Raw genomic sequence first — 72,089 nt, 5'->3', positions numbered from 1 at the left:
TTTCATTTCTCAAAGTTCCCAGGTGCTGCTGCTATCTTCTCACAATGAGAAGCACTGTGGACAATTAAAAGGATCTAAGTTGTAGGAATCTACAAATCCATCTCTCCAAATGGCTACTATCTCCCAGTCAAATTCCCTCCAGACTTTCTCTGCCAAATTTCTCAGAGAAGCTGTATAAAATCACTCTATCCGCTCCTCACCTCCCAACCCTCCCCAGACCCCTTTAATTTGCTGTCCATTCAGGCTCACTTCACAAGCAGCCAGTTAAGGCTGTCAGGCCCACCCAGCCCCCAGCTTCCCAGCCTCTCAGCAGACCTGGCATTCTCCAGGCACCTGTGGACCACACTAAGATCTGGCTGTTAGCAATAGCTTACCTCCTGTATTTTGCCCTCAGACATGAAGGCACTTGTTCTCTGTCTACTTTGTGGATCCAAGCTCCTCATTTTTGTCCACACTGTAGCTAAGTTTATCTACCAGAAAGTCAAAACGATCCTATGAGTTTCCTGTTTAAATTTCTTAATTCTCTTCCCGCTTCCTCGGGGATTTCTTTTCTACTGGATACTCAGGGCTACTCACTAGTCTTTCTCCTAGCAGAAGTTTAAGTGTCTCTCCCTGTGGAAAGCAATCCTTACTCATCAGAGTTTCTAAGAGCATCTTGAACTTAGGTTAGTTTGCTAGGACTTCCCTGGTGGCTCAGCAGTAAAGAATCTGCCTGCTATGCAGGAGCCATAGGTGAAGAGGTTCAATCCCTGGGTCGAGAAGATCCTCTGGAGGAGTGCATGGCAGCCACTCCCCTATTCTTGCCTGGAGAATCCCAAGGACAGAGGAGCCTGGTGGATATTAGTCTATAGTGTCACAGAGAGTCAGACACAACTGAAGCAACTTAGCATACATACACTAGGCCTGACATATGGCCACAGACTAGGGGGACTTAACTAGCAGATGTTTATTGTCTCACAACTTTGGAGGCTGGAGTCCAATTTCAATGCATCCACAGGTTTAATTCCTTCCAAGGCGTTTCTCCTCATCTGTGGTCTTCCCTCTGTGTGAGTACATCCCAGATACACATCTATGTGTTCTGATCTCTTTTACAAAGACCACATTAGAATAGGACCAACCATAAAAGTCTCATTTCAAAATAATTATCTCTTTAAAAGGTCAAGATGGGCACAATAAAGGACAGAAATGGTATAGACCTAACAGAAGCAGAAGATATTAAGAAAAGGTGGCAAGAATACACAGAAGAACTATACAAAAAAGATTTTCATGACCCAGATCATCACAATGGTGTGATCATGCACCTAAAGCCAGACATTCTGGAGTGTGAAGTTAAATGGGCCTTAGGAAGCATTACTATGAACAAAGCTAGTGGAGGTGATGTGCCGGGGTCCAGCCTCAGCAGAGTCCAGGGATATCCTCAGGATGAATGACTTTGGTAAATGAATTAATCAATGACACGGGGTGATCAAGCTTCACTGAGCGAGGCCCATCACTTTATTTTTAGAGAGGGCTTTTATACCCTGAGTTGTACATTGAGCAAATTTAAAAATGCAGAGTCAGCTCAACATTCCATCAGTATTAACTTTTATCAATACCAGGTTCCTTCCTGCAAGAGTCTTATTTTTTTGTACATTATCTTCTGGCCCGGAGACCTGTTGATATTTTATGACCTCTTTTTGAAAAAGGTTGATCAGCCAGAACAATAATTTTCCCTTGAAGTGTTTCTTCTTAAATTCCTAGCCTGTGTCACCCTTAAAGTACAGAGTTAGATTTTTATGAAGCAAAGATTCAGTGGGTTACAGCAAAGAAAGAACTTATTAATTCAAGTCTAATGTTGCTAATGCTAAGGCTACTGCTTGTTTTTCTCTAAATCCTGATTATATGCACTCCGAGGAACACAATGGAAAAGGGATGTGGGAACTTGGCAGCAAGCATTGGCTCAACAATGTTGCAAGAGTCTGGATAAACCTGCCAAGTAAGCTAGAATACTAACAGGGGTTTTGAATTGAAATACTCCTTTGATGTCTGGGAGATTTATCAGCTAGAGCCCTAAGTTAATTTTTTTTTTTTTCCCCAGAGAAAGGTGGTCAGGGATAGCCTCCTGTTAATGTCAAAGAGTTAGTGAATGGCATAAAATAGTAAGACAGACAAATTCTGGGTTTTGGGGTAGATGCTCGAGCAGGTTCAGGGGGCCCCTCAAGTCCTGAAGCCTTGCTTATCAGGTCTCCTTCGCATGACCTTGTCATGGGTGGGATCTCCCGTGCTGGCTCCCGACAGTGATGGAGTTTCAGCTGAGCTATTTCAAATCCTAAAAGATTAAGGAGCTACACTCAATATGCCAACAAATTTGGAAAACTCAGCAGTGGCCACAGGACTTGAAAAGGTCAGTTTTCATTCCAATCCCAAAGAAGGTCAATGACAAAGAATGTTCAAACTACTGCACAGTTGCACACATTTTACATGTTAGCAAGGTAATGCTCAAAATTCTTCAAGTTAGGCTTCAACAGTATGTGAACTGAGAATGTCCACAAGTATAAGCTGGATTTAGAAAAGACAGAATGAGAGATCAAATTGCCATCATCTGTGGAAAATTCTGTCTCTTGGGAAATCTGTATGTGGGTGAAGAAACAACAGTTATAACTAGACTTGGAACAACAGACGGGTTCCAAATTGGGAAAGGAGTCCGTCAAGGCTGTCACCCTGCTTATTTAACTTATATGCAGAGTACATCATGTGAAATGTCATGCTGGATGAAGCTCACACTGGAATCAAGATTGCCGGGAGAAATATCAATAACTTCAGATATGCAGATGACACCACCCTAATATTAGGCAGAAAGTAAAGAGGAACTAAAACGCCTCTTGGTGAAGGTGAAAGGGGAGAGTAAATAAGCTGGCTTAAAACTCAACATTCAAAAAACTAAAATCATGCCATTTGGTACCATCACTTCATGGTAAATAGATGAGGAAAAAATGGAAACAGTGACAGATTTTATATTATTGGGCTCCAAAATCACTGTGGATGGTGCTGCAGCCATGAAACTAAAAGACACTTGCTCCTTGGAAGAAAAGCTATGATGAACTTAGAAAGAGTATTAAAAAGCAGAGACGTCACTTTGTTGACAAATGTCTGTATAATCAAAGTTATAATTTTTCCAGGAGTCATGTATGGATGTGAGAGTTGGACCATAAAGGAGGCTGAACACCAAAGAATTGATGCTTTCGAAGTGTGGTGCTGGAGAAGCCTCTTGAGAGTCCCTTGGACAGCAAGGAGATCATATCAGTCAATCATAAAGGAAATCAACCATAAATAATCATTAGAAGGACTGATACTGAAGCTGATGCTCCAATCCTTTGGCCTCTTAATGCAAAGAGCCAACTCATTGGAAAAGGCCCTGATGCTGGAAAAGATTGAGGCTAGAAGAGAAGGGGGTGACAGAGAATGAGATGGTTGGGTGGCATCATCAACTCAATGGACATGATTTTGAGCAAACTCCAGGACATAGTAAAGGAGAAGGAAGCCTGTTGTGCTACACTCCATGGGGTCTCAAAGAGTCAGACATGACTGAGTTCCTGAACAACAAAAAAGGGTCTGTCTACAAATACAGCCTCAGTTTGAGGTACTGGCAGGGTTTGAGCTTTAACAAATGGATTTTGAATGAACACAATCAGCCTGTAAACTTGCAGCTCTTATTTTAGACTTGTAATCAAGTTATCCATTTACTGCCTTCCCCATATGGTACTCATGTGAAATCTGAAGACCTGCCGCAGCAACCACTCCATAGAAGCATCAGGTTATCCTATTTCCTATTGAATGAAGGGTTATGGTCAGGAGAAACTGGAATACATGGAACTTGGAGCATCTTTCCCTGCACTTGACTGGAGGTTTTCAAACACAGGCTCACCAAACAAAATGCCTCAGAGCCACATGATTTTGTGGTGACCTGGCCTCTCCCCATGAACTGGGGCCCAGTCAACACAAAGGCAGCACCCTCCCCTCCATTGAGAAGATGCACTTCCAAGGAAGAAGAGTTAAAGGATTCAAAATGGGAAGAGTTCAGAATCTAAAAGCCCACTTAGTTTCTGTGTGAGGCTGATGACTCAGCTAAAGCTTACTCCCGTGTTCAAGCCGCTAAGAACAAATAATGAAAATAATCAATATCCAGTCTTCTAGTTCAAGTTCTCATTATTGAATCTAGTAATGACAAAGTAAACATGGATACAAAATTTAGTGCCAATCTACTTTCACTTTGGGTGTTTGGCTGCACATTTTCTCTGTTGTTGGCTATGGCAGATTCTTAATCCTTACAAAACAGCTATATAAAATAAATTTGATACAATATTTCACTTTATTATAAAACACAATCACTGCTCTTTAGAAAAAAAAATACAGAAATATGTAAAAGTAGAAAATGCTGTCATTTAAGAAATAGTCAGCATTACTGATTTTTCCATGTATCTAATTTTCTTTGCATATGTTAAAATATGCAACTAGACTTTATGCAAATGCACATATTAAACAAAAACACTCTTCATAATGATGTTTTCCAGTGTTTTAACTTTATTATGAAACTTCTAAGTTTGAAATATTCTTTAGATCTTTCAAGGCTTCCCTCATAGCTCAGTTGGTAAAAAATCTGCCTGCAATTCAGGAGACCCCGGTTCAATTCCTGGGTCAGAAAAATCCCCTGGAAAAGGGAATGGCTACCCAGTGGAGCATTCTTGGGCTTCCCTTGTGGCTCAGCTGGTAAAAAAAATCCACATGCTATGCAGGAAACCTGGGTTTTATCCCTGTGTTGGGAAGATCCCTGGAGAAGGGAATGGCTACCCCCTCCAGTATTCTGGCCTGTAGAATTCCATGGACTGTAGAGTCCATTGGGTCACAAAGAGTCAAACACGACTCAGCGAATTTTACTTTCACTTAGATTGTTTAGGTTTCACTTTTTATATATATCTTTTAATTATGTGAATTGCTTTTGGTATAAAAATGTTTCTCTTCTTTAATTAAAAGAAATCATTACTTATTAAAAAGTTTATGTAATGCAATGAACCTTTCTTTAACCAACCAAACATGGGGTCCTCTCACCCATGCGTAGTAAAGCCACTCTACTGCACCGTATTGTGGTGAAGAAATGTGAAGTTTTTATTGCAGGCATCAAGCAAGAAGTCCAGGCAGTTAGAGTTCAAAAGGCTTGAACTCCCAATTGGCTTTAAGGGAAAGGTCTTTAAAGACAGGGTAAGAGATAGAGGTTTTGGTTTGTGTGCTCAGCTCATGGGCATTCTTCTGATTGGTTGTCGGTGCAGTAACTGAGAGTCAGTATCATTGACCTTCTGGTTCCAACTGGTCTGTGGTCTCCATGCTTATGGGCAGCATACAGTTAAATTATTCAACCTGGTGGGGATTTCAGTGTCTGCAAAACAGCTCAAAGGGCATAACTCAGGATATTATGTATAGCCCTTGAGAAGGAACTAAATGGCTTTGATTTTATTTAATGGGTAAAATACTATTATTTTGTCTTGCCTGACTGTTTGCCTTTCTGTTTGCCTTTGATTAAATGTATTCTTTAGAAATTGGGGAATGCCTAGGAGGCTTAAGTTTTCTACAGACAAGAGGCAGGCAGAAGATATGAGGGAAGTTTTGTCTGGGAAGGCCTCATCGGGTCCTGCTTGGTTACACTGTAACTGTGATATTGATCCATTATCGCTTCTCTCCCACACCCAAACCCCATAACTCAGATATTATCAGGTTCACATTTTTCACGTAGATGTCCAGGTTTTTTTTAAAAGTATTATACATCTAAATGTGTAATATTTACTTATTTGTTATCAGATTGGGTTAATAAATTATACCACAAATTACTTTATCATACTTAATACTTGGGGGTCATTTCATGTTACTAAAGTAATTTAATATTTTTTTTCTTTAAAATTGCATAATATTCCAGAGTATGACTGCTCCACAATGCATTTAACAGGGCAGCCAAGCATTGGTATTTAATATTTCCAGTTTTGTATTCTATTGCACATAATGTTATAACATACATTTCTGTGCATACCTTATTTTACATGAGTTATATATGCAGAAATAAATCATAAAATTTAAATATCAAATTTTACAAAGACTTCCAAACCAATACCAGAAAAACTTTTATCAACTACATTTCTAGAAATGATATGTGAGAGTAATTTTTTTTTTCTTACACAATGCCCAAGGTAGAAAATTTTTAAATTGTCTTAATTTTTACTAACTTAATGGACAAGAATGGCATTTTATTTTATTAATTTATATTCCCACATGTCCTATGTATGAGATTTTTCTTTTTATATTTGTAATCCTTATTTGTACTTTGTCTACTTTAAACTGTGTTTTCAAATTGTTTGAAGCTTTTATATTTATTTGTTTTAATTTTGTTGAAAATTGAAATCTTTTCCATACTTTATTGAGGGCAAATACTTTCACTAGCCTTTTGTTGTTTTTAAACTTTTGATTACAGTCATATTCACTTTTTCTCTAGTTCAATTGCTCAATTTCATGACCTGCTTAAGTTGGTCCTACTAAGTATAAGATATAGTATACCCCTACATACTTATGGGGCTTCCGAGGTGGTGCTTGTGGTAAAGAACCCGCTTGCCAGTGCAGGAGATGTAATAGACACTGGTTCAATCCCTGGGTCAGGAAGATTCCCTGGAAGAGGGCATAGCAACCCACCCCAGTATTCTTGCCTGAAGAATCCCATGGACAGAGGAGCCTGGCAGGCTCCAGTCAATAGGATTGTGAAGAGTTGGACACAACTGAAATAACTTAGCATGCTTGAACATTACATGCTTTTATCCAGCATTCTAAAATTTGTACTTATAGTTTAGATATTTCATCAAGGTGGACTGGCTTTATGCCATGTGTGAACAATAGTCATGTATGGACATGTAATCAGGTAAGGTTTCTATTTTCTGTCCCATTACTTCATGGATCTGTACCAGTCATATTTTTACTCTCCACCAGCTTCTCTGATTATCTCCACATTATCAAATCCAGTAGTTATGCTTAGCTCTGGAGCTTCCCAGGTTGTATTACTGTAAAGAACCCACCTGTCAATGCAAGAGATATTAAGAGATTTGATCCCTGGGTCTAGAAGATCCCCTGGAAGAGAGCATAGCAACCTACTCCAATATTCTTGCCTGGAGAATCCCATGGACAGAGGAGTCTGATGGGCTATAGGATCACAAATAGTCAGACAGGACTGAAGCAACTTAGCACACACACATGTTTAGCCTCTCCACATTCAATCTGATAGCTGCATTTGATACTGCAGTCCACTCCTTTTTCTTGGAACACCTTTACTCAGGGTGTGGAACTCCACTCTCCTAACCTCCACGCACCTGATTCTCTTAGTCTTCCAACAACATCTATATGTTGGAATTTTCAGAGCTGATGCTTGGATTTTTTTCTCTATGCACTTATTCTTTTCTTATGCAATTTTATCAAGCAAGCTGTCTCAGTCTTGGCCTGTTTAAAATATATACTTATTTTGTCCTCACATTTAGATGACTTTTTCTCTTCAGAAATCCTTTTCTCAGAAGCCAGGCCACAGTATGTGAGAGTGACAATTTTTAGGCAGAGTGATAAGAAGTCCAGGGTCCCTGAGGAGGAGAAAGAAGTCTGGGGTTCTCGAGGAGGAGATAGGGGTCTGGAATTCTCAAGGAGGATGAAAGGATGAACACTTTTGTTTTCCCCCTCTGCATTCGTTAGTCACATAAAACTTTTTTTTCTTTAAGGCCCAAATTGATGATTACACAAAAAGCAAATCAGTTTAAACTCTGTACTAGGGATTGCTGCTAAGTCACTTCAGTCGTATCCGACTCTGTGCGACCCCATAGACGGCAGCCCACCAAGCTCCCCCATCTCTGGGATTCTCCAGGCAAGAATACTGGAGTGGGTTGCCATTTCCTTCTCCAGTACTAGGGATTACATAACAACAATATATCCTGCTTAAGGACAGTTTCTCCTTTTGACTAATCCTCATATCTTAAAATGTATATTATGGGAGCAGGTCTGGTAGGATCTTTCTATTGTTAAATTCTAATCATGTTATCCTAAAATGTAAATTGTGAGAGTGGGTCTGGTAAAATTTTCACACACTTGAGACATTCTTTTGATTTATTGTAACAACTAATTAAAAAAGTATATAATTCCCTTGCTAACACTAGCAAGGGGGGCACTCTCAATCCCCTTCTGCTGTCTGTGTCAGAAGCTTTCTCTGTCCCTTTTATACTTTAATAAAACTATGCTACACAAAAGCTCCTGAGTGATCAAGCCTGGTCCCTGGTCCCAAAGCTAAATTTTCTTCTTTAGAGATCATGAATCTGACATCTTTCACCATAAGATATCATATGGACTCTAGAGATAGGCTGTCTGTGTTGAAATCCCTTTTCACCTCTTACCAGCTGTGTGATCTCAGGTAACTGACATTTTTGGTGTCTGAACTTCCCCCTATGAAAAGTGAGGCTAATAAAGAGTATCCATTTCATCAGGTTCCCTGGAGAAGGAAATAGCAACCGAATCCAGTAATTTTGCTTCGAAAATCCCATGGATGGAGGAGCCGGGCAGGTACAGTCCATGGAGTCGCCAAAATCGGACACGATTGAGTGACTGCATTTTCACTTTCACTTCTATTTAATCAGGTTAAGAAGAGTCAAACAGAAAACATCCACAAAGAACTTATACCAAAACTTGTGCTAAATATAACTATCATTATTTGATAACATGCATTAAAATAGCTGATGCTATTCTGCATCTTGTTATTTTATAACCCTCCCAAGAGGGTTTTGGGATCTTCTCTTGAATGAAAACTGAATCTTCTCTTGAAGCCTGGAAACTTCACTAGGAAACTCCAGATGTGAATCTTATTTCTCCCTCAGCTCTTGTTTATTCTTTGATGAAAAAGTATATGTCTCCTCAGTTTCCAAAATATCTCAACAGTCAATTGTTTGATTTTTGCATTTTTTCCATTCTATGGCTATCCAAAAGCAGAAACATTACTTTACCAACAAAAGTCCGTCTAGTCAAGGCTATGGTTTTTCCAGTGGTCATGTATGGATGTAAGATGGACTGTCAAGAAAGCTGAGGGCTGAAAAATTGATGCTTTTGAACTGTGGTGTTGGAGAAGACTCTTGAGGGTCCCTTGGACTGCAAGGAGATCCAACCAATCAATTCTAAGTGAGATCAGCCCTGGGATTTCTTTGGAAGGAATGATGCTAAAGCTGAAACTCCAGTGCTCTGGTCTCCTCATGCGAAGAGCTGACTCATTGGAAAAGACTCTGCTGCTAGGAGGGATTGGGGGCAGGAGCAGAAGGGGATGACAGAGGATGAGGTGACTGGATGGCATCATTGACTCAATGGACGTGAGTCTGAGTGAACTCCGGGAGTTGGTGATGGACAGGGAGGCCTGGCGTGCTTGCAATTCATGAGGTTGCAAAGAGTCTGACACCACTGAGTGACTGAACTGAGCTGAACTGATGGCTCTTCTTGGGCTTTCCTGGGTAAAGAATCTGCCTGCAATGTGAGAGACCTGAGTTCAATCTTTGGGTCAGAAAGATCTCATGGAGAAGGAAATGGCTACCCAGTCCAGTATTCTTGCCTGGAGAATTCCATGGACAGAGGAGCTTGGCGGGCCACAGTCCATGAGATCACCAAGAGTTGGACACTCCTGAACGACTAACACTTCCACTTCCATGGCTTTTCCTACCGAGCTCTTACTATATAGAAATTGAAACTTCATTATCAATGTTCCATGCCATTTATCTCAATTTTCAGTTTCTAGCCTTTGTCTTTTTAAACTATATTTTTAAAAGTTATTCAGCTAAATCATCCAAATCACTAATTCTTTATTAGTGTATAATGCTGCCTTTGAATTGTGTCTCTTGGGCATTTGTAATTTTCTAAATAACTTAGATTGTTTCTTTGCATATCAGTATGCTCGTCTGTCATATAGAATAATATGATTCAAGGACACAAATTATAGTTTCATTAAAGTCTTATCTTTTCTGTTGTCAAAGATAAAATGCAACAGACAATTAAGGAGATGTCAGGCTCTGTTCATTAATGTTCAGAATTCCCTGGTGGCAAGTTACCACGTTAACTGAAGTCGCTCAGTCGTGTCCGACTCTTTGCAACTCCATGGACTCTAGCCTACTAGTCTCCTCTGTCCATGGGATTTTCCAGGCAAGAGTACTGGCGTGGTTTGCCAGTTCCTTCTCCAGGGGATCTTCCTGACCCAGGTATCAAACCTGGGTCTCCTGCATTGCAGGCAGACACTTTACCGTCTGAGCCACCAGGGAAGCCCATCAAGTTACCACAAATGTAAGGTATTTCTTTGTTTTATGTCCATATATATTTATGTGTGAAATGAGAGAATGCTTATAATATTATATCCTTCAGCTACTTTCATTAGTCACATAAATCATTACACATTCTCCATACATTTTAACACAAATGATCCAGAAAGCTAAAATTTAGGAAAAAATACATACATCAATATTATCACCTACTTATAGATTTCTTAACTTTGCTAAAGTTCCTCTTACAGAACCCATTCTGGTGTTTCTGTAACCAACACTACTAGTGAAACCACTGTCAAGAACTAGCTCACCAACTGATTATACAAACAGTGAGGATTCCTCTCTTGTTCTTTCTTTTGATTTTAGTAGTTACATGTTGCTGGTAAACTGTACCAATTCCAGCAAAAATTAAAAGGGGCAACTTTCAATGTATGTTTTTTAAAATGCAATAGAACCCATCCACAGAGATTCATTAGTAGTAATTCATCAAGCTAGTTGCAGAAACTCAGCTGTGAAATTAATGGTCCAGTTTGGTTTCTAGATAATTTTCACAGACAAATAAAGGGTACTCAGAACTTCCCAGGGATGTAACCTGCCTCATTCTCCCACCTGCCCTGTGTTCTCAGAATCTCTGTGTTGCAGAGATCCCAGAGAAGCTTATTTCATCACAACTTTAAGAGACAGACTTGTCTAAAAGCATGATGACCATAAGCACACTGTACATTCATTTTCACAGGTGGCTGTCTTAATAACTAGTCTATGCAAGTGAGTTTTAGAAATTATACCATTTCTCACAGGCCAACAATCCAAGTAAGAACCTCTTGGATCACGACAACAAAATTTATTTTTAGATGTGTTAGCCTGACAATCCTGTTAAAAGCAACTTAAAAATCCAAAGAAAATACAGAGAGAAAGCCTGTTTGAAGGCATTGGAGAGTTTCCCAAGCATCTAGCTAAAGGTACAAAACCCCAGAGAAGGTGACTTCCTGAAAGGTGAGCAGACGTTCCCTCAGATAATTTTCCAGCTATAGGAAAGCAGCAAAAAACTGAGACCAAACTGAAAAAAAGTACAAGAATCAAAGAAATTGTAAATTTTGTTTTGTTTTTTATAATCTTACGGAACTCCAGAGAGAGAGAGGGGAGAATAAGACCAAAAGTCAGAGAAACCTAAACTCAATACTGGAATCTTGCAATATCCTTCCCAAGTCATATATCAAATTCTCAAGATACCTGAAAGTCAGACATTTTTAAGATTTAAGAAAACAAGGATCAGTATTCAGGCTCCAGTTTCCTGTCTATGAGAAAACAATCTAGACATCATCTTAATCTCCCTGAACATATGGATGGGGGGATGGGGTGGGCAGGTAAACTCTAGAAACTGGATGGGGAGGGGTATATTTAGGATTACTCGGTCATAGGGAATCTTGAGTTAATTCAGTCTCTACTTGAATTATGGTAATTGGCTTCATCTACCTTTGTAAGAAAACCCCTCATAACTCCCTACAATTTTTCTAACACAATGTATTACATTTAGTGAAAGAAATTTCAAGCCATTCCAAGAAACTGGATCAAGTTAATAAAATAGGAGTACAAAAGAACAATTTTAGAGGTAGCATAGTTTTCAGAGTTTTTAAACAAGGATTTTAAAAAGCAGTATAAATATATTTTAAAAACAAAAGAAAATAGCTTTAGATACATAAAAAATGTATATAGCTAACAAGCTGTGGGGAAAAAAAAATGCTGTGTAAAAAATCTTTTAATTAGTCCAATAGAAAGAAAGAAGAAGAAGAAAAAAAGAAACATAAGTGGTTAGAACAAGAAACAAATATAAGAAAAAAATATATATTTGAGTAAGATATTGTGAACAGGAGACAAACTTCATAAAGATGAAAGTTTAAGTACAAGTAAAATAACAAAGAAAAAACTATCATGTGAAGAGCAATGAAAGAAAGCTTATGTTGTTCTAGCAGTGTCTGTAAATATACATATACATATAAAGTGAGATGATGACATAAAACTTGTAGAATACAGTTAAGCATTTCCTTAGATCAAAGTTTATAGTCTTCAATGAAATATTAGAAACTAAAGAAAGGTAAGAGTGAATTATCTAAGTTATCTAAGAATCCATCTCAGGAAATTAGAAAAAGAATGGTAAATTCAACCCAATTAACACACACACACACACACACACACACACACACACACACACACACAAGGAAGGGAATCTATAGAACTTAATTAAGCAAATAGAGTACAGAAAATTCATGGAACTAAACTTATTCTTTAAATAGGACTAAAAAATAACAAGCTTATAACAAACAAAAGAGAGAACAGGCAGAAATTATGAATAGCAAAAATAAAAACATCATAAAAGATCAATAGGCATCACGTTTTTAATAAGAGGTTACTGTGAACAATTTTATTTAAAAATGTACCAAAACTGAAACTAGGAGATATAGGAAATGTATAACTGCTTCCCTTTAAAAAAAAAAATTAAGTAAATCTATAGTTCACTTTCCTCCATTAGAGAAGGAAATGGCAACCCACTCCAGTGTTCTTGCCTGGAGAATCCCAGGGAGTGGGGAGGCTGGTGAGCTGCTGTCTATGGGGTCGCACAGAGTCAGACACAACTGAAGCAACTTAGCAGCAGCAGCAGCAGCAGCAGCATAGTTTAAAACCTATCCATCAAATGAAGAAATCTACAGACCAGATGAGATCATTTGATGGAATAGGTTTTCAACTATAGTTGTTGTTTTTTTTTAATTGCACAAAATCTTGTGAAAATTAAACTGAGGGAGAATTCTGTATTCTATGAAGATGAAATCAACTTGACACCAAAAATTAGCAAGGACATAAAAGAAAAAGTACAAATCAATCTCTGTTATGAACATAGAAACAAAACTAATATGTATTCTTTTTTTGATTGCCAAAGTGCTGGTTTATTTGTAAATATATTCTTTTAATCAACTTTGTTTCTGCTGTTTCCACAAATAGGGGCTATCCAGTCTTTACAAATATTAGTGGCAACCTACTCCAGTATTCTTTTTTTTTTTTTTTGTACTTTTTTTTAATTTTATTCTTACATGTGTTCCCAAACATGAACCCCCCTCCCCCCTCCCTCACCATAACATCTCTGTGGGTCATCCCCATGCATCAGCCCCAAGCATGCTGTATCCTGCTTCAGACATAGACTGGCGATTCAATTCTTACATGATAGTATACATGATAGAATGCCATTCTCCCAAACCATCCCACCCTCTCCCTCTCCCTCTGAGTCCAAAAGTCCGTTATACACAGCTGTGTCTTTTTTCCAGTCTTGCATAAATTGTCAGAAATCAAATTCAACATAACATATCATGAGTACGTTGGGTTTAGTCCAGAAATTCAAAGTTGGCTAACAATTAAATCTGAGTAAGTTAGTTCCACATCTACAATACAATAAGCTCTTTTGGATTTACAATAATTCTTGTTTTGATTTCCAAGTTATCTAATACTCTTCATTGTTGTGGGTTTCTAATTGTCTCCCTAATGGCTTTTCAACTGTTACATATTCTTCTTAGTCTTTTCCTTGAAAAAATTATTTGCAAAATTTTGCTGCTAGTTAAAAATATTTAAATTCATTTGAAATATTTTCACATTTCTAAGAATATTTCTTATTTTAGGTAGTACTTCAATTTTTCACAGTATGACTCAGAATTCAGCTGGACTAGTGAACGCTTAACAATAACCAAAGCAGTTTTAGAAAACAGTAATTTGAAGCATGCATGAATGCTGGGAAAGGAGGCTTGGCCTACAATGTATCAAACTAGGTTATAGAAGATAAAAATAAGAACAGCATAAAACTGGCACAGATATAGGCAAGTGTTCTGGGAGCCAGCACGGGAGAGCCCAACCATGGCAAAGCTCATGTGGAAGAGAACTGTTAAGCAAGGCTTCAGGACTTGAAGGGCTCCCTAGACCTGCTCGAGCATCTACCCCCAAACCAGAATCTGTCTGTCATACTATTTGGTGCCTTTCCCCAACTCCTCTGACATTAACAGGGGGCTATCGCCGACCACATTTCTCTGGAGAAAATCAACTTAGGGCTCTAGCTAATAAGTCTCCTGGACATGAGAGGAATATTTAAATTCAAACCCCCTCTGTTAGCATTCTAGCTTGCTTGGCAGATTTATCCAGACTCTTGCAGCTACACATATGATTGTTCACAGCCTCCCAGCTGTGAGAGGCACGGGAAGCCTAAAACATAGAGCCTTTCAAAGAGTTAAAATTTATTAGAGTAGTGCTGGTGTAGGATTTCATTATTGGGCCAATGCTTGTTGCTAAGTTCCCATATCTCTTATCCACTGTGCACCTGGGCGTGCATTAGTTAACATAGTTGAAATGTAAGAAAAACAAGTGTAGCCTTGAAATTAACCACATCAGATTTTTGAGCTAATTGGTTCTTTCTTGTAACTCACTGCACCTTTGCTCTGTGAGAAATGTAACTCTGTTTAGCATTTTCTGAGGCTGACATAGATTAGAAATATAAAGAAAAAACATTTCAAGGGAAAATAAGTTTTCTGGTTGAGCAGCCTTTATCAAAAGAGGGTCATAAAATGTTCACAGGCCTCCAAGGCCAGAAGATAAAGTACACAATATTGTTTATGGGAAAGGTATGCAGAAAAAATTCTGGTTTCGATAAAGATAAAACAGATGTAATGTTTGGGCTGACTCAGTATGACTTTACATCTTTAATTCCCCTCTATGTACAAATTAAGGTATAAAAGTCCCTTTTAAAAAATAAAATAATGGGCCTCACTCACCAAAGAAGCTTGGTCACGCTGTGTTTTTCTTTTTTCCTTTTTCTTTCTTTGTCTCTCCCTCTCCCTCCCTCTTTTTCAGGCTGATCCCTTGAAACACAGAGGCTCTCTGCATTCACTTTCCTGCCTGGGCTTCTAAGACTTTATTAGCTTTCTGTGTAAACCAAGGAATATCAACCTCTTTCTCTCCTCTATTTTCTTATCTAAAACATTCTTTCCTTATCTTTCGTAAATCATCCGCCGATGCCGTTTCTCCTTCGGGTTACCCTGGATCCTGTGGGGGCTGGGCCCTGGCACAAGTACATTGATTGAATGGAAGAAAAGCTCCTATAAATTAAAGCCAAAAAGAGGGCGGAAATGATGTTAATGTGTTAGGACAATGGGCTTATCAATTTGAGAAGGAAACTATCTTAAACATAATTCCAAAGACCAAAGTATAAAACTAAATGATTGGATGTAAATGGGCTGCAAGAATATACTGTACAACACAAGGAATATAGCCAATATTTTGTAATAACTGTAAATAGAGTGTAACAATTAAAAATTATATTTAAAATATATCTCTAGGAAAATGTTTTGCATAAAATGAATAAATAGACCTAAATAATAAAAGTATCTAAACTTCCTAATAGAGGAAGATAGCATGGATAAAGGAAAAGTAAAAGACAATCAACAGTTTGAAAAACTACCCACAATATGTATATGGAGACAAATGTATGTTTATATGTATGTGTGTATACATATTCATAAGATACTTATACATACACACATAATATATATTTAAATATACACATAAGTCATGGGAAAAGATATGTGTTTTTAATATACAGAACAATATCTCCAAAAATCACATTAAATACCATGTTTTCCTTCTCATCTCTTAATCTAGACCCCTCAAGACACCCATTTGTCTTAGGCACCCCTTTGTACTCCTTCCTTCCAACTCTGCCAAGCTCCTGAATCCTTCCAATATTCTCTATGGAATTTATGGTTCATTATGAGCAAAAGTACATATGTCTAATGGCCAAAATGTTTACTTGGTATTTTTTCCATAAGATGACTCTAGCTGCACTCAGTTGTCTTTTATGTAATTAATTTTTTTGGTTGTTTTTAACTTCATTCAAAACCATCTTTTTAGACTTTATTGTAACAGATGTCACATTAAAAAATTATCAAAACTGGTAAATTTTTGTGTAACCATTTTAATAGTGAAGATGTAAGAAAAAAGCAACATTTTTAGCAAGTCAAAATATTATGCTTTATTACTTCAAGAAAGGTAAAAATGAAAGTGAAATGCAAAAACAAACAAACAAACAAAAAGTCTGTGCAGTGTATGGAGAAGATACTGTGGCTGATTAAATATGTCAAAAGTGCTTTGCAAGGATTTGTGATGGAGATCTCTCACTGGATGATGTTCCGTGGTTAGGTAAACCAGTTGAAGTTGATAGCAATCAAATCAAGACATTAACTGAGAGTAATCAATGTTATGCCACGTGGGAGATAGCTGTCATACTCAAAATATCCAAATCAAGGGTTGAAAATCATTTTCACCAGCTTGGTTATGTGAATCAGTTTGATGTTTAAGTTTCACATAAATGAAGGGAAAAAAAAAATTTCCGCATACAAATTTCTACTTAAATATAATGAAAATATTCTGTTTTTAAACAGAATGAAGTAAACCAGAAAGAAAAACACCAATACAGTATACTAACCCCACTCCAGTACTCTTGCCTGGAAAATCCCATGGATGGAGGAGCCTGGTAGGCTGCAGTCCATCGGGTCGCTAGGAGTCGGATACAACTGCACGACTTCACTTTGACATTTCACTTTCATGCATTGGAGAAGGAAATGGCAACCCATTCCAGTATTCTTGCCTAGAGAATCCCAGCGATGGGGGAGCCTGGTGGGCTGCCATCTATGGGGTTGCACAGAGTCAGACACGACTCAAGAGACTTAGCAGCAGCAAAAGCAATGCATATATATGGAATTTAGAAAAATGGTAATGATAACCCTGTATGCGAGACAGCAAAAGAGACACAGATGTATAGCATAGTCTTGGACTCTGTGAGAGAGGGTGAGGGTGGGATGATTTGGGAGAATGGCATTGAAACATGTATAATATCATATATGAAATGAATCACCAGTCCAGGTTTGATGCATGATACAGGACGTTTGGGGCTGGTGCACTGGGATGACTCAGAGGGATAGTACAGAGAGGGAGGGGGGAGGGGGTTCAGGATGGGGAACACGTGTATACCCGTGGCAGATTCATGTTGCTGTATGGCAAAACCAATACAATATTGTAAAGTAATTAGCCTCCAATTAAACTAAATAAACTCTAATTAAAATAAATTTAAAAATAAACAAACTGTGACAGGGATGAAAAATGGATACTGCACAATAATGTGGAATGGAAGAGATATGGGACAAGTGAAATGAACCACCACCAACCACACCAAAAGACCGTCTTCATCGAAAGATGGTGACATGGTGTATATGGTAGGATTGGAAGGTAGTCTTCTATTTTGAGCCCCTTCTGGAAAATCAAAAGATTAATTCCAACAACTACTGCTCCTAATGAGACCTACCGAAAGCAGCAGTTTATGAAAAGTGTCCCGAATTAGTCAACAGAAAACTCAGTCTTCCATCAGGATAATGTATGACCATGTGCTTCTTTGATGATTTGATGAACAGGCAAAAAATATTACAGCTTAGTTGAGAAGTTCTGATTCATCCACGATATTCACCAGACATTGCACCTTTAGATTTCCATTGATTTTTCTCTTGACAAAACTTTATTAATGGAAAAAAAAACTTCAGTTCTCTGGAGGACTATAAAGTTGCCTGTAAAATGACAGAAGGTAGTAGAACAAAACAGTGAATACAGTTTTCAGTTAAGTTATTAGTGAAAATAAAAAATGTGTCTTTTATTTTTATGTAAAAAATCATAGGAAATTTTTGGTCAATCCAATATGTACTTACACAAAATCGTCCATTCCCCTCCTTGACCTAATAGAACCATGTGTCTTCCCTGTGTACCTTTCTAATATTGGCTCTCCTTTTTGTTCCTTCTTCGAAACTTTATGTCACTAAGCCTGCAGGTGGAGAAGGTGTCTTTGATGCCTGGTTTCATTTTAGATCACTTCTTTTCCTGCTACAAAAGTTAGACACAAGAAAACAAAAACAAGATTGAATATGCCATCAGGTATGACAATGCCCTCACAATCCTCCACTCTGGCTTTCCTACAGCAACACCAGTGGCTTCCTATCCTTTTTCTGGATCATTGATCCTATTTAATTTTGGAGATTTTAATTCTAACACCTAGTCTTCCCACATCCTCATCAAATTCCTATCCTCAAATGATCTTTCTCTTCTCTTTACTTCAGTCATTATCCCTGTGCTTATCATATATGTTTCATTACTACAACTTATTCTTAGCTTTAATTTTATCCATCTACTCTATGAACTCCAACAACTTCTAGATCACAGATCTTTCAGCTCAAAGGAATCACCACTGCAATTATTCAACCAACACTTTTCTCTGGCCACTATTCTTTTAATGGACTCACTACCCTCCTCATCTGTCTTAATTCTACAGTCAATCATTATAAACATTCTTTGTCATAACTGCTTTGCAAAACTACAACATGGTTTAATCCAGATATATGACAGCTTCCTTGAGCCCATGTGCTGAATGAAAGAGTGACAACGAATACTAGTCTTGCACTAAACCTGTGATCATCAACCTCAAGTACCATGCTATGTCCTTAATCCATTTCCTCTCCTCTTGAATTATACATGAATCATGTTAAAAAAAATGTATATTGGATTTTGCCAAATGCTTTTTAAAATATGTTGATTTTATCGTGTGGGTTTTTTTGTTTTGTTTTGTTTTGTTTTACTTTTTCAATGGTTACCCTAGAGTTGCAATGTGCATTTAGAGCTAATTCAAGTTTTCACTTTCAAATAATATTGTACCACTTCACAAGAACTGCGAGTCTCTCTCTCTCTCTCTTTTTTTTTTTATTTTACTTTATTTCACTTTACAATACTGTATTGGTTTTGCCATACATCAACATGAATCCGTCATGGGTGTACATGAGTTCCCAATCCTGAACCCCCCTCCCGCCTCCCTCCCTATACCATCTCTCTGGGTCATCGCAGTGCACCAGCCCCAAGCATCCTGTATCCTACATCGAACCTAGACTGACAATTTGTTTCTTGCATGACATACATGTTTCAATTATCGTAACAAAATAATACTAATTCCTCCGTCTACCTGTTATATTATTGCTATAATTCACTACACTTACTCATCAGCATATATGTATACATATTATATAATGTGTAATTATATACATACATACATAAGTAATTAAAAGCATTTTTGGTATTATCATTTTCAAGAAACTATAACCTGTTATATTAATTATGAGTAGGACAAATAAATTCCAGTATCCTGAACTCCCAAAGATGGGGGACTTAGAATCCAGGCCCCCAGATTTTAGTCTTACTTTCACTTGTTCCTCCACTGACAATTTCCCCTTCTTTACATAGATATAAGTTTGTGACCTGTATTTTTTCCCTTCTCTCTAATCTAAAGGATTTTTAAGCTTTTTTGTAAGACGGGTCTATTGACAACAAATTTCTTCAAATTTTGTTTGTCTAAGAACATTTCTATTTCTCCGTCACTTTCAAAGGGTAATATCACAGTATACAGAATTCTAGGGCTTTCCTGGTGGCTCAGACAGTAAAGAATCTGCCTGCAATGAGGGAGACCTGGGTTGGGGAGATCCCCTGGAGGAAAGTAACAACCCACTCCAGTATTCTTGCCTGGAGAATCCCCATGGACAGAGGAGTCTGGTGTGCTTCATTGTGTAGGATCACAAGCAGTCAGACACAACTGAGAGACTAAGCACAGCACAGCACAGAATTCTAGGTTGATGGATTTTCTTCTCTCAACACTTAAAATATTTGACTCCACTCCCATCTTATTTGCATGGGTTTTCATGAGAAGTGAGGTATATTCCTTTTTTTTTTTTTTTTCCCTGACTCTCTCATTTTTAATCACTGATTTGTGACCAAATCTTATCTTTGCTTTTCTATAGATAATTTTTTTAATTGACTTCTTTTAAGATTCTTTCTTTATCTTTGACTTTACATAGGTTGAAGATTAGATGCTTTAGGTGTAATATTTTTACTTTATTTATTTTTAATTGGAGGATAATTGCTTTACAATATTGTGTTAATTTCTGTCATATATTAACATGAATCAGCCATACATACACATATGTCCCATCCCTCTTGAGCCTCCCTCCCATCTCTCTTCATCCTACCCCTCTAGGTTGTCACAGAGCACTGGCTTGAGCTCCGGGCATCATACAGTAATTTCCCACAGGCTATCTATTTTACATATGGCAATGTATATACTTCCATGCTACTCTCTCAATTTGTCCTACCTTCTCCTTCCCGCACTGTGTCCAAAAGTGTGTTCTCTATGTATGCATCTCCATTGCTGCCATGCAAATAGGTCCATAAGTACTATATTTCTAGATTCCATATACATATATATATGTTAATATATGATTTTTTTTTTCCTTTCTGACTTCCTTCACTCTGTATAATAGACTCTAGGTTCATCCACCTCATTAGGACTGATTTAAATGCACTGATTTTATGGCTGAGTAATATTCCATTGTTGATATCACTGACTCAATGGACACGAGTCTGAGTGAACTCCGGGAGTTGGTGATGGACAGGGAGGCCTGGCGTGCTGCGATTCATGGGGTCGCAAAGAGTGGGACACGACTGAGCGACTGAAATGAACTGAACTGAACTGAATATTCCATTGTATATATTTATGACAACTAATTTATCCATAAATCTGTCAATGGACATCTAAGTGTAGTATTTTTGATAGGCTTCCCAGGTGGCACAGTGGTAAAGCATCCGCCTGCCAATGCAGGAGATTCAGGAGATGTATGTTCTATCCCTAAGTTGGGACAATCCCCAGGAGGAGGAAATGACAACATACTCCATTATTCTTGCCTGGGAAATTCCATGGGCAGAGAAGCCTGATGGCTACAGTCCACAGGGTACCAGAGAGTCAGATATGACCGAGCGACTAAGCACACACACACAATATTTTTAATACTTTTCCTATGTGGTTTTCTTTGAGTTTCATAGACCTGTGCCTTGATGTCTAACAATTTGGAGGAAGATTATCAGTCAATATAATTTTAAACACTTTTTCCGTTTCTTTTTCTCTTTCTTTTCCATATAGTATTCATAACACTGTTATGTCTTTTGCAATTGTCTCACCGTTCATGGATATTCTGTCCTATTTCTTGTCTTTTTTCCTTTTAGTTTTGAAGTTTCTATTGAGATATGTTCTAGTTCAACATTCTTTCCTCAGCTATGGCTCTGTACTAGCAGGCCCACCAAAGGAATTCTTCAATTTATGTTTCAGTATTTTTGATCCTCCACATTTCTTCTTGGTTATTATTTTAAAATTTCCATCTTTCCTCTTCATTGTCTGTCTATTCGTGCATGCTGTCTATTTTTTTCATCAGAACCCTACCAGGTTAGTCATAGTTGTTTTAGATGCCTAATCTGATCATCCTGACATCCCAGCCATGACTAAGACTGGTTCTGAGCATGAATCTGATTTTTGCTCTGTCTCTTCAAACTGCGTTTTTTACCTTTCAGTATTCCTTGTAATTTTTTTCTTGAGAGTTAGACATAATGTAATAGGTTAAAAAAAAAAAAAAGTGATGTAAAAAGGCCTTTAGTGATCTGGTGGTGAGGTATGGGGTAGGGGGAACACTCTATATTCTATAATTAGGTCTCATATTTTCTGAGACTGCACCTCTTGACTCAGATTTTCTTCCCTTAGGTGGAACAGGATGACTAAGGTTGGCTGGAGTTGTCTGTCTTTCTTCCCCAAGTCAGTTAGGCACAAATAGAGCACCATCATGTTGGACTCTGGCTAAACAATTTCTCCTAAGGGCAGATGGTTAAGAACAGGATGTTTTGGGGTTTATCAACATGGGTCTAAGCCTGCTTCTGCCAAAAGCACTTTAAGATTTTTCTCTGATATTCCCCTGAGAACCTGGTCCAACTCCAACTCCTGGAGGGAAAACTCATAAAAGAGTGCATCCCCTTGGAGGTTTTTGTTTTGTTTTGTTTTTTACTTTATTTTATTTTACAGTGCTGTATTGGTTTTGCCATACATCATCATGAATCTGCCACGGGTGTAAATGAGTTCCCAATCCTGAACCCCCCTCCCACCTCCCTCACCATACCATCTCTCTGGGTCATCCCAGTGCAGCAGCCCCAAGCATCCTGTATCCTGCATTGAACCTAGACTGGCGATTCATTTCTTACATGATATTATACATGTTTAAATGTCATTCTCCCAAATCATCCCACCCTCTCTCTCTCCCACAGAGTCCAAAAGTCTGTTCTATCCATCTGTGTCTCTTTTGGTGTCTCGCATACAAGGTTATCATTACCATCTTTCTAAATTCCATATATATGTGTTAGTATACTGTATTGGTGTTTTTCCTTCTGGCTTACTTCACTCTGTATAATCAGCTCCAGTTTCATCCACCTCATTAGAACTGATTCAAATGTATTCTTTTTAATGGCTGAGTAATACTCCATTGTGTATATATACCACAGCTTTCTTATCCATTCATCTGCTGATGGACATCTAGGTTGCTTCCATGCCCTGGCTATTATAAACAGTGCTGCAATGAACATTGGGGTACATGTGTTTCTTTCAATTCTGGTTTCCTTGGTGTGTATGCCCAGCAGTGGAATTGCTGGGTCATAAGGCAGTTCTATTTCCAGGTTTTTAAGGAATCTCCACACTGTTCTCCATAGTGGCTGTACTAGTGTGCATTCCCACCAACAGTGTAAGAGGGTTCCCTTTTCTCTACACCCTTTCCAGCATTTTTTGCTTGTAGACTTTTGGATCACAGCCATTCTGACTAATGTGAAATGGTACCTCATTGTGGTCTTGATTTGCGTTTCTCTGATAATGAGTGATATTGAGCATCTTTTCATGTGTTTGTTAGCCATCCATATGTCTTCTTTAAAGAAATGTTTATTTAGTTCTTTGGTCCATTTTTTGATTGGGTCGATTATTTTTCTGGAATTGAGCTGCATGGGTTGCTTATATATATTTGAGATTAGTTGTTTGTCAGTTGCTTCACTTGCTACTATTTTCTCCCATTCCGAAGGCTGTCTTTTCACCTTGCTTATAGTTTCCTTTGTTGTGCAGAAGCTTTTAATTTTAATTAGATCCATTTTTGTTTATTTTTGCTTTTATTTCCAGTATTCCCCCTGGAGTTTTTAAGGTTCAGACTATTTCACGTTGAGCCTCCAGCAATTTGTCAAAAAAAAAAGAAGAAGAAGAAGAAGAAGAAAGAGTTTAGCAGTGATTCCCGTGGAAGTTTCTGCTTGTGGTTTTCTGCTCTGTTAAGTTGTGATTCTCCATATCTGACTGTCTCTCCAATTTAGGGGATGATTTGCAGTGTAACATTGTTTTTCTTATGGATCTAAGAAAAATGTTAACTTTTCTCTGTGTTCAGCTTTCTACTTGTTAGGACAGAGTGATGACTATCTCCTTACATGCCAGACAGAGAACTGGAAGTTATTCATTTTTTTTATTTTTAAACTTATAGTGCTTTACAAAGAAAGAAGAGTAATACAAACTGAATATTAGTATTACTCTTTTTGTAGGGCATTTTCAGCTCTCATGCAGATTAACGCTAGAAGATTTTATTCCCCTTAATGTTTTTTCTCAAGCCTTACTTCACATTTTGTTTTCTGGGCACTATTATTATAGGTCAGCTTCATTCTTTTGAAAACAGGAAAGTACAACTGAACTAGTCTATGCAATTAATTACATTATACCCTTATTTTGCTTAAAAACTTTATCAAGAAGATTAAATCAAGTATTCATGGGTGCTCCATAATTATAATTATATCCAGAAACCAATTGCTTGTTCATCAGATAAATGTACTTCTAATTAGATATGTAGTAGAAAAAACTGAAAATGCACACCAATACTGTTTGCATTTACTGAAAATTTCTTATGTCTGTTTGGAACACATCATTGTGCAAGTGAGCATCCATCTGTTACAGTGTGGAGAAAACGCATCCTTTGCTCTTTAGTTCTTATTTTCTCATTAGACTATACACAGAAAGGAAATGAGTTCTAGGCTATACTTTAGATTTATTGCATAACTGAACACATTTGCACAGAGAAAAGTGTTATTTTAATTTTACATGCATACGTATGTTCAAGTTTTAGATGCAATCATAAAAGTGACTGTGAGAATTCTGGAAATAGAGTGAAAACACATATAAAAGTTTCAGATTTAATAGTATTGTTCAGAATCCTATTATCTAAACTTAAAGACAGATTTCTAGTCTCTTTTAAGTGTACATTTTAAAATTTAGTCTTCCAAAAATTTTTATCTATTACATTGTATTATCTTTTCTCCATGAGGATGTGTTCACTCTCATCATGCTGGAACAGTAAATATGGGTTTTTAAAACTTGTTAGTGGCCCTGCAATGCTGCATTATGTCTGCAAAAAATGTGTGTGTGTGTGTGTGTGTGTGTGTGTGTGTGTAGTCTTACCTTTGATGTCATTATCACTAATTTCTCAGAATAGATGAAACATTTTTTTCATGGATGCTTTATTTCATGGAATTCTGATTCTTAGCATCACAGATTTTTTACTGTGTATTATCACATAATTTGTATCTCATATTTATCACTTTCTTACTGTTTTAGCTAAGGCATACATTTTGAATGATAATTTCCTTATCAGTTTCTCCTAAAGCCCCTCATCAAAGTACCAAGATATGTATCCAGGTCCCTGTCTCTTTAATGCACTAAGGATTTCCTTAAACTTTCAGAACCATGCTAATTTCTTATTGTTGTTCTCTTCTCTCATTTCCTCAATTTCTGATTAACTTCGACTGGATTATTATCTTTCTATCCCTGGAACATCTACTATGGCTATTGTGGAGATTTTGTACTTTGCCAATGACTTGTCTATTCCTATATTAACTTCTTTAATTTTATAGATTACATTTACAGACAAATTTCTCAATCTAATATATATTATATTTGTTTTCCATTGCACCCAGCATATATTTAAAAATGACTTCATTGCACTTGTTATTTATTTGAAAATAATGTTCCCTAATTTCAGGTTATTCTCTTTAAACTAATGAAAATTCATTTTGGATGTGATTTTGAAGGAATGTTTTGTACACTCAAGACTCTGTTTATTTACATTGAAATCTCAGAAACAGTTAAGGGAAAATCACTTCTGGAATCAGTCAGTTCACTCGCTCAATTGTGTCTGACTCTTTCCAACCCCATATACTTCAGCACATCAGGCTTCCCTGTCCATCACCAACTCCGCTTGTTCAAACTTGTCCATTGAGTTGGTGATGCCATACAACCATCCCATCTTCTGTAATTCCCTTCTCCTCCTGCCTTCCTTCTTTCCCAGCATCACAGTCTTCTCCAATGAGTCAGTTCTTTGTGTCAGGTGGCCAAAATACTGGAACTTCAGCTTCAGCATCAGTCCTTCCAACGAATATTCAGGAAAGATTTCCTTTAGGATTGACAGATTTGATCTCCTTGCAATCTAAAGAACTCTCAAGAATCATCTCCAACACCACAGTTTAAAAGCATCAATTCTTCAGTGCTCAGCTTTCTTTATGGTCCAACTCTCACATTCATACATGACTACTGGAAAAATGATAGCTTTGACTAGACAGACCCTTGTTGCGAAAGAAATGTCTCAGTGATTTTGCAACCCAAGAAAAGAAAGTATGTCACTGATTTCATTGTTTCCCCCATTTATTTGCCTTGAAGTGATGGGACTGGGTGACATGATCGTTTTTTGAATGTTCAGTTTGAAGCCAGCTTTTTCACTCTCCTCTTTCACTTTCTTCTTTTCTTTTCTTAATTGTGGAATATATATATATATTTTAATTTTGATAGGAATTTAATATTTATTTTTTCCAATTTTATTTATTTATTGTCTTTATAATATTCTATTGGTTTTTGCCATACATTGACATGAATCTGCCATGGATGTACATGTGTTCCCTATCCTGAACCCCTCTCCCACCTCCCTTCACATCCTATCCCTCTGAGTCATCCCAGTGCACCAGCTCTGAGCACCCTATCTCATGCATTGAACCTGGACTGGTGATTCATTTCACATATGATAATTTACATGTTTCAATGCCATTCTCCCATTTTATCCCACCCTCGCCCTCTCTCACAGAGTCCAAAAGACAGTTCTATACATCTGTGTCTCTTTTGCTATCTCACACACAGGGTTATCATTACCATCTTTCTAACTTCCATATGGATGCATTAGTATACTGTATTGGTATTTTTCTTTCTAGCTTACTTCACTCTGTATAATAAGCTCCAGTTTCATCCACTTAACTGCACCCTCCAGGATGTCTGGCTCTAGGTGAGTGATTACACCATCACAGTTTTCTGGGTCATTAAGCTCTTTTTTGAATAGTTCTTCTGTGCATTCTTGCTGTGTTCTTAATATTGTCTGCTTCTGTTAAGTCCATACCATTACTTCTAGAATAGTGCATGTTGAAAATGAAGTGAGAGTGAAAGTCACTTAGTCACATCTGACTCTTTGCGGATTGACCTCATGGACTGTAGCCCACCAGGCTCCTCTGTCCATGGAATTCTCCAGGCTTGGAATTTTCCAAGAATACTGGAGTGGGTAGCTATTCCTTTCTCCAAGGAATCTTCCTGACCCAGGGTTCAAACCGAGATCTCCTGCATTTCAGGATTCTGTGTCATCTGAACCACTAGGGAATCATAATATATGTTAAACCAATGCATATATCACCTTTCATTTCTACTCATTTCCTTATAAAATGGTCATTCTAACCTCTGTGTGGAGAATGAACAGGAGGTAAGAAGCAATCCTGTCATTGTCAGGGTCATTAAGGCAGGAGGAAATGCAAACTGAAGCTGCAGATGTAAAATGACCACTCAGTTCAGTTCAGTTCAGTCACTCAGTCGTGTCAGACTCTGCGACCCATGAATCGCAGCACGCCAGGCCGCCCTGTCCGTCACCAATTCCTGGAGTTCACTCAGACTCACGTCCATCGGGTCAGTGATGCCATCCAGCCATCTCATCCTCTGTCGTCCCCTTCTCCTGCCCCCAGTCTCTCCCAGCATCAGAGTTTTTTCCAATGAGTCAACTCTTCTCATGAGGTGGCCAAAGTACTGGAGATTCAGCTTTAGCATCATTCCCTCCAAAGAAATCCCAGGGCTGATCTCCTTCAGAATGGACTGGTTGGATCTCCTGCAGTCCAAGGGACACTCAAGAGTTTTCTCCAACACCACATTTCAAAAGCATCAATTATTTGGCACTCAGCCTTCTTCACAGTCCAACTCTGACATCCGTACATGACCACTGGAAAAACCATAGCCTTGAATAGATGGACCTTTGTTGGCAAAGTAATGTCTCTGTTTTTCAATATGCTGTCTAGGTTGGTCATAACTTTTCTTCCAAGCAGTAAATTTCTTTTAATTTCATGGCTGCAGTCACCATTCGCAGTGATTTTGGAGCCCCCTAAAATAAAGTCTGACACTGTTTACACTGTTTACCCATCTATTTCCAATGAAGTGATGGGACCGGATGCCATAATCTTCGTTTTCTGAATGTTGAGCTTTAAGCCAACTTTTTCACTCTCCACTTTCACTTTCATCAAGAGGCTTTTTAGTTCCTCTTCACTTTCTGCCATAAGGGTGGTGTCATCTGCATATCTGAGGTTATTGATATTTCTCCCAGCAATCTTGGTTTCTTAGAACCATGCAGATAAAACTGGCAAGCCTTGGTGATAGTCTATACTAGAGATGAAGGAAAAACTGTTTGAAGAATCTCTCTCTTGGATTTTTTTTTTTTTTTTTTTTTTTTTTTTGGTGCACACAATCTCTCTAGTGTGGCAAGTGAGAATGTTACTGAATCCAAGCTCTCTTTGCTTGCCACAGGACAGGCCAATTAACTGAGAGACAAGCTGTTGAGGCAGGGAATATGACTTTATTTGGAAAGCTAGCTGACCAAGAAGAGAGCAGACTAATGTCTCAAAATAATCATTTTATGAGGATCAGGATGTCATATTGTTTTACAGAACAGAGATGAGTGGAGGTGAGAAAATGAAGTTAAAAGGCCATTAATCTTCCAAATATCTCCTGGAATGGCAGCTTCAGGTAGGAGATTTATTAATTTATTCCTTCCTGTCATCCACAGATGGACAAGGTCTTGAAGGCATTTCAACAGGCAATCATATGGGCAGGGTTTTCTGAGGCAGGCCATTATGAATGATTAAATAGCAAAAGAAATGGAAACCAAGTCAAAGAAATAGTTCCAACATGGAGTCACAACTAGTTTTTCCCTGCCACATGGACTAGTCTCTAGTTGTGTGCTCAGGCTTCTTATTGCTGTGGCTTCCCTTGTTGTGGAGCATGGGCTATAGGGCATGCAGGCTTAGTAGGTGCATGAGCTTAGTCGCCTTGAGGCAGGTAGAATCTTCCCAAATCAGGAATGGAACCCATGTCCCCTGCATTGGCAGGCAGATTCTTAACCCTGGACCACTAGGAAAGTTCCTCTTTTTAATTTTAACACTGGTAACCCATTACTAAAATGTAGAAAAGCAATGGAGAGCACACAATGAGAGATTGGGTGCTCAATTCTTGTTACCATATGTTTGAGATACATATTACAGAACCAGTTGCATACGTCAAGTTGCAAGTGAAATAGAAAGAATTATATATTATAATACATCTAGATTTATAATTCCTTCTATCTCCCTTCCAACTTGACATATGCAATTGGTTCTGTAATATGTACTTCAAACATATGATGTTTAGAATTGAGCCCCTGATCTCTCACCCATGTGCTATAGAGATAGCACAGGATAACAGAACTTATTTCTAAGATGCATTGAGTACTAAACCACAGTGCTAAGTGTTTTGGATGTGTTATCTCAATTAATAGTCAAAACACAGTTTAACCTAAATATTATCAACTCCGTTTTACAGGTGATGAATCTAGGACACAGGAAGTTAAGCACCTGCCAAGCAAAGATCATAAAACTTGCAAATGAATTCAAAACTTTGCATTCTTCCAGAAGACTCTGCACTCATAACCACCATGCTACATTCATGATAGACCACGAGAGACAGGAAAATACGGCACAGTACTTAACGCTAAATAATTTGGTTTTAGACGACAGGTAAATAAAAATAATGGGTAAATACAACTAAAAATTCCTAACCAGAAATGGAAGCTGAAAATCAGAATATTATATTACATAAACCAAGGGAAAATAACTTCAAGAAGGATTGACTAATTTAGCTATTTCAAATAGTGCTATGTAAGGTGAGGACTGAAAATACCCCAGTTAAGTGACCCATCATATTCTTGCAAACTTCATGCTAGGACTTTAATGTGCATGTAGAAATCAGACTAAAATGGATAAGTCAATAAAGTTGAGAGTGATCACACCTTGGACATATCTTGTACTTCAAACAACAAACTAATAATAATAGGACAAAAAAATGTACATCTCAAGAATAGAAAAGAATTTAAACCTCATGCTAAAGTTGTGAGCCTTCTGGTTTCTCAGTTCAGAGAACCAAAACTATCTATGTGGGATGGAGAAAGCATTAGGGTACAACCTGAAACCAAAGCTTGGGGTGTTCTCCTTGCTTCCTCCCTGCCTGCTCTCAGAGAGAAAAAGTTCTATACCCCATCTACACCAGAAGGTAAAGATTATAGAAACTGTGCCTAAGGAAGAGGGTATCTTCTCAAGAACAATTTACTGGAGTCACCAGCTGGCTCCAGGGTTGTATCTGTACAGGGCAAACAGAAACAGACACAGTTAAGGTGGGACCTTGTAGAAGAGGCTGTGAACTCATAGTTAGAGAGAGAGAAGAATGCAGTGAACCAAAAGAGAGAGAAGAAATTAAATATATTTTCTATGAATAATAAATGCTAGAGAGGGTGTGAAAAAAAAAAAGGAAACCTTCCTACACTGCAGATGGAAATGTAAATTGGTTGCAACCACTATGGAGAAAAGTATGGAGACTTAAAAAAAAAAACAAAAAAACAAAAAGTAGAGTTGTCATATGATCTTGCAACTTCACTCCTGGATGTATATCCAGAGAAAAACATGATCCAAAAGGATACATGCACTCTGGGTTCATTGCAGCATTGTTTACAATAGTCAAGACACAGAAGCTTAAATATCCATCAACAGATGAATGGATAAAGAAATTGTAACATATATATATATATATATATATATATATATATATATATATATACAGTAGAAAATTACCCAACTGTAAAAAAGAACAAAATAAAGACATTTCCAGCAACATGGATGCATGGATGGACTTAAAGATTATCATGCTAAGTGAAGAAAGTCAGACAGAGAAACACAAATATCATATGATATTAGTTATATGTGGAACCTAAAATATGATACAAATGAACTCATTTATAAACAGAAACAGACTCATAAACAAACTTACAGTTACCAAAGAGAAAAAGACTGTAGGGATAAATTAGGAGTTTATATTCAGTTCAGTTCAGTTCAATTGCTCAGTCATGTCTGACTCTTTGCGACCCCATGAATCGCAGCACTCCAGGCCTCCCTGTCCATCACTATCTCCTAGAGTTCACTCAGACTCACGATCATCGAGTCAATAATGCCATCCAGCCATCTCATCCTCTGTCGTCCCCTTCTCCTCCTGCCCCCAATCCTTCCCAGCAGCAGAGTCTTTTCCAATGAGGCAACTCTTCACATGAGGTGGCAAAAGTACTGGAGATTCAGCTTTAGCATCATTCCTTCCAAAGAAATTCCAGGGCTGATCTCATTTAGGATGGACTGGTTAGATCTCCTTGCAGTCCAAGGGACTCTCAAGAGTCTTCTCCAACACCACAGTTCAAAAGCATCAATTCTTTGGCGTTCAGCATTCTTCACAGTCCAACTCTCACATCCATACATGACCACAGGAAAAACCATAGCCTTGACTAGACGGACCTTTGTAGGCAAAATAATGTCTCTGCTCTTCAATATTCTATCTAGGTTGGTCATGACTTTCTTCCAAGGAGTAAGTGTCTTTTAATTTCATGGCTGCATTCAATCTGCAGTGATTTTGGAGCACCCCCCCCAAATAAAGTCTGACACTGTTTCCAGTTTCCCCATCTATTTCCCATGAAGTGATGGGACCGTATGCCATGATCTTCGTTTTCTGAGTGTTGAGCTTTAAGCCAACTTTTTCACTCTCCAATTTCACTTTCATCAAGAGGCTTTTTAGTTCTTCTTCACTTTCTGCCATAAGGGTGGTGTCATCTGCATACCTGAGGTTATTGATATATCTCCCAGCAGTCTTGATTCCAGTTGTGTTTCTTCCAGTACAGCGTTTCTCATGATGTACCCTGCATATAAGTTAAATAAGCAGGGTGACAATATACAGCCTTTACATACTCCTTTTCTTATTTGGAACCAGTCTGTTGTTCCATGTAAACCACCATATATAAAGTAGATAAACCATAGGGTCCTACTCTATAGCACAGGTAACTAGATTCAATATCTTCTAATAAACCATAATGAAACAATATGAAATATATATAGATATAAAACTGAGTCACTTTGCTGTACACCAGAAACTAACACAACATTGTAAGTCAGCTTTCCTTCAATTATTAAAAAAATTAAATTAAAGACATTTTTAAAACATATATTCAAAATAGGTCTGTAAGACACAATAAAATATATTTGAGAATCTAATGCTAAGAAAGGCAACCAATAGGATGAATCACTAAAACATAAAGGCATTTTCAATGAAATTAAGTTTATGAAGCACTGTAACTTTCGAATGAGTATATTTTGAATGAGATAAATAAAGACAGAATGCCCATTAAAATAAAACACAAATAGGCATATGAATAACTGAATCACTACACTGTACAACTAAAATTTAACATTGTAAAACAATTATACTCCAATACAAAATAAAATGCAGCTCAGGAAGCAGCAGTTAGAACTGGACATGAAACAACAGACTGGTTCCAAATAGGAAAAGGAGTACGTCAAGGCTGTATATTGTCACCCTGCTTATTTAATTTATATGCAGAGTACATCATGAGAAACGATGGGCTGGAAGAAGCAGAAGCTGGAATCAAGATTGCCGGGAGAGATATCAATAACCTCAGATATGCAGATGACACTACCCTTATGGCAGAAAGAGAAGAGGAACGAAAAAGCCTCTTGATGAAAGTGAAAGAAGAGAGTGAGTTGGCTTAAAACTCAATATTCAGAAAATGAAGATCGTGGCATCTGGTGCCATCACTTCATGGGAAATAGATAGGGAAACAGTGGAAACAGCATCAGACTTTATTTTTGGGGGCTGCAAAATCACTGCAGATGGTGACTGTAGCCATGAAATTAAGAGACGCTCCTTGGAAGGAAAGCCATGACCAACATAGATAGTATATTCAAAAGCAGAGACATTACTTTGTGGACTAAGGTCCGTCTAGTCAAGGCTATAGTTTTTCCTGTGGTCATGTATGGATGTGAGAGTAGGACTGTGAAGAAAGCTGAGCGCCAAAGAATTGATGCTTTTGAACTGTGGTGTTGGAGAAGACTCTTGAGAGTCCCTTGGACTGCAAGGAGATACACCCAACCAGTCCATTCTGAAGACCAGCCGGGGGATTTTTTTGGAGAGAATGATGCTAAAGCTGAAACTCTAGTACTTTGGCCACCTCATGCGTAGAGTTGCCTCATTGGAAAAGCCTCTGATGCTGGGAGGGATTGGGGGCAGGAGGAGAAGGGGACCACAGAGGATGAGATGGCTGGATGGCATCACTGACCCGATGGACGTGAGTCTGAGTGAACTCTGGGAGTTGTTCAAGGAGGACAAGGAGGCCTGGCATACTGTGAATCATGGGGTTGCAAAGAGTTGGACATGACTGCGCAACTGAACTGACTGACTGACAAAAAAAAAAAAAAAATTAAACACCTATAGATTTTTAAAACAAAAACAGACATAAATAACACTACAGGCTATCAAATAACAAATTATCATCTTCTTTATGATATATATACACATGCATTTATATCAGAATATTACTCTCATTAATTCATTTCATCTACATAACATTTCATAAATTATCTACCTTTTTATAATTTCATTTAAAAGTCCAGAAAATAGGTACCAACATGATCTGGCACCTGCCCAAGGTCACACAGGTAGTAAGTGACAAAGTAGCATTTGTACTCATGCAGTCTATTTATGTGATCCATCTTCTTAACAACTGCTTTAATTTTTTTCTTATTTCCCCATGGTTTCCCTCCTCACTCCATCCTCCTAATTATTATGTTATTCACTCAAGTTTACTGTTTATTACTGCCTGATCAACTTGTCAAGGAATAAAAATCAGTTCATTTCAGTCACTCAGTCGTGTCCAACTCTTTGTGATGTCATTGAAAGGTTGTTGCTGAATGAAAACACACTGGGATTCTTGGCCTATGGAAGAAAAGAATTCAATCCAGGACCAGAGAAGAGTCTTGAAAGCTCAGATCTTTTGTGTGATAAAGTTTTATTAAAGTATAAAGGGGATAGAGAAAGATTCTGACATAGGCATCAGAAAGGGGCAGAAAGAGTACCCCCCTGCTAGTCTTCAGCTAGATGTTATATAGTCACTAGCAGTCTGTTAATGAAAGAAAGGAATGTCTTAAAAGCCAGAATGGTGTTAGGCCCCTCACCCATAAGATGCATTTTGGGATAATCTTGACACCACATGATTCATCCCGGGGCATAAAATGATTAACTTGAATCTTATAGAAGGGCAGATTACCACACAAATAGTTTTGTTTACATAGATTAGGGGAACAATATCTGAGTATAACATACTCGTTTGTCAAGTAGGTTCTGAGTCATTAGGTGGAACAAACTTGAAGACAGAGTCTGGGGTAAATGCATAGTACATTAACATAGCTTAAGACAAACATTTCCATAAGAAACATGCATTGGTTATCTCAAAGTTTGAGAATAGTTAATTTCAGGTGAAACCCTGTGTCATTATGGCAACACAGTATTTTAAGAGAAACCTGCTTTTACTTTTGTATATAGAAAAAAATATATATGGCTAGTTTGTTTCCTGCTGCCACTTAAGAGGGATAAAAATGTCTGACACTTGCAGAGTATTTTGTCCATTTGGAGATCCCTGGTCTTCCTGCCTGTTAGCCTCTCACCATGAATTGCAGCCTGCCAGGCCTCCCTGTGCATCACCAACTTCCAGAGTCTACCCAAACCCATGTCCATTGAGTCGGTTATGCCATCCAACCATCTCATCCTCTGTCGTCCCCTTCTCCTCCTGCCCTCAATCCTTCTCAGCAGCAAGGTCTTTTCCAATGAGTCAACTCTTCCTGTGAAGTAGCCAACGTACTGGAGTCTCAGCTTCAGCATCAGTCCTTCCAATGAACACCCAGGACTGATCTCCTTTAGGATGGACTGGTTGGATCTCCTTGCAGTCCAGGGACTCTCAAGAGTCTTCTCCAACACCAAAGTTCAAAAGCATCAATTCTTCAGTGCTCACCTTTCTTCACCGTCCAACTCTCACATCCATATATTACCAATGGAAAAACTATAGCCTTGACTAGATGGACCTTTGTTGGCAAAGTAATGTCTCTGCTTTTAAATAGGCTGTCTAGGTTGGTCATAACTTTCCTTCCAAGGAGAAAGCATCTTTTAATTTCACGGCTGCAGTCACCACCTGCAGTGATTTTCAGTTCAGTTCAGTTCAGTCACTCAGTCGTGTCCGACTCTTTGTGACCCCATGAACCTCACCACGCCAGGCCTCCCTATCCATCACTATCTCCTGGAGTTCACTCAGACTCACGTCCACTGAGTCCGTGATGCCATCCAGCCATCTCATCCTCTGTCGTCCACTTCTCCTCTTGCCCCCAATCCCGCCCAGCATCAGAGACTTTTCCAATGAGTCAACTCTTAGCATGATGTGGCCAAAGTACTGGAGATTCAGCTTTAGCATCATTCCTTCCAAAGAAATCCCAGGGCTGATCTCTTTCAGAATGGATTGGTTGGAACTCCTTGCAGTACAAGGGACTTTCAAGAGTCTTCTCCAACACCACAGTTTAAACGCATCGATTCTTCAGAGCTCAACCTTCTTCACAGTCCAACTCTCACATCCATACATGACCACAGGAAAAACCATAGCCTTGACTAGATGGATCTTAGTCGACAAAGTAATGTCTCTGCTTTTGAATATACTATCTAGGTTGGTCATAACTTTTCTTCCAAGAAGTAAGCATCTTTTAATTTCATGGCTGCAGTCACCATCTGCAGTGATTTTGGATTCCAAAAAAATAAAGTCTGACACTGTTTCCACTGTTTCCCCATCTATTTCCCATGTAGTGATGGGACCGTATGCCATGATCTTCGTTTTCTGAATGTTGAGCTTTAAGCCAACTTTTTCTCTTTCCTCTTTCACTTTCATCAAGAGGCTTTTTAGTTCCTCTTCACTTTCTGCCATAAGGGTGGTGTCATCTGCATATCTGAGGTTATTGATATTTCTCGCAGCAATCTTGATTCCAGCTTGTGTTTCTTCCACTCCAGCGTTTCTCATGATGGACTCTGCATATAAGTTAAATAAGCAGAGTGACAATATACAGCCTTGACGTACTCCTTTTCCTGTTTGGAACCAGTCTGTTGTTCCATGTCCAGTTCTAACTGTTGCTTCCTGACCTGCATACAGATTTCTCAAGAGGCAGGTCAGGTGGTCTGGTATTCCCATCTCTTTCAGAATTTTCCACAGTTTACTGTGATCCACACAGTCAAAGGCTTAGGCGTAGTCAATAAAGCAAAAATAGATGTTTTTCTGGAACTCTCTTGCTTTTTCCATGATCCTGAGGATGTTGCCAGTTTGATATCTGGTTCCTCTGCCTTTTCTAAAACCAGCTTAAACATCTGGTATTTCATGGTTCACGTATTCTTGAAGCCTGGCTGGGAGAATTTTGAGCATTACTTTACTAGCATGGGAGATGAGTGCAATTGTATGGTAGTTTGAGCATTCTTTGGAATTGCGTTTCTTTGGGATTTGAATTAAAACTCACCTTTTCCAGTCCTGCGGCCACTGCTGAGTTTTCCAAATTTGCTGGCATATTGAGTGCAGCACTTTCACAGCATCAACTTTCAGGATTTGAAATAGCTCAACTGGAATGCCATCACCTCCACTAATTTTGTTTGTAGTGATGCTTTCTGAGGCCCACTTGACTTCACATTCCAGGATGTCTGGCTCTAGGTGATCGATCACACTATCGTGATTATCTGGGTTGTGGAGATTTTTTTTTTGTACAGTTCTTCTGTGTATCCTTGCCACCTCTTCTTAATATCTTCTGCTTCTGTTAGTTTCATACCTTTTCTGTCCTTTATCAAGCCCATCTTCGCATGAAATGTTCCCTTGTTATCTCTAATTTTCTTGAAGGGAAGTCTAGTCTTTCCCATTCTGTTGTTTTCCTCTATTTCTTTGTATTGATGGCTGAGGAAGCCTGTTTTTAATCTCTCCTTGCTATTGTTTGGAACTCTGCATTCAGATAGGAATATCTTTCCTTTTCTCCTTGGCTTTTTGCTTCTCTTCTTTTCACAGCTCTTTGTAAGGTCTCCTCAAGCAGCCCTTTTGCTTTTTGCATTTCTTTTCCATGGGGATGGTCTTGATCCGTGTCCTGTACAATGTCATGAACCTCCGTCCATAATTCATCAGGCACTCTCTCTATCAGATCTAGTTCCTTAAATCTATTTCTCACTTCCACTGTATAATAAGGGATTTGATTTAGGTCATTACTGAATGATCTTGTGGTTTTCCCCATTTTCTTCAATTTAAGTCTGTATTTGGCAATAAAGTGTTCATGAAAATAGTGTTAAGAATTTCATATCCATTATTTTTCCTAGAAATTCTTTGTATATTTTAAATTTTTAACTTATATATTTTGCAATGTAATGCAAGTAAATCATTCATGATTTTGTAGAAATATGAGAAATATATTTTTAAAAATATAGAATAAACAGAAAGATTCTCTTCAAATATCCAAAAAGCATTTCTCTGCTATGAAGTGATCACCATTCAGAGATTGTATTGCTTCAAGATTCCTTCTTCACTATATATTACTTTGCTATATATTTACACACATATATGTCTGTATGAGAAGTTATATTTTAAAATATATTTTCTTTAATTTTTTTCCAATTAAAAGTATAGGTAAAAGCTCCTTTTCCTTGCCTATATTTTTAATTGAAAAAAATAAATAAAATATATTTAAAAATATATCTTCATATATAGACATCAGGAGACGAAAATGACAACCCACTTTGGTGTTCTTGCCTGGAGAATCCCAGGGACAGGGGAGCCTGGTGGGCTGCCATCTATGGGGGTCACACAGAGTTGGACACGACTGAAGTGACTTAGCAGCAGCAGCAAGGGCTCCTTTCATGTTATATCTTGCTATATGTTGCTCTTAAATTGTGATGTCCTCCAATACAGACACACTAAAGTTTTGTTGACTATTTTCCTATTAATATTTATAAAAGTTATTCTGATTTTTTTGCTATCACAATAAATCCATAAAGGAAGATTCTAATTTATACTTCCAATAAAATATCTATGCATAATATTATTTCTATAAAGTAACAACCTAAAATTAGCAATTCTGTCACCAGTAAGACTGAATATTTATTCATGTAAATATTACTCCTTGTACTTCTAATTATATACATCATGATTTATTTATATAACAATGATATTGGCTTATTTTGTTTTGTCTTACTAATCCACAGAAGTTCTCAATACATTCTGCAATGTTAACCTTGTCTAAAGTAAGCTACAATTTCTTCTACCCTGTAACAACTTTTTGATTTATTAATTATATATATATATTTTCCTATGGAAATGCCATTTTTCTTACGACTTCTGAGTTTTGTTGTATCTAATATAAGCAGTCCCTCTATATTTTTTTGTGTTTTCTTATAATATTATGATCCTTTATAATAAGGAAATTTAATCACTTTCTCTTGGTTATTTTCACTAATGTACTTGGACTCCCTGTTGTCATTTATCCCTTGTCCTTATCATGCTTTATTATTGTTGGCTGTCTATTACTCAACTGGATTTTTATTAGATTCATTAGGGGTCTGCAGTTACTCTTCCCAGGAATTAAATAGAGAACTGTGTCATCATGTTATACACACACACACACACACATATACACACACACACACACACTAGGTCCTAGCTATGACTCCAGAAGAGATTCTAGTGATTCCCTTCGCAGTAATATCTGAGCTTAATGCTAGTTTTCCTTAAGCTTCTACTTCCAGAGCTGTGGCTTTGGTTATCTAAAATGATATCTGTGTGTATTCTTATCTGAATCTTAGTCTACAAATTAAGGAACACTGTGAAACATGCCTCTACTCTTTTACTATAAATGCTCGCTTCTTCAAGAGGAAGACTTCGCCAGCCTACCTCTCCTACTCACCATCTGTTTGGTGCTGGTGACACTGTAACTCTCAAAAGTTCATCAACACAGTTGTTGGTGAGACTCCCTAGTCATCAGAGATGAGGAGGATTTGTTTTCTTTTTGCCCTATTAGTATCTGCAGCTGATTCTTTCAATGTGAAATATCTATCTTCACACTGCCACTTACTTCAGAGATCTTGATTATTCTTTGAAATATTGTCTATATTTTTATATGTAATGTAAATTAATCATCATATAGACTATATAGACATATAATCTCTTCCCTCAGACTTTTGCACATATTAGTCTCAATATTTCACGACTGTATTTTATTCTTGAGAACATAAATGTAATCACTGATGTTTGACTCTTCCATTTATACCATTTTATATATGGGAAATTGAACTAGGCTCAGGAACAATTACATAATTTTAAAAGATTCATCCATCTACAGAAAAAGGATATGTAAATAACTTCTTCTAAGTCAATTTCAGAAAATCATCAATTTGTTAACATGGAAAAAAGAAACAGGAGACAATCATAGGAAGTATTGCTGAAAAATGGAAGTTGCTAAAGTTTTTATTTTATGTATGTTGTCTTATTTATTGTTTCAAATTCCAATTGTCTTTTAAATGGTGTACTAAATGTCAACAAATTGAAAATAAATGAAGGATAAGGATACACAGTTGGTGTGCTGAGGTAGAAAAGAAAGGATTAGAAATATAATTCTAGCTAACTGAGCAAGAGAGAAGCTGAGAGCACATGTTCTAATGATGAAAGAGACAGATGGACCAGCCCCTGGAAAGCAGATTCAGGACTTCCATGTCTGTGAAGTGATGGACATGTAAAATGTTGGGATTTTCCTGACTCGATTTCAATTCCCACATATAGTCTGTGAGACTTGTGTAACATTCTGTTAGAGTTTTAATGACAAGACAGCATTTGTATTCTTTATGCCCCTTTTTGTTATTTTGTCTAGAGATGGTGCTAGTAGGAAGAATGTGTGTTTTTCACATAGGGTGTATTCCCAGCTGCATTGTCCATCTATGAAAAATTACCCAGCCTCATGACAGGGCATTATTGCCATAAAAGCTTATTCTTGGTTCAAATATTCAAATTTACTGTTTACCTACTCATGCTGGGCAGTGACAGAAATAAGTGAAAGAGATCTGAGCTGGTATTCAAGACTAGAGTTGCGAGTAGTAACATTGCATTTGTTATTTCTAAACTATTAAATATGCATGTGGAATTGACAAGAGATATTTTAATATCATGAGGAATAAAGATTTTTAAAGGCAAGAGAAAAGTGGTTAAAATATAAATCATATTAAAAAGATAAATTCAAAGCAATTAATTAAATTTCTTGTAATCTTAGAGGCAAAATATTGATACAAGCTAAAGTTTATTTTTATTTCCAAAGCAATACATTTATTTAGCTCTATGCCCTGAAAAGTCTTAGAAGAAATGACACCTTATAGCACTAAACAACCTTCATACTGTAATATGATCTTCAAATACCACTCTCAATAAAAAAAAAAAATCTGAAGGTTATATCAGCATTATGATGATGTAGTCGTTCTTTTTTTTCTCTCTCCTTCAGCTTACAACTAACTGGACATTGATAACTGAAAAAAAAAAGCATCTCAATACAGCCTCCCAGATCACCCAAGAGATACATCCATCAGTACCCACAGAAGTGGGTAGACTGGACCCTGGAGGCTGCAGAGTAAGGGAGTGACAGCAGAAGTGGTACCGTGTCAGACACCATGTGAGACAACACTACTTTCCTGGCAGAGCAAGTGGTGATGAAGGTGGTGAGTGGGGTGTGTCCTGCCACATGTCCTGCAACTAGAGAGACCTGCTATCTGAAGAGAGACTCGGTGATGGGGGAGGGAAAGGAAAGAGACTGGCATACAGCTTTGAAGGGAAATTCTCCTGTGGTCTCCTTGGATTCTGACCTAGACCTCTGGGACCCCATATCCAAAGATCCCTTATCAGTCATGGATGCCTCCTTCAAAGCTCTAAATGCTAAGTGCACACCTCCCCTCACTGTGCCATTAACCTTTCTTTTTACCATGTCTGATCTTAGCTTCCTCAGCTCCTATAAAAGGAATAAAACAGAAACTTGTATATAATGTAGTCTTCTGAAAAACAAATGGAAGGCACCCAACTACTAGCCTGTTTAGAATCAGAATAAACAAAGCTTTAACTAAATAAGAAAGGCTTTCACTACATCAAATGAAGAGGCATAGGAACAACTCATCAAACCCATGAAAAATCATGGCAATATGGTATCACACAAAGGAAATGACAATTTTCCAGCAAGCAAACACAAAGACATGGAATAGCATGATCTAACATAAAGATTTCAAAAGAACTCTTATCATAAAATTCAGTGAGCTATAGCAGAATTCATAAAAGAAATACAGTGATCTCAGGAATAAAATTAACAAAGGGAAAGAGTATTTTACCAAAGCAATTAAAACTCTAAAAAAGAACCAAACAGATTCTGGAGCTGAAAGTGTGAGTGAAAGTTGCACAGTCATGTCTGACTCTTTGCAACCCCGTGGAATTCTCCAGGCCAGAATACTGGAGTGTTGTAGCCTTTCTCTTCTTCAGGGGATCTTCCCAACCCAGGGATTAAACCCAGGTCACCCACATTGCAGGCTGAAGAACTCAATAAATGAGATGAAGAATACCTTAGATCACACTGGAAACAATCAGATGAGATGGAAGAGAGGTTTAGCAAGTTGGAAGATAGAATCTAGGAATGTTCAGATAAAAGAGGAGAGTGAACTAAGATTTTTTTTTTTTTAATGAAGAAATTCTACTAAACTAATTCCATTAGAAAAGCCAAAATAAAAATAGTGGATATTCCAAAAGGAAAAGAGAGTGACAAGGGAACAAAGAGTATGTTTAAAGAAGTAATGGCTGAGAATTTCCCAAACCAAGAGAAGAAACTGTATATATAAACCCATGAAGCCAATCAAATACCTTATTATTTCAATGCAAAAGACCGTCTTCAAGACACATTATGTTAAACCTGTTGAAAGTCAATGATAAAGACATAAGCTTCCCTTTTGAATTTCAGGGAGAAAAGATGGTAATCTACAGAGAACCTTCATTAGGCTATCAGCAAATTTCCAGCCAAAATTCTAGAGGTCAGGAGAGAATAGAAGGACATATTCAAAGTATTAAAAAATAAAAACCATCAGCCAAAAATACTCTATCCAGCAAAGTTGTCCTTCAGACATGACAGAGATATACAAGATTTCCCAGACAAATAAATGCTGAGGAAGTTCATCCCCACTACCCCTGCCTTAGAACTGTTGAAAGGAACTCCAAGATGAAACAAAACTTTGTTTAAGGTGATAAGTTAGAAAACTGTAACTACAACCAGTCCATTCTGAAGGAGATCAGCCCTGGGATTTCTTTGGAGGGAATGATGCTGAAGCTGAAACTCCAGTACTCTGGCCACCTCATGAGAAGAGTTGACTCATTGGAAAAGACTCTAATGCTGGGAGGGATTGGGGGCAGGAGGAGAAGGGGACGAGATGGCTGGATGGCATCACTGAGTTGATGGATGTGAGTCTGAGTGAACTCTGGGATTTGGTGATGGACAGGGAGGCCTGGCATACTGTGATTCTTGAGGTCGCAAAGAGTCGGACATGACTGAGCGACTGAACTGAACTGAACTCTTTTTTAGAATAGCATATTAAACTCCTAACTACAGCAAAAAGGTTAAAGGAAAAAAGATCACTTACCTATAACTATAGCTACTATAACTTAGTTATGAAATCACAGCATAAAAAGATAATCTGAGACAAGGAAGAGTAAGATGAGGGAATTTTTATAGGTGAATGAAGATAAATTACCATCAGCAAACTTCATCTATGAGAGATTTTATGTAAAATGAATGGTGATAACAAGGAAAAAATCAAAAGTAAAGATATGAAACATTAACAAAGTTTGATTGAGCAAATCTTTATGGAGAAACTACCATCTCACATTGTTAGACAGAAACAGAAGGAAAAAGAAACAAAGGAGGGAAAAATAATGAGAAGATAAAAAATAAAATGGCAGCAGAATTCTTCATCTGTCAATAATTACTGTAAATATCAATGGATTGAACACAGCAATCAAAAGGACAGAGTAGCTGGACAGATTAAAAGAAAATAATACCCAACTCTATGCTGCCTACAGGAGACTCAACTCTTAAAACACACATACATTCAAAGTGAAAAGAAGGAAAATGATATTTCAAGCAAGTAGAAAGCAAAAGAGAGCAGGTATGGACTTTAAGCTAAAAAGAATAGTAAGAGACAGGCTACTATCTATTGATAAAGATATCAGTATATGAAGAAGATATAACAACCATAGATATGTATGCACCCAACACATGAACAGCAAACTATGATAATGTTGGTTAAGAGTACAAACTTGTAATGAACATTAAATAAACCATGGAGAGGGAATGCACAGTATAATGAATATAGACACTAATATTGTAGCAGCAGCAGCAGCAGAGTTGTATAATATGATGTAATACGACATACCTATGATATCAGAATCTCTATTACAGCATATTAAAATAACACGGTATACAACTTAAACTTACACAATGCTATATGTCAAATTTATTCAATAAAAATAAAGTTTCATAGTACTTATAGGGAGAGAAACACTGAGTAAAAACCTTTCATTGAATTATTTTTCCCAATTTAGCCCAACTACTATACATTTGATGGTAGGTTTTTTTTTGTTTTTTTGTTTTTATTTTAGTTTACAAGTTGACTTTTATTAATTATCGATTTCTTGAAATTGTCAGCATATAGCATGCTACTTAAGACCATATTAATCACTACAAAATTTGAGTTTAAACCCTAATTCTGGTATCTATGTACTATTTAATCTTCAGTAAGTAATATCTCAGATTGTATATTCTTTTTTTGTTAATTTTTACTTTTAATTTATTTTGCTTTACAATACTATATTGATTTTGCCATACATTGACATGAATCAGCCACGGGTGTACATGCGCTCCCAATCTTGAATCCCCCTCCCACCTCCCACCCCATATCATCTCTCTGGATCATCCCTGTGCACCAGCCCCAAGCATCCTGTATCCTGTATTGAACATAGACCTGTGATTCGTTTCTTACCTGATAGTATACATGTTTCAATGCCATTCTCCCAAATCATCCCACCCTCTATCTCTCCCACAGAATCCAAAAGTCCATTGTAAACATCTGTGTCTCTTTTGCTGTCTCACATACAGGGTCATCATTGCCATCTTTCTAAATTCCATATGTATGTGTTAGTATCCTGTATTGGTGTTTTTCTTTCTGGCTTACTTCACTCTGTATAATTGGCTCCAGTTTCATCCACCTCATTAGAACTGATTCAAATGTATTCTTTTTAATGGCTGAGTAATACTCCATTGTGTATATGCACCACAGCTTTCTTATCCATTCATCTGCTGATGGACATCTAGGTTGTTTCCATGACCTGGCTATTATAAACAGTGCTGTGATGAACATTGGGGTGCATGTGTCTCTTGCAATTCTGGTTTCCTCAGTGTGTATGCCCAGCAGTGGGATTGCTGGGTCATAAGGCAGTTCTATTTGCAATTTTTTAAAGAATCTCCACACTGTTTTCCATAGTGGCTGTATTGAAACAAACAAAAATATAGAAGACCAAGACAGCTTTTTCCCCTAAGAAGAATTAAGAGAAATATTGGATAATGTTTGATTCTAAGACTAAGGAAGTGTACAAGACCATGGGAAATCAAGGAGATGATCAAACTGGGTCACATGAAGAGTCACAACAGACTTCTACTTTCTGGTCCAAACTAAAAAGAGATTGGAAGTTGTCAGAACTAGGATAAGACTGTACAAACTGAAAAACAACATTTCTTAGACTGTGAGAATTGAGGTCACAAATTAGGTTGCTGCTCTGAAAACCAGATAGTAAGATGGGTACTGAGAAGCACAGCTTATGGAGGGCAGGTATCTGCTGATGGAGGCGCATAGGTGGGAACTTGCTCCCATATAATGAGGAATTGCTAGAGGCTCATTGTGAACTGGGCTTCTCTGGTGGCTCACACAGTTAAGAATCTGCCTTCAATACAGGAGTACTGAGTTTGATCCCTTGGTAGGGAAGATCCCTTGGAGAAGGGAAAGACTGACCACTCCAGTATTCTTGCCTGGAATATCAATGAACAGAGGAGCCTGGCAGACTATAGTTCATGGGGTCACAAAGAATCAGACATGACTGAGCAACAACACTTTAACTTTCACTGTGAACTAGCTTCAGAGTTAAAAGCACCAAAGAGCTTGGTCTTCAGGGCCTTCACACTTTTGTGTGTTTTAATACCAGGAGCACCCTCCCACCAGGTTCTTGGGTTAAAAATTGAATAAAGATCCCCGGTAGGGGATCCCACTGTGACTTCCAGTAGGAAAAGTTGAAATTAAATATTTGAAAGGTATCCATAGGACTCTGTTCTCCTAAACAAGTGAGGCCTACATAAGAAACTGTCTCACCAGTTTCTTTTATAGAAGAACGAAATAGCCAAGTCTAATCCCTTGTAGACTTTAACGTGTACAGGGTACACCTGGCCCCTAGCCTTATCGCTCACACACTGAGGACAGATACTGACAAGCACTTGCAGAGAGCACAGCCTGTGGGCACAGCTTTACTAAAACACAGAAACCAGTTAAAAAAGAAACTGTGTCATATTTAACATTTTAAGAATTTATTTGAGCAAAAATCAACTAAATTGGACAGAGTCAAACCAGAAGTGGTTAGAAGTTCAGGAAGGAAATTTATAGAAAAAAGGCAGGAGCAAAGCAATGAAATTATCGGTTGGCTGATGTTTAAAGTCTCCTTGGTCATCTGTGATTGGTGTCGTCCCCCCAACTTGGATTTTGGTTTCCCATCTTAGGTCCCCTGGCATTAGAGGTAGTTCCATCCAAGGGTCTTAATGTGTAATGAAGTTAACAAACCTAATAATTGCAATTGTGTGTGTGTCCAAACTCAGTTGCTTCAGTCATGTCTGATTCTTTGTGACTGTAAGCTCCTCTGTCCACAGGATTCTCTAGGAAAAAACATTGGAGTGGATTGCCATGCCCTCTTCCAGGAGATCTTCCCAACCCAGGAATAAAATCTGCATCTCCTGTATCACCTGCATTGCAGGTGGATTCTTTACCAACTGAGCCAGCCAGCTTGGAAGCCTACAGTTGTGCACAAATACACACAAGCTCATAGTAAGCCAAAAAAAAAAAAAAAAAAATTGTTAAGCTATCAGTCTTCTCAAGATGTTCAGCTAGAATATTAATTCTCTTTGTTAATTATTTTGTTTCTATGTCTAAAGTGAAGTGGCAGCTTAAAGTTGTGGTGCTAGATTAAGTTGGAGAGGAAGGAACCATCAGCATTTCAGCATTGACTCTGCAGAGTTACTTGGGTTAAATATCATATACTGATAGGAGCAGATTTTATTGTTTGTAATGAGGATACAATTCCAACTTCTTGGTGGAATTTTTATTAGTTTCCTCTGGCTACTATATAAAGGTACTACAAGCTTGCTGGATTCTTCTCTTCCTTTGGAACAGCTGCACAGATTGAGGGACTTTAGTTTCCTGACCAGGGATTGAACCCACAAACTTGATGGCTTAAAACAACACAAATCAATTACCTTACACTTTTGGAGGTCAGAAATTCAAAATGTATCTCAATGAACTAAAAACCCATTGAGGGACTTCCCTTGTAGTCTAGCAGTTAAGAATCTACCTGCTATAATGCAGAAGTGGATTTGTTACTGCTCTGGTAAGATTCCACATACCTCAAGGCAACTAAGCTTGTGCACCACAACTACTGAGTCTGAACTGTACATTCCATGCTCCACACAAAAGAAGCCACTGCAATGAGAAGCCAACACACCAAAACTAGAGAAACACACTGCAGCAACAGACACAGCATATGGAAAGTTAAAATTTAAAAAAACAAAATAAAAATCTAATTTTTAAAATAAAATAAATAAATAAAAACCCATTGAGAATCTGCAGGACGCGCCCCCACCTTCTTGTCTTTTCAAGGTTCTGGAGGCTACCTGTACCCCTTGGCTTTGGGCACCTTCTTCCACCTTCAAGCGACAATGGTTGGTAAAGCCCTTTTCATGCTGACACAGATTCTTCCTCGGTGATTCACTGGTAACGACATTTGTGATTCTATTGGGTCCATTTAAATAATCCAACATAATCTTTCTATCTTAGGGTCCCTAGCTCAATTATATCTGTAAATCCCTTTGCCATGTATCTAACATAAATTCACATACCTAGAATTAGAATCTGGACATCTTGGGGACCAATATTCTATTCTACCTACTACAGTATGATTCAGTTCAGTTCAGTCACTCAGTCGTGTCCAACTCTTTGCGACCCCATGAATCACAGCACGCCAGGCCTCCCTGTCCATCACCAACTCCCAGAGTTCACTCAGACTCACGTCCATCGAGTCAGTGATGCCATCCAGCCATCTCATCCTCTGTCGTCCCCTTCTCCTCCTACCCCCAATACCTCCCAGCATCAGAGTCTTTTCCAATGAGTCAACACTTCGCATGAGGTGGACAAAGTACTGGAGTTTCAGCTTTAGCATCATTCCCTCCAAAGAAATCCCAGGGCTGATCTCTTTCAAAATGGACTGGTTGGATCTCCTTGCAGTCCAAGGGACTCTCAAGAGTCTTCTCCAATACAACAGTTCAAAAGCATCAATTCTTCGGCGCTCAGTCTTCTTCACAGTCCAACTCTCACATCCATACATGACCACAGGAAAAACCATAGCCTTGACTAGACGGACCTTAGTCGGCAAAATAATGTCTCTGCTTTTGACTATACTATCTAGGTTGGTCATAACTTTTCTTCCAAGAAGTAAGCATCTTTTAAATTCATGGCTGCAGTCACCATCTGCAGTTATTTTGGAGCTCAAAAGGATAAAGTCTGACACTGTTTCCACTATTTCCCCATCTATTTCCCATGAAGTGATGGAACCGGATGCCATGATCTTCATTTTCTGAATGTTGAGCTTTAAGCCAACTTTTTCACTCTCCTCTTTCACTTTCATCAAGAGGCTTTTTAGTTCCTCTTCACTTTCTGCCATAAGGGTGGTGTCATCTGCATATCTGCGGTTATTGATATTTCTCCTGGCAATCTTGATTCCAGCTTGTGTTTCTTCCAGTCCAGCATTTCTCATGATGGTCTCTGCATTTAAGTTAAATCAGCAGGGTGACAATGTACAGCCTTGATGTACACCTTTTCCTATTTGGAACCAGTCTGCTGTTCCATGTCCAGTTTTAACTGTTGCTTTCTGACCTGCATACAGATTTCTCAAGAGGCAGGTCAGGTGGTCTGGTATTCCCATCTCTCTCAGAATTTTCCACAGTTTATTGTGATCCACACAGTCAAAGGCTTTGGCATAGTCAATAAAGCAGAAATAGATGTTTTTCTGGAACTCTCTTGCTTCATCCATGATCCAGCAGATGTTGGCAATTTGATCTCTGGTTCCTCTGCCTTTTCTAAAACCAGCTTGAACATCAGGAAGTTCACGGTTCACGTATTGCTGAAGCCTGGCTTGGAGAATTTTGAGCATTACTTTACTAGCATGTGAGATGAGTGCAATTGTGAGGTAGTTTGAGCATTCTTTGGCATTGCCTTTCTTTGGGATTGGAATGAAAACTGACCTTTTCCAGTCCTGTGGCTACTGCTGAGTTTTCCAAATTTGCTAGCATATTGACTGCAGCACTTTCACGGCATCATCTTTCAGGATTTGAACCAACTCTACTGGAATGCCATCACCTCCACTAGTTTTGTTCGTAGTGGTGCTTTCTAATGCCCACTTGTCCTCACATTCCAGGATGTCTGGCTCTAGATTAGTGATCACACCATCATGATTATCTGGGTCGTGAAGATCGTTTTTGTACAGTTCTTCTGTGTATTCTTGCCACCTCTTCTTAATATCTTCTGCTTCTGTTAGGTACAGACCATTTCTGTCCTTTATTGAGACCACCTTTGCATGTAATATTCCCTTGGTATCTCTAATTTTCTTGAAGAGATCTCTAATCTTTCCCATTCTGTTCTTTTCCTCTATTTCTTTGCACTGATCACTGAAGAAGACTTTCTTATCTCTTCTTGCTATTCTCCGGAACTCTGCATTCAGATTAGGATGCATCATTTATGAATCATATTCTCAAATGTCTTGACAGTTATCTCCAGATGAGCATTTTTTTCACATGTGGTACTAATTACATTGTACTTTATGTCTGAGCAAAACTCAGGATGCTTCCTCATTCTTCTGTTTCAAGGGAATTGTTTCATGGTAGGTTTTCATGTTGTAATTTTCCTCACATGTTTGAAAAACTGTTACTGGAGAAAGAATTTAATCACTGCATCAGTTCAGCAAAATAGAAATTTATCAGGTATCTAGCCAGAAAAATTAAAGCAGACAACTAACATAATAACCCAGCACACAAAATAGCACTAAGGCAAGACTGAATTTTAGAAGCACATGAAAGGTACAGTTGAATAAGGCTTTTGAACAACCTAGGATGCTAGAGTGGATCGTTTGAAGTTGAAAGCATGTTTTTCAGGTAAGAATTGTCCTGATGTGTACTCTTTTATATTCAATTCATTATATATATATATATACTTTGAATCATTTAATTTAATATTATTTTCATGGATGCAAAACGAAGAGGGTTCTGTGTATCTAATTGAATGTGTCCAACTAACACAACCAGCCTTCTTAATAATTATTAATATTAATAGTAATAATTGGGCTATGCTAGGTCTAAACATAAGACTTCCCTGGTGGTTCAGTGATAAAGAATCTGCCTGCCAACACAGGAGATGTAGGTCCAATTCCTGGGTCAGGAAGATCCCCTGGAGAGGGAAGTGCAACCCACCCTAGTTTTATTGCCTGGAAAACCCTATGGATAGAGAAGCCTGGTGGGTGCAGTCCATGGGATGGCAAAGAGTCAAACGTGACTTAGTGACTAAACAATAACAACAGGTCTAAATCTAAATATATTCCATAAAGATGTATTAATTATGAAAATGTTTTAAGTGACCAATAATATAATGTCAATGTCATAACATAAACACATTCTATATCTAAATAATGCCAAGAGTCCAGAGGAAATCAGAAAATGTGCAACAGGTACCTAGAAACTGATTAACAGTTTGAAAATATCTAGCTAATATACTGAATTTTTCCAGTTTATCACAATATTTGTCATTATATTATAGAAACACACTTTCAGAAAATTATTTTAGTCCTTTTGCATTTGCTATTTGCTTCCTAGATAGTTATCTACCCAGAGAGAATACTGTAGTTACCTCATCATAATGTATATTTTCTTGGTAAAGATAGGGGTCATCAACCCGCCATGAGCAGTGTAGGAATATCAATGACAGTAAAAGTTACATATGTTTTCCATGTTATTATAAATGAATAGAATTCAGATAGAACATGTTTGACCAGAACCCATTCATTTGTTAGGCCCTGAATTAGTTTCATGGCATGGACCAAAAATAATTTTGGTAATATGATACTAAATTTCAGGTGTTACATTTGATATTTGAGTTTTATTGATTGCAACTTCTTTCACTTGGACCAGGTTGAGCTAGTGGAGACTGGGTCAAACAAGATATATTGACAACAGCAATCTATGATTCTAATATCTAGTTCATTGTAAAAAATATAATGAAATGGATATTTTAAATATAAGACAACCTCAGTTACCACATCCAGTTGAAATTTGTGACATATGGCTTGCCAAAATGTGAGAAAACATTGATTTATGTGATGCTAAGGACTGCTAGGAGTAGCTGGAAAAATGGAGACAATTAGGTACCCTGAAGTCATAGAAAAGGTGAGGCATGAAAGGTGAACTGACTTCCTTAGCTGTGGCAAGGTTCATGGGAGGAATGTGGTAATGACCTCAATATTACCTGGGTTCAAGGCAGTAAAAATGACTCATGAATATATAAAGGAAGAAGGCTGTGCAGGAAGTGACAATGGGCTGGTTATACCTCAGTGGCCTATGAGACCAAGAATCAAATAGAAAATGTAGAGAAAAATGATTGTCAGTGAAATACATTAGGAATCCCCTTGACTTTGGAGACACACCCACACAGAAAACCCTCCCAGTGAGCCCTGCTGTGAGTCTGGTCAAAGTACAAATGCAACAAACACTTTGCAAAGCACATTATGTCTTTGCATGGTGCAAATAGCTTGATGTTTTCTAATTTAATACAATAATCATACAAAAAGAATACTCAACTCTACCCTGGGTCAGGAAGATCCCCTGGAGAAGGAACTGGCAACACACTCCAGTACTCTTGCCTGGAAAATCCAATGGACAGAGGAGACTAGTAGGCTAGAGTCCATGGGGTTGCAAAGAGTCGGACACGACTGAGTGACTTCAATCAGTTAACAGCTGAAAAAACAAGCTTGAAGAGTTTTTTCCTGCAAATTTGCTAAACCAATAGCTAAGCAGGCATTCAAGTCAAAGACACTCAATTCCCTCCCTTTTCTACAAAACATACCAATTCAAAAACATGCATCTAGCTGAGAGATAAATACATAGCAGCACTTTTTCACAAGACCTCCAGTCTTTATGATTACATATCACTAATAAATAAATGTGTAATAACTCTTAGTTTCAATAAAAGTAATGAGTCAATTCCTAGGTAGGTTGATAAGAAGTCCAGGGTTCCCAAGGAGGAGAAAGCTATCCAGAGCCCTTGAGAAGGAGAAAGGGGTCTGGAGCTCTCAAGGAGAAAAGGACAAATGTTCTTTTCTATATTGCTTTGCCTTAGTCAATGTAACAATGTATCTTGCTCAAGGACACGTTTCTTCTTAACAAGAACATTCTGACTAATCCTGTCATCTTAAAATGTATACTATGGGAGCAGGTCTGTTAAGATCTTTCTATTGTTCATTCTAATTTTATTAATTTAAGCTGTATGTTGTGGGAGTGGATCTGAAAAAACATATAAGGCCTTGATAAGACTCGTGAGGGGGACACTCTCTGTCCCGTTTCTGCTGTCTATGTCAGAAGCTTTCTCTGTGCCTTTTTATACTTTAATAAAACTCTGCTACACAAAGGCTCTTGAGTGATCAAGCCTGGTCCCTGGTCCTGAAGCTAAATCTTCTTCAGAGATTATGAAGCCGACATCATTCACTGAAAGTTATTAGTAATAGACTGCCATTTCCATCTCTAATCATGGTTAACACTTTCTATAGCTCTTTGGGAAGAGAAACAAATATAACATATTCTGTTTGTTTTATCTGTTTTTGGCAAAACTTAATCTCAATAAGATGTAAAATGATATATTACATAGGTATGGATTTTCACATGAATTATATTCATATGTAAAATTATGTAAAAGAGGACTTGAGTCATATAGAATATATTGGAAGATATTGGAATAATTGGAAGATTGAAGAAGGACACAGGACTATGGTATCGAAGAGTATCCTATCCTTTTCTCTTTTTGTGTGTGAATTTATCCTTCTTCTAATTGCATATGAATCAGTCTTAAGGTTCCTTCAAATTTGTCTCTCACTCCTCTTTTTTCCCTGATTTCTCTAAATTTAAATTATCTATCTTCACCCTCCCATTTTCCCTCTCTTGCTTCCCCAAGAGAAGAAGGATGTGAGCATTAGCTGAGCTGGAGGAGAATATATATATGGCAGTTCTTTATTTTTCCTCTTCAAGCGTTGGTGGCAAATAGTGATTTATTTGAATTGCAAATTACCACACACAGTGTAAATAGCTCTTTAAAATGTTGAGAGTTATTACTGCAATTTCTTTTTTATTTCATTCTTTTATATTTTTGGATGAAATACCAAATCCTGAATTGTGTAAATATTCTATCATTTGTCAACTTTATGGTTTATATAAAGAATTCTTTAATAATTTTGTCAGTTGATTTAATTTCATTAAAGTAACAGTCCCAAGATATCCAAGTAAATGTATTAAGTTAGAGTTTTATAAATTAAAGAACAATTGTCAATTGACATAAAATTGGCTAATTGGTTAATTCATGGAAATTAACTATTTAAGTTAATGAATTGTGAAACTGTAATATTGCTATTTTGGTTTATCTAAATGGATTCTTCTGGCATCTGTTAAGCCTAGGAAGAAAGCAATGATAAAATTCTCTCCCATCCTATTTAGTAAACCAAAGATTGCTTTTCCTTCGTAGTCCACTTAATTTGTATGCTTTTTAAAAACTATTTATAGAGAGGCTGAAGTGCGTGGGAGGATCGATACTGTGCCAAGATTAGTATTTTCAGCATTTTCTTTAATTGATGATTTATAAGGTGCCAGAACACTAATAGAATCTTTAATTCTTCATCAAATTTCTATTTTCTCTAATTACCTACATTTTAATTATGGCCAAGTCTTATACAAATTAAATAGTGCTTCTGGAAATTTTGTAGACATTCTAAACTGAACTATGGTATCAGGGAGCTCACTAGAATGGAGATGATGGGAAAATAATCACTAAATTGAACGGCTATTCACATTTAAATCATTAAAATACCTCACAGAACTTACTGAAAACTATAGTATAATATAAAATTTCGAAAATAAAAAGCCTACTAATCAATGTTAAAGAATTAAAACACATCCTTAAATTATTTAATAATTAATAAAAATGATGCTGAAACAAGGTAAAATCATTTTTTACAGCTGGACAAATAAAAGTCTTATATAATGTCAATATTTAAACTAAATAATAGGAAACATCAGTCAAAAAATCTTAAAAGCTATGTAAAAGTGGGTACAGGGTATCAAGTTGACCAACTACGCAAATTAAATGTGCTGCTGTTTGCTACTGCTAAGTCGCTTCAGTCATGTCCGACTTGGTGTGACACCATAGACAGCAGCCCACCAGGCTCCCCGATCCTGGGATTCTCCAGGCAAGAACACTGGAGTGGGTTGCCATTTCCTTCTCCATTAAATGTGATGTACTTAAATACGTTGTAAATATCAAAATGAATTCGGAGTAAAAATTTTTTCCCTGGCAAGGGGTAATGGATTTGATTCCGAAGTCACTCCATTCAATAAAACACTAAGTATAAAATGATATTTTGAGCAATAAAAAGCTTAATTAACAAATGGTTAATATTTCATTATAATTAATTTCTGTAACACAGTTTAGAAATAAAAGAAGATAATGATTAAAATACACTATTAGCCCCATATAGTATACCTGTTTTCAGAAATTAAGTGGATAGTTATAGCTCTGAGGGGAAAAAAAAAAAAAGATGATTTGGTTAAACAGAAAAAAGAGTAAGACATCCATGGGGATCCATCCCTATTCTGACTCTTGATCTTGACTCAAGTGAGCATCCATGTTCTAAAAAGAAAAAGGACCACTCTGTGAGCAGAAAAAGGTGTGTGACAGCCTTATACATCATCGTTTGATAAATTTCATTGTATAGTTTTACTTTTGCAATGTGACCAAAAAATTTCAGACTGGTAATAAGAAAATGTAGATGACAATGGTGATTGTGATAATGATAGCACAAATTTCCTAAATATTATCATATAAAGTAAAGGTCACTTAACAACTGTTAAAAATATTCATATTAATGTATAATTGCAAGATTGGTATGTCTCCATGTAATTTACAAGTCACACACACTTAATAAAGTTAAATAATTTGTCCAAAGTAACATTGAACAGAGATGGTAAGACCCGGTAATATTCAACTGTCAGAAGCCAAGCCCAAGGTGTACATATACATTATGTCACAGCTGTCTTTGGTTTTAGTTTTGATTTCACCATAACATAACTTATGTGATCAAAGATTGTTCAACAAGCTCACAGCAGCCATTGCACAACCAGGGTTCTGGGTCATATCATAAGCATATATTTAATTTGTTAGGAAACTACAAACTCTTTTCCAGTGTTTGTACCATTTTACATACCTACAAGCAACACATAAGAGTACTTCCAGTTCCTCAGGATCCTCACTAGTAGCTGATATTATCATTGTTGTTGTTCAGTTGCTGCTTCTTTGCAACCCCATGGACTGCAGCACACCAGGTTTCCCAGTCCTCAGGCATCTCCTGGAGCTTGCTCAAACTCATGTCCATTGAGTCAGTGATGCCAACCAACCCATTTCGTCCCTGTCATCCCCTTCTCCTCTTGCCTTCAATCTTTCTCATCCTCAGGGTCTTTTCTTATGAGTTGACTCTTTGCACCAGGTGGCCAAGTATTGGAGGTTCGGCTTCAGAATCAGTCCTTCCAGTGAATATTCAGGATAGATTTTGTTTAGGATTGATCTGTTAGATGTCTGCATTCCAAGGGAAACTCAAACATCTTCTCCAATACCTCAATTCAAAAGCATCAGTCCTTCAATGTTCATCCTTCTTTATTGTCCATTTCTCACTTTCACACATAATTACTGGAAAAATCACATAGTTGACTAGATGGACCTTTGTTGGCAAAGTAATGTCTCTGCTTTTGAATATACTGTCTAGGTTTGTCTTGGCTGTCTAGGCTTCCCTGGTGGCTCATATGGTAAAGAATCCACCTGCCATATGGATGACCTGAATTTGATACCTGGGTTGGGAAGATCCCCTGGAAGAGGGCACGACAACCCACTCCAGTATTTTTGACTGGACAGTCTCCATGGCCAGAGGAGCCTGGCAGGCTACAGTCCATGGGGTTGCAAAGAGTCAGACATAACTGAGTGACTAAGTGCACAGGTTTGTCATAGCTTTTCTTCCAAGAAGCAAACATCTTTTAATTTCATAGCTGCAGTCACCATATGCAGCGATTTTGGAGCCCAAGAAAATCAAGTTTTTCACTGTTTCCACTGTTTCCCCATCTATTTGCTTGAAGTGATGGGACTGGATGTCAGGATCTTAGTTTTTCGAATGCTGACTTTGAAGCCAGCGTTTTCTCTCTCCTCTGTCACTGTCATCAAGAGGGTCTTTAGTTCTTTTTCACTTTCTGCCATAAGAGTGGTGTCATCTGCATATGTGAAATTATTGACGTTTATCTCAGAAATCTTGATTCCAAATTGTGTTTCAGCCAGTCCAGCATTTCTCATGATGTATTTCAGCATATAAGTTAAATAAGCTGTTGCTGCTAAGCCGCTTCAGTCATATCCGACTCTGTGCAACCCCATAGACGGTAGCCCACCAGGCTCCCCTGTCCGTGGGATTCTCCAGGCAAGAACACTGGAGAGGCTTGCCATTTCCTTCTCCAATGCATGAACGTGAAAAGTGAAAGTGAAGTCGCTCAGTTGTGTCTGACTCTTAGCGACCCCATGGACCGCAGCCTACTAGGCTCCTCTGTCCATGGAATTTTCCAGGCAAGAGTACTGGAGTGGGTTGTCATTGCCTTCCTCGAGTTAAATAAGCAGGATGACAATATACAATCTTGACCTACTCCTTTCCCAATTTGAAACCAGTCCATTGTTCTATGTCCGATTCTAACTGTACTTCTTGACCTGAATATGGGTTTCTCAGGAGTCAGGTAAGGTGGTCTGGTATTCTCATCTCGAAGAATTTTCCAGTTTGTTGTGATCAACACAGTCAAAGGCTTTAACATAGTCAGTGAAGTGGAAGTAGATGTTTTTCTGGAGTTCTCTTGCTTTTTCTATGATCCAACGGATGTTGGCAATTTGATCTCTTGTTCCTCTGCCTTTTCTAAAACCAGCTTGAATATCTGTGAACATCTTGGTTCACATACTGTTGAAGTCTAGCTTGGAGAATTTTGAACATTACGTTGCTAGCATGTGAAATGAGTGCAATTGTGCAGTAGTTTGAATATTCTTTGCCATTGGGATGAAAACTGACCTTTTCCAGTCCTGTGGCCACCACTAAGTTTTCCAAATTTGCTGGCATTTTGAGTGCAGCTCTCAAACAGAATCATCATTATCATTACTTTTTATGATAAGTTAGTATCATTACTTTATAAAAATTTTAACTATTGCCTGAAAAATCCCATGGACAGAGGAGCCTGGTAGGCTGCAGTCCATGGGGTTGCTAAGAGTCGGATGCGACTGAGCGACTTCACTTTCACTTTTCACTTTCATGCATTGGAGAAGGAAATGACAACCCACTCCAGTGTTCTTGCCTGGAGAATCCCAGGGACGGGGGAGCCTGGTGGGCTGCCGTCTATGGGGTCGCACAGAGTCAGACACGACTGAAGCGAATTAGCAGCAGCAGCAGCAGCAGCAGTAGCTTTGTTATATATCTCTTTGTGGTTTAATTTAAATTTTTCTAAGGAATAATGCGGAGAAGACAATAGCAACCCACTCCAGTACTCTTGCCTGGAAAATCCCATGGATGAAGGAGCCTGGTACGCTGCAGCCCATGGGTTTGCTAAGAGTCAGACATGACTGAGCGGCTTCACTTTCACTTTTTACTTTCATGCATTGGAGAAGAAAATGGCAACCCATTCCAGTGTTCTTGCCTGGAGAATCTCAGGGATGGAGAGCCTGGTGGGCTGCCGTCTTTGGGGTTGCACACAGTCAGACATGACTGAAGCGACTTAGCTGCAGCAGTGGCAGCAGCAGCGAAGAAAAATGATGTTGAATATATTTTAATAACCTAATTTCAATTTGTAGATCTTAGGAAAGTATCTGTTTAGATCATGTTCCCGGTGTAAAAATTAATGATTTTGTCTTTTCTTTTCTTTTTTTTTTTTTTTGAGTTTTAATACTTCTGTAAATATTCTGGAGGCAAGTACTTTGTCAAAAATTTGATTTACAAATGTTTTCTCCTAACCTGAAGTTTGTCTTTTCATTCTCTTAACGCTGTTTTTAGTAGGGGAAATATTTTAAAATTTGACAAATTCTAATTTAACACTTTTTTTTTTAAATTTCCTTTTAGGGGTTGTGCTTCTGGTGTTACATCTAAAACCTCTGTGTCATTCAAGGTCATGAAGATTTTTCTCTTGTGATTCTTAAGAAGTTCTATTGTTTTGCATTTACTTTTAGGTATATAATTTATTTTTACTTAATTTTTTAATATATGTTGTAAAATTTTGTTCATTTTTGTAAGGATATAAAATTATTTAACTCCAGAACTATAATTTTTATACTGAATTGTCTTGTAACTTTCATCAGAATATCAGTTGACTATATTTTCATTGGTCTATCTCTAGATTTCTTATTCTCTTCAATTCTTTTACACTTTTTAACTACTGCAGCTTTATAACAAATTTTGAAACAAGTAGTATTATTTCCTCCAAATTCATCCTTTTTCAAAATTCTTTTGACTTCTCTTGCCCTCTCATATATCTCCTTTCCTTTTTGAATACATTAAGGTGTCTCTTGCCTATCTACCCTTCTTCCCCTGCTAAGCACAAAGGTATTTTTGGAGTGGTTTGGGTTTGTTTATGTAAAAAGTGACTGTCATTGGGAGGTGTTAAGGAATGAAGATGTGGTCCACAGTCTCTGCCTGGTGAACCTGCCCCTTATTCTTTCACTTAGTACAGTTTTTTTCTTTTTTTTTTTTAAATGACAAATTCTCATTCTAGATTATGAAATTGCCTTGTTATTTTTCTTAACAATTTTGAACAAAATTCAAGGTGGTTGGTCCATGAGGAAAAACACAAGATGGCAACTCCTGTTGTCTATTTCCTGATCAGCCCTTCGAAGAGAAGTCATGTCTGTGTCAGGCTGCTGAGGATCCCCTCATTCAGTTCAGTCCAGTCGCTCAGTCATGTCCGACTCTTTGCGACCCCATGAATCACAGCACACCAGGCCTCTCTGTCCATCACCAACACCCAGAGTTCACTCAGACTCACGTCCATCGAGTCAGTGATGCCATCCAGCCATCTCATCCTCTGTCGTCCCCTTCTCCTCCAGCCCCCAATCCCTCCCAGCATCAGAGTCTTTTCCAATGAATCAACTCTTCGCATGAGGTGGCCAAAGTACTGGAGTTTCAGCTTTAGCATCATTCCCTCCAAAGAAATCCCAGGGCTGATCTTCAGAATGGACTGGTTGGATCTCCTTGCAGTCCAGGGGACTCTCAAGAGTCTTCTCCAACACCACAGTTGAAAAGCATCAATTATTTGGCACTCAGCCTTCTTCACAGTCCAACTCTCACATCCATACATGACCACAGGAAAAACCATAGCCTTGAGTAGATGGACCTTAGTCGGCAAAGTAATATCTCTTCTTTGAATATGTTATCTAGGTTGGTCATAACTTTTCTTGCAAAGAGCAAATGTCTTTCAATTTAATGGCTGCAGTCACCATCTGTAGTGATTTTGGAGCCCAAAAAAGTAAAGTCTGACACTGTTTCCACTGTTTCCTCATCTATTTCCCATGAAGTGATGGGACCAGATGCCATGATCTTCATTTTCTGAATGTTGAGCTTTAAGCCAACTTTTTAATTCTCCACTTTCACTTTTATCAAGAGGATTTTTAGTTCCTCTTCAATTTCTGCTATAAGGGTGGTGTCATCTGCATATCTGAAGTTATTGATATTTCTCCCGGCAATCACCCTTGCAAACATTCTTCTTCTCAAGGAGGTTTCTTTTTCTAGATACTCTTTAAAAACAACTCAGAAAATCACAGAGCAGCCACTGTTTCAAAGGAAAAATCTGGCCAATGTCAAGAAATGAATTGGCCCTTAAAAATGAGTTATTATAGTACAAATTACATTAAAAAATAAACAGTAAATAATATAAAGATTATTTGGTGGAAAACCATAATTGTCCTTTATATCACATGTTAAATACTGAGCATGTCAATTCTTCACAAATCTATTTATACAACTTTTTTGATGCAATTATAAACCCAAAGATAGCTTAAAGATCTGTTAACATATTTTTGAGAAATATCCAGAAGAATATGTTTGTAGGAATAGTAATGAAATATTGAAAGAAAAAAAAGGGAGAGTTTGTATTTCCAAATATAAAATTAGGCAGAAAATATAATAATTGAAAGATCCCAGAAAATGTGATTGAAGAAACAGGGTAGTGAATCCAGAGACTATATTTTTGCAAGAATTTTATATATGAAAATGGAGCTATTCTCTATCAGTGAAGAAAGAATACCTTATTTAACAGGGAGATCTAAAAATTTAAAAGAAAAAACAAGCAGGAATAGGAGGAGAGAGAAGGAGAGGAGAAGAGGAAACTGAGGGGTGGAGAAGGAGACAAGAAGGTGAGAAAGGGAAACAGAGGGTGGAGGAAGGGAGAGGAAGAGACAATGTTAGCACAATGCTAGTGGTCCACAACACTTTTAAAGACCTCCAAAATACTGTTGCTTCTTTTACAAATAAATAAATTCAGTAAAGTTGCAAAATATAGTATATAGAAATCTATTGCTTTTCTATACACAATGAGCTATCAGAAAAAGAAAGCAAGAAAACAATCACCTTTAAAATTGCACTGAAAAGAATAAAATACTCAGGAATAAATTTAATCACTGAGGTGAAAGACTTATACTTTGAAATCTTAAAACATTGATGAATGTATTTAAAAATGATACAAAGAATTGGAAAGATATCCCACACTCTTGGATTGGAAGAATCAATATTGGTAAAATGTCCATACTACCCAAATCAATCTACAGATTTAGTGTAATCTGTCAAAACACCCATGACATTTTTCACAGAACTAGAACAAATAATCTTCAAATCTGTATGAAAACAAAAAAGACCCAGGATTGTCAAAATAATCTTGAGAAAGAAGAACAGAGCCTGAGATGTCAAGGGCCCTGACTTCACACTCTATGACAAGGATACAGTAATCAAAATACCATGATACTGGCACAAAAACACACACGAATTAGTGGAATAGAATAGAAAGCCTAGATATAAACCAATGTACTTATGGCCAATCAAACTATGACAAAGGAGGCAAGAATATACGATGGAGAAGGGACAATCTTTTCAGTAAGTGGTGATAGGAAAAGTGGAAAGGTACTTGCAGAAGAATAAAATTAGAATTTTCTCTAACATTTTATACAAAAATAAACTCCAAATGGATTAAAGACCTGAATGTCAGACCAGAAACCATAAAACTCCTGTAAAAGAACATAGGTAGAACACTGGCATTAATTTAATCTTCCACTTGTATTCTGCCTGGCCAGGCTTGCCCTCCTTATGAAATCTTTCAAATGTGTGCTGACTGCCTATGTGTCAAGCCCTGGATTGAATGCTGAGTCCAGATGCTCATGGATGTTGCATCTGAGTTGACATAAGATATAACCCAATCAGTAAGCCTGACACCAGCAAGACTCTTCCTCACAGAATAGGTTACCTCTCACTTTTATTCATAATGACAATGGCAGGTAGAATTCTATACCAAAGCAAGAAATTCCATTATTGAATTATTTATATAAAAGTGTAAAATTTCTGTATATCCAAAATTACATGAATAATATTAAACTGCAAAAAAACAAACACAAAAATGAAATTTAAATGCATCAAAATGTCAACATAAAAAAAGAAATTACTCTATAATGAAGTATGACATAAAAAGTTAAAAAAAGAAAAACCTCAGATAAATAAATTCTATACTTCAAAAAATCACCTACAAAGTGCCCAATTGAAAGGAAAATATTTGTCCCATATATGAAAGATAAAATATATAATTATAAAATATAAAGCTAAATGAATAGCTTAAAAATATGTATCTCCTTTCCAAAATGGGCAAAAGAATTAACAAAGCAACTCATTGTCACACATAGAATTCATTAAAAAATAAAAAGGGACAGTGGCCATAGGTGATATGAGTGGAAGTGAAAGTCATTCAATTGTATCTGCCTCTGTGAATTCTCCAGGCCAAGGTACTGGAGTAGGTAGCCTTTCCCTTCTCCAGGGAATCTTCCCAACCCAGGGATTGAACCCAGGTCTCTGGGACTGCAGGCATATTCTTTACCAGCTGAGTCACAAGAGAAGCCCAAGAATGTTGGAGTGAGTTGCCTATCCCTTCTCCAGGGGATCTTTCTGACCCAGTAATTGAACTGGGGCCTCCTGCAATGCAGGCAGATTCTTTACCAACTGAGCTATGAGGGAAACCCATAGGTAATCAAAGATGTAAAATATAAAGAAAGATGAGGTATGATTAGCAGGAGAGAATAAAGTTTTATGCATGGGATCTGCACTCTTCAAATATACTTAAGGGAAATTTGCATAGAGTTCCATAATACAAATTTAGCATTAAAAACTTCAGCCTTAAATTAAGGCTGAGTAAATTTAGACTTTAAAAAAAAAAAAAAGTACCCTTTGAACCAGCGATTGTTCCTCCACGACTGTAGGTAAAGGAACAGGCATACAGGTACATAGGCGAACATGTTCACCCGTGAGCCACTTGTATGTATGTGTACCTAATTCTGCAGCAGAGGTGGGAAAAAAAAAAAAAAAAAAAAAAAAAAAAAAAACTAAGTAAATCTCGGCGAAACTAAAGAATTAAATTCAAGGCTCTGAGTTATAGAAAGACAGACATTTATAGATGTGGAAGGACTGAAAGCATTTTTGAGGAATACTCACTAGAAAATCTACAATGAGTACAAAACATTAAAGATAAAGAATTCCTTCCTCTTCTTCCTCATTCTTCTCCCCTCCATTCTCTCTCTCTTCTTCTTTCAGCAGTCCATTCCTCTTTTCTTGATTATTAAATTTTCTTTTTTACATTCAGTAATTTGTATGAATTCATATAATAAAGACAATGAAAATTTAATATATAGGAATTTACCTAAGGACTTGTCTTTACTTCTTGTATTGTTTGGATCGGTTTGATAAATATAGACCTAGCTAAATATATTAGTGGATATAGATATATATGAAGACTTAGCTCTAGCTATAAATATAAAATGTTTAAAAAAAAAAACTATCTGTTAAAATGCTAACATATGGTACAGAGGACCTATTTACATTTTTGTGCAACTTATCTTATATAGCTCTTACATAGTCCTAACAATCACTTACATGTTATTTTGAATTTGGTTACCTTCTTAAAAATATATCTATAGTGTTTTCACATCTTTCACTTTCAATGACTACACTATAAAAATTTATTAAGTAAGTTCTTCAATACATATATTTAGACTTGGTAACACTTAGTTCTCCGATCCACCCAATACATCAATGTTAAATAATTTTTCCACATAAATACTTTATTTCTTCTAAATTTAGTGCTTATTTACAATTAGCTCATAAGTGATATTTGTTTTGATATTAAAGATGTAAGTAAAAATTCATTCTTCATTTATTTCATTGTTGTCAGTCATTTTGTTCCTTAATGTCTCCTTATGAAAATATTAATTTATCCCATAAAGTTATAGCCAGTATTACCTTTCAGAATCATGGAAATATTATGCTACATAGTAAATCAAGTTTCCCCAAATGTTAGGAAAATTTTTATTATAATTGAAAATTTATTATTGATTGTACCCTAAATAAGTATATTGTTTTTTCTTTTTTCTTATCCTTCCTATAATATGTATGTTGAATTTGGGTTTAGATATAATGCCTATAATATGTTGTGGATATAAGCTTATTTTTTCCTATTTAACTAGATTTTATATTAAAATACATATTAAATGTTACCACTCCAGAAACAAACACTTTATATTTCATATAGTATTTATAAAAGCCCTTATGATTTTATTGTACCTAGGTGCAAAATCTGAGAAACCTGCCACCACCCTTTGAAAAGAAACTTTTTGCCCTCTAATAAAAAGCTGAACTTCTGATTTCTCATTCTACATGTAAGGAAGCTAGAAATTGCCAGTATATTCTACCAATAAGCAAAAAACTGAACAAATAAAATAATCAGCAACCTTCTTAGATTTATAAAAGAAATAAAATCACAAGACAAACAGATGTCCCTAATATTGGAGGAGCCAAAATTCATGAACTGAAAATTCTATTGGAAATAGTGCTGTATATGAAAACCAGAAGTGTAATTAAATAATTGCTGGTGGCTCAGAGCAAGCACGCCTGAGAGAGAAAAATTCCAGGGAGACCCAGTTATGGGGGATGACACACTTTTTTGAGTTTTACCTCCAGAAGTTGAATCAGGGTTTCACAGAGGTCCCCTCATGCTGCCAGCAGTGCTCAAAGAAGAGCACTCGCTATTTTCATCAAAGAAACCCTAAAAAGAAACTGTTAAACCTGCTGGGGTTTTATCAGAACTTAACTGATCTGGGGAAAGAGACATACCCAACTCCAACCAGCTTCCAGGCTTCCACATGGGGAAGGGGAAATCAACCTCTAGCCCACTTAGAGCCATCTTATGACTTATAAGGGCGAAGAAGAAAACTGAAAAATACTTCTGAAGTTCACAGTCAGGAGGTGTAGGCTCACTGAAACACTGAGGACTGAAAGAAACAACTATAAGAAGCTTTCCTTCCCCCATTACATCACCACCATGATACTAATGTCCTTTTACACCAGTTCATCTTACACAGCACATCAGGTCTAGACACTGGGGGAAAAAAAAAAAAATATATATATATATATATATATATATGCATGTATCTGGCATATTACAAGGTGCAAAGCACAGTCTGAAGAGACAGAGCAAGCATCAGAGCTAGACATGACAGGAATGTTAGAATTATCAGACAGAATTTAAAGCAACTATAATCGATGTGCTAAGGGTGCCAGTGATTGAAGTGAAGTGAAAGTCATTCAGTCGTGTCCAACTTTTTGTGACCCCATGGACTATACAGTCCATGAAATTCTCCAGGCCAGAATACTGGAGTGGGTAGCCTTTCCCTTCTCCAGGGGATCTTCCCAACCCAGGGATCAAAGCCAGGTCTCCCACATTGTAGGCGTATTCTTTACCAGCTGAGCCACAAGAGAAGCCCAATGATTGAAGTAGACAGTATATAAGCAAAGATGGGCAACGTAGCAAAGAGATGGAACTCAGAAAGAATCCAAAAGAAATGGTAGAGATAAAAAAATATATATGTACTGTTGAGGGAAATGAAAATACCTTTTATGGACTTAGCAGGTTGTTTACAAAAAAGGCAAGAATCTCTGAGTTTGAGCATACCTCATAGAAATTTCTAAAACAAAAAAGGAAAAAGGCTGAAAAAATAATATCTAACAACTGCAAATGGTATAATATATGCATATTGGGAATATCTGAAGGATTAGAAAGAAAGAATAAGCAGAAGAAATATTTAAAATAGTAATGACTGAGAGTTATTGCTAACTAATGTCAGATACCAAACCACAGATCCTCAAAGCTCAGAGCACATCAAGAAGGATAAATGTCTCCAAAACTACACCTAGCACAGAGTCTTCAAGCTATAGAAAATCAAAGATAAAAAAATTCTGATAGAAACCAAGAAGGAATAAACACCTTATCTATATAGAAGCATAAATAAGAGTTATATCTGACTTTTCTTCAGAAACTACATAAGCAAGAAGAGAGTAGAGTGACATATTTAGTGTTGAGAGAAAACACACACACACACACACACACACACACACACACACACACAAACAAGAATTCTATACCTTGTGAAATAATCCTTCAAAAGTGAAAAAGAAATGAAGACTTATCAAACCAACAAAAATTGCGGGAATTTGTTTCCAATACACTTACTTTGCAAAAAGCGTTTTAAAAAAAGTTCTTTAATGACAGGAAAATGACATAGATCAGAAACTCGGATCTATATAAAGATACAATAAGCAAATAAAGGATAAATGAAGATAAAATTAAAATGCTTTTGTCTTGTTATTAAATAATCTAATACAAGTATCTTCAAAATAGTAATATCAAGAATATATTTGATTATATATGTATATATACACATGTATATTTGTATATATATGTGACATAAATAAAAACAATGAAATGAGGGACTCGAGAAAGGAGTTAGGAGTATTTATTATTATAAGGTACTCACACTACCCATGAAACAGTATAGTGTTATTTGAAAGTGATCTTAGATTAGCTGTAAATATATATTGCAAGCTCTAGGGTAACCACTAAAGAAGTTTAAAAAGTAGCACAACTAATATGTTAAGAAAGCAAAGGAAATAAAATCAAATGAAAAGGTCAATGAAAACCATGAAAGGCAGAAAAAGAGTAGAAGAGAAAATAGGAAAAATGGATAAAGGTAAAAAATAAACACAGTAACAAATATAGTCAATATTATTCCAACTGTATCAAAAATCACTTTTAATTCCAGTTTATAATTCAAAAGGCGGAGATTATCAAAGTAGGTCAAAATACAAAACCTAATTAACTTTAAATGTAAAACACATGCAGATTAAAAGCACAAGAAGACAGGAGTAGCTATATTATATTCATTTCACGTAGTGCAGACTTCAAACCAAGAAATATTTCAGGGATAAAGTAGAGCACTACATAATGATAAATTAGTCAATTCTACAATAGTGTTTAAAATCTTAAAAGTGTCTGGCCCAACAGTTTAATAAATAAGGTAAAACCTAATAGACCTACAAGGAGAGATAGATGAATCCACTATTACAGTTGGAAATTTCAACACTCCCATATCAGAAATCAGTAAGGACATCTTTTAACTGTACAGTTCCATCCACCAACTGGATATAACTGATATCATCCAACAATAGCACAGTACACATTCTTCTCAAGATCACATGAATCATTCAGCAAGATAGATCACATTCTGGGCAATAAACATGCCTTATCAATTTAAATGGAAAAAAATAATATATATGCCATGATCCCAAATCTACTCATTCTCCTATTATATGTATATGTGTACTTTTTTTTCTAAAGAATTTGTCTTTTTCCAAAAAATAGTCTATTCCACTTTTTTTTTTAATTCTTTTCATAGACTTTTCTTTTATAGTGTCAATGTCGTGAGAGAAAATCCAAAGCAGTAATATTTTGAAAGTCAAGTGAAAATAATTTTTAGGGAGGAAGATATGTCAACTAGGCCTATGACTGACAACTGAGATTTGATCTTTCAATTTGGCATTGGAGGCGGCTCTCCTGACCTGAACCAGACCAGTGCCCATGGAGACAACTTGGCTCCTAGGAGAAAGTATGAGAATCATTGAAAGCAAGTACAGGCAGTTCTTTCTACAAGCTCATTGCAAAAGAGAGACAAGTGATGGGAATGTATTTGAAGGGGGATTTAGGCAGATATTTGTGTATTATAAATGGAGAATTCTATCCAGATAGGCACCAGCCACCCATTGTCATAAAATACATCTCAGGATTTATCCTTGGCTGTTACCTTCTCCCCGTGATCCACTTAATCAACAAGGGCTATTGACCTCAAGACACATCATCAACTTATCCATTCTCACCATCCCTATGACTCTGTGAGGAAACTGTCTATGTGTTGAAGTCAGAGAGACAAATCCTGGAATATTTCCCCTAGGGGTGGGTATCTTCAGATCCCTCTGACTTGCCCACTGGAAACAATCCCAGTTTCTAGCACAGAGCACAGTGGTAGCTCCTATCACAGCACCTCTCTAATACAGCAGATCTGAGGGTTTTCCAGCAATTTTTCTAAGACTTCTGGTTTGTTTGTTAGCTGTGATTTTGTTGCTTTATTACAAGAGAACTCACACCTATGAATGCAGGGCCATTTCCTGTCTTCTCAATCGTGGTGTCCACTGTATCTAGTGAAGTGAATGACGCAAAGAATGTGATCCATAAATATTTCTTGGATAAATTGGTGAATAAAAGTAAAGTACATGTGCAAGCATAAGCAATAAATAATATTAGAATTAAAGTTTTATTGAACTAGCATATAACTGAAAGATTTATATGGGTTAAATTGGCTTTTTATTATAGAGTTTTCCTATATAGAGAGTGGCCCATCTCTCTCTCTTTTTTTTTTTTTTATAATTCTTATGTGTCCTTCATACAGATTAATATAATGTTCATCAATTTTTAATTATCCCTATTTTATAAATTTATTTTGTTTCTGAGAATTTTAATCTACCATTTATTAGTAATAATATATATTAATAGAAACACATTTTTACCACACCTGTTACCACTAAAACACTATGGTTAGTCTTAACACACATTTGCTTATAGTCCATTAAATTTTTTGTTATGGGGAATTATTTTATAAATAGTTATGCTATTTCTTCCTCTATTATTCTTATTTTGCTTAAATTTTTTCCTGGCATTTTTCCATTACCTAATACTTTCAATGACTCACATATGTTTATAAAGTAAGTTAATTATATAAATGACATGAAATAGATGATGTTAAAATAATTAATAATAGCTTAAAAAGGAACCCAGGGGGATCCTGCAAGTCTCAGCCCTCCTTTCACTATTAGCTTGCTCTAATTCCCCCCATTCATAAAAGTAAAAAGAGTTGAGATAGAATTTACTTCATCTAATTAGAGTAGCTAATGATTTTGATTTTAGTTTCTCCATGATAATATATAAGTGTAAATGTATATTTACTGTAAATAAAGGCTATTTTTTTTTCTCTTTTACCTGATTTTTAAAATTCTGTATCATTGTGCTTGGCACATCGCCTGATGTGAGACTCTATAATGCAATTGGTATGAAGACCGAATTACACATACACTTAAATAAACAGGTGTATCATCTCTCTACAAGAAGAGAAGGATAAATTTTAGAATATTAAAAGAGACTCTTTCAATACATAAAAAATATATAATGAACTGTAATCATAAAGTATGGCAGAGCAGAGAATCTAATGGATCTTCAATAATTTTCAGGCAAAAATCTTTCCGAATTAACTTAGCAAAGTGATGCTGTTAATGTTCTGAAAATTCTTTCCCTTAGAATAGCAAATACCCCCTATAAAATATTGTTTATGCTTAACTTACTTGTGAAAGTTGTTTAACCATAAATTGCATAAATAGCACTCTTGCTTTTCAAGTTACCTCAAATTTGAAATACTCAAATAGAGTATTCAGTTCATTCAGTTCAGTCGCTCAGTCATGTATGACTCTTTGTGACCCCAAGAATCGCAGCATGCCAGACCTCCCTGTCAATCACCAAACTCTGGAGTTTACTCAAACTCATGTCCATAAAGCCAGTGATGCCATTCAACCATCTCATCCTCTGTCATCCCTTTCTCCTCCTGCCCTCAATTTTTCCCAGCATTAGGGTCTTTATAGATGAGTCAGCCCTTTCATACTGTTCATGGGGTTCTCAAGGAAAGAATATTGAAGTGGTTTGCCATTCCCTTCTCCAGTGGACCACATTCTGTCAGACGTTTCCACCATGATCCACCCGTCTTGGGTTGGCCCGCAGGCATGGCTTAGTTTCATTGAGTTAGACAAGGCTGTAGTCCTAATGTGATTAGATTGACTAGTTTTCTGTGAGTATGGTTTCAGTGTGTCTGCCCTCTGATGCCCTCTTGCAACACCTGCCATCTTACTTAGGTTTCTCTTACCTTGGATGTGGGGTATCTCTTCATGGCTGCTCCAGCAAAGTGCAGCCGCTGCTCCTTACCTTGGATGAGGGGTATCTCCTCACTGCTGCCTTTCCTGACCTTCAACGTGGGATGGCTCCTCTAGACACTCCTGCGCCCATGCAGCCACTGCTTCTTGGACGTGGGATGCTCTTCCCGGCTGCTGCCCCTGGCCTCGGGTATGGGGTTGCTCCTCTCTGTCGCTGCTCTGGACTCGGGTGTGGGGTTGCTCCCCCCGGCCAACTCCCCTGGCCTCCACGCTGCCCCTGACCCTCAGACACCGGGTAGCTAAATCTCGGCCATTACCCCTGACCTTGGACGTGGGGTAGTTCCTCCCGGCCACTTTCCCTAGCGTCGGAGGTGGGGTTGTAGGTGCCCAATATGCTACTGGAGATCAGTGGAGAAATAACTCCAGAAAGAATGAAGGGATGGAACCAAAGCAAAAACAATACCCAGCTGTGGATGTGACATGATAGAAGCAAGGTCCGATGCTGTAAAGAGCAATATTACATAGGAACCTGGAATGTCAGGTCCATGAATCAAGGCAAATTGAAAGTGGCCAAACAAGAAATGGCAAGAGTGAACGTCGACATTCTGGGAATCAGCGAACTAAAATGGACTGGAATGGGTGAATTTAACTCAGATGACCATTATATCTACTACTGCGGGCAGGAATCCCTCAGAAGAAATGAAGGAGCCATCATGGTCAACAGAAGAGTCCGAAATGCAGTACTTGGATGCAACCTCAAAAATGACAGAATGAACTCTGTTCGTCTCCAAGGCAAACCATTCAATATCACTGTAATCCAAGTCTATGCCCGAACCAGTAACGCAGAAGAAGCTGAAGTTGAATGGTTCTATGAAGACCTAAAAGACCTTTTAGAACTAACACCTAAAAAAGATGTCGTTTTCATTATAGGGGACTGGAATGCAAAAGTAGGAAGTCAAGAAACATCTGGAGTAACAGGCAAATTTGGCCTTGAAATGCGGAATGGAGCAGGGCAAAGACTAATAGAGTTCTGCAAGAAAATGCACTGGTCATAGCAAACACCCTCTTCCAGCAACACAAGAGAAGACTCTACACATAGACATCACCAGATGGTCAGCACCAAAATCAGATTGATTATATTCTTTGCGGCCAAAGATGGAGAAGCTCTATATAGTCAGCAAAAATAAGAACAGGAGCTGACCGTGGCTCAGATCATGAACTCTTTATTGCCAAATTCAGACTGAAATTGAAGAAAGTAGGGAAAACTGCTAGACCATTCAGATATGACCTAAATCTAATCCATTATGATTATACAGTGAAAGTGAGAAATAGATTTAAGGGACTAAATCTGATAGAGAGAGTGCCTGATGAACTATGGAATGAGGTTTGTGACATTGTACAGGATACAGGGACAAGACCATCTCCATGGAAAATAAATGCAAAAAAGCAAAATGGCTGTCTGGGGAGGCATTACAAATAGCTGTGAAAAGAAGAGAAGTGAAAAGCAAAGGAGAAAAGGAAAGATATAAGTATCTGAATGCAGAATTCCAAAGAATAGCAAGAAGAGATAAGAAAGCCTTCTTCAGTGATCAATGCAAAGAAATAGAGGAAAAGAACAGAATGGGAAAGACTAGAGATCTGTTCAAGAAAATTAAAGATATCAAGGGAAGATTTCATGCAAAGATAGGCTCAATAAAGGACAGAAATGATATGGACCTAACAGAAGCAGAAGATATTAAGAGGTGGCAAGAATACACAGAGGAACTGTACAAAAAAGATCTTCATGACCCAGATAATCACGATGGTGTGATCAGTCATCTAGAGCCAGACATCATGGAATGTGAATTCAAGTGAGCCTTAGAAAGTATCACTATGAACAAAGCTAGTGGAGGTGATGGCATTTCAGTTGAGCTATTTCAAATCTTGAAAGATGATGCTGTGAAAGTGTTGCACGCAATATGCCAGCAAATCTGGAAAACTCAGCAGTGGCCACAGGTCTAGAAAAAGATCAGTTTTCATTCCAATCCCAAAGAAAGGCAATGCCAAAGAATGCTCAAACTACTACACAATTGCACTCATCTCACATGCTAATAAAATAAAGCTCAAAATTCTCCAAGCCAGGCTTCAACAATACGTGAACCGTGAAATTCCTGATGTTCAAGTTGATTTTAGAAAAGGCAGAAGAACCAGAGATCAAATTGCCAACATTCCCTGGATCATGGAAAAAGTAAGAGAGTTCCAGAAAAACATCTATTTCTGCTGTATTGACTACGCCAAAGCCTTTGACTATGTGGATCACAATAAACTGTGGAAAATTCTGAGAGAGATAGGAATACTAGACCACCTGACCTGCCTCTTGAGAAATCTGTTTGCAGTTCAGGAAGCAATAGTTAGAACTGGACATGGAACAACTGACTGGTTCCAAATAGGAAAAGGAGTACGTCAAGGCTGTACATTGTCACCCTGCTTATTTAACTTCTATGCAGAGTACATCATGAGAAAGGCTGGACTGGAAGAAACACAAGCTGGAATCAAGATTGCTGGAAGAAATATCAATAACCACAGATATGCAAATGACACCACCCTTATGGCAAAAAGTGAAGAGGAACTAAAAAGCCTCTTGATGAAAGTGAAAGAGGAGAGTGAAAAAGTTGGCTTAAAGCTCAACATTCAGAAAATGAAGATCATGGTATCCGGTCCCATCACTTCATGGGAAATAGATGGGGAAACAGGGGAAACAGTGTCAGACTTCATTTTTTTGGGCTCCAAAATCACTGCAGGTGGTGACTGCAGCCTCGATATTAAAAGACGCTTTCTCCTTGGAAGAAGTTATGATCAACCTAGATAGCATATTATAAAGCAGAGACATTACTTTGCCATAAAGGTCCGTCAAGTCAAGGCTACGGTTTTTCCAGTCATCATGTATAGATGTGAG

This window comes from Budorcas taxicolor, chromosome 4 (assembly GCF_023091745.1).
Source record: "Budorcas taxicolor isolate Tak-1 chromosome 4, Takin1.1, whole genome shotgun sequence".
Taxonomy (NCBI): Eukaryota; Metazoa; Chordata; class Mammalia; order Artiodactyla; family Bovidae; genus Budorcas; species Budorcas taxicolor.
The sequence above is the reverse complement of the archived record's forward strand: the minus strand, read 5'-3'. Positions refer to the sequence as shown.